Here is a 72089-nt window from a genome sequence, read left to right on the forward strand (position 1 = left end):
TATGAACTGGCTCGAATGTCTAGTTTAACAATTTAAGCGAGAAAATAACTGATGAAGCGAGGTGGTATCCGACATGGCGTCCTCCCTTGTGTTATTTTCTCCTAGGTACTAATTTTTAAACTGATTTATTTTCTCTACACAAGCCCCTGTGATCTAATCAAACATTTAAATTCATCTCTATTTAAGAACTTACAAAAACCTTAGGTAAGTTTAAGAAATGATATTTGAGTGATTTGAATTGGAGCTGTATTTAAAACTTTAATATTTACTTTAGCCTCAATTGAAATTCCAGTTACCACAGCGAATCTAGAATATGTGATTTATTTTTGTTGTAATAAATATGAATCATATTTTTGAATAGATATAACTTTAAAAAAATCAATGCTAGTCATATGTAAAAAGAAGAAGGAACAGTTTGGGCTTTATTGTGTCCTCAAAATTTTATGTTCTTAAATAGTTATGAAATCGACTTCAGAAGAGTAGCGTGGATATATATATGGTAAATCACTAAAGAATATGGCATAGAGGAGGACCCTTCTGGAAATATGACGTCAATAATTTGATACATTTCTAAGTTTAATGCAGAAAGGCCTCAGAATGACTAAATTTTGTGCTTATTTTCCTTTAGAAAAAAACTGTTTGCCCCGTCATCCACTTCAAGTTTTGGATATACATGTATTATGTAAACTGCTTTGAAAAAGCACATATCTCAAAATCTATACTCTGACAATATGGGCGACGATGTCAGAGTATGTTTTCTGAAAGAAAATATTACTGAAAATTTATGTCTTTTGCAACTTTTTAAGAAAATAAAGGAAAATGCACAAGTGAATGACGTCGCAATAAGGAATTAGGAGGTGATATGAGCAATACTTTTGAGTATTTTTATTGCATGAAATTCCTATGAATTAGAAAATATAAATTTAGAATTTTTACATCAATTTCATATTTTAGAAAAATACAGGGCTTAACTAATTTGTATGAAAACGGTACCTTGTTCTTAAGAATTTTAATAATTAGAATAAATATCAATTATGCATAAATTTTGAATTTATATGCAGTTATAAAAATCTATATCCAAATACCTTCATATCCGCAATTGTAGACTTTAAATCGTGGATGATAAGATCCTGATTTGAGATCTGTTGAACGCTGCCATGGAATAATGTTAAAAGGTTTTGCAAAGAGGCGTTGATGTTGTTGGAAGTTTGTTTCCATCTTGAAAGCTCAAGTTTGGTGTTATTAATAGCTTTCTATTGTAAATTCATCGCTTGTTCAGAACGAAGAGACGTCTTGTTGTGTTTGCATCACATGAACAATTGGCCAAAACCGAACTTGTTTGCAAATGTACCCCGAAAAACGTCAGGAAAATGAAGTATAATGGTGAAGCCATTCTGTAACTGACTGAGGAACTTAAAACATTTTCAACTTTTATATCAGAGTACTAGTTACTAAAAAAAAATTTCAATATACTTAAGAAAAATAAATTGTTTTACCTACGGAGAACATTAAGTCACCCCTTGAGATAAATTTTGTTTCTGTCGTACACATACCTATATTGCTGTGTAATGAGCTATTTTCATCCATTTATCATATTACTTAAGTGATAAAATGTCAGGTTGCGACTTTATATTTACGAATTTGCACTTCTTATCTTTTTTCAGCATATCAGATTTAGAGATGTGTCATTCTCATTTGATACAAATTGTTCATTGTGTGAGAACTAGCTACAAGGAAGTCTTTAACTTTAGAAAATAACATTTCGGCTTTCTTTCTAGAATAAAGGCCATTTCAGCAGACTGATTGTCAACCTTTACATTATCGCATTATGCATTTCACTTAAAGATAGTTTTTGTTTTGTGTTGGTTTGATTTGGTATTTTTTCTGCTGACTTCTCAATGTCGCTGAGTGCCGAGTAAAGAGCATACTCTGAAACTTCTCAGAGTTTCATGTATATGATCACGTCTCTATATGAGTGAAAAATGCTCAAATACAACATAAGACAACAATCAATCAATAATTTTATGAGTCATTCGTGTAAAATGGTTTTATTCTTTATACCTATATATAAACCATAATAATTCCTACTGTATAATAAAATGAAATATTTAATTTTATTATTTCTTTTTTATTATTCATACAATTTAAATAAAAATCGGAATTTTCAATATCTTGTGCGAGGAAATAAAAAAAACTTTTTTGATAAAAATTGCATTGATTTTACGCATAGGCTTTCTGTGAATTAAATATATTCAACTGATGAATGTGTAACTTATTTTCAACCCATGTACATTCTTTTGTTATCAGGTCCTCAAAACATCTTAGGCTATTCTGATGGATACTTATTTTGTTAATTAATCATTATGTCTAACTCGCCCACGTGGTGTAGTGGTTAGAGCTTCTGCTCTATTACAGGGAGCTGGTCCTTTCGTCGCGGGTTCGAATCCACTGCGGAATGTGAAAGCCAGTCCTTTGATTGAGAATGTTTAAACCAAGGTATCGTGTCGCAATACGTATATGCACAAAAAAGATCGCTAACTGCTCATGGGTACTGAATATATATATATATATATATATATATATATATATATATATATATATATATATATATATATATATATATATATATATATATATATATATATATATATATATATATATATATATATATATATATATATGCAGTCCTCTAACAACGAGTGGTGGCTTCACAATATGATTGGGAAAAAAAACTGGCGTTAAATACTTTATATCGTAGACATTGGTTTGCGCTTAAAAAAGATTCAATCCGTAAGTGTGTTGGAACAGTTTGTTTCTTTAGTAAATTGCTCCACGGTTTAGAAGGTGTTCGAACTCACTCCAATACATCTTAATCTGAAAATGAATTTGATTAAAAAAATTAAATTGTAGATTAATACTAAGTTGAGCTTAATGTTTCTTATACAGGGTTGTTATGTCATAACACCAAACATTAAAGATTTTCAAAAAGCAAAATTAAATATAAGGTTGTGAAAAAAGCCTCTATTCCATGAGATGAAAATAGCATATAAAGCGGGACGAGAACAACCGAAGTGAAGTTAATTCCTCAGCATGTCATGTATTTATGCACATAGTAAAAAGCTACATTTTAACTTCGGGGCAAATTTATATTTCTTAGAACATTCCCTTTTTTTTTTATAATGAAACGATATTTTTCATCTTCTTTTTAATTAGAAACATTTATTTTCAGAATTCGCAAAAATGCATTGTTCAAAATATTCTGGTCCATTGCTTGATATTTAAAACAAGAGGCCCATGGGCCACATCGCTCACCTGAGTACTAAGGCTAGGAAAAAGTAGAAAATGGTTTTTATTGTAAAGTTCAAATCCAAAAGAAGTCCCATGACCAATCATGGATTTGCTATTTTTTAGAAAATGATTTTTAAAAAATTTTCCTATATATTTCTATGTAAAACTCTGGTCAGCCATTTTGGCCCCGTCTTACCGGGGGAGGAGGGGGAGGGGGTGTGGTGTCATAATTTGAACAAACTTGAATCTACACTACCTTAGCATGCTTCCATTTAAATATGATGAATTATGTCTTTGCTATTCTTGAGAAGAAGATTTTTAAAGAATTTTCCTATATATTTCTGTGTAAAACTTTAGTCGGCCATATGAATATGATGAATTATGGCTTTGTCATTCTTGAGAAGAAGATTTTTAAAGAATTTTCCTATATATTTCTATGTACAACATTGGTTGGTCGTTTTGGCCCCGTCCTACCCCTGGGGTCATGATTTGAACAAACTTGAATCTACACTAACTGAGCATGCTTCCATTTAAATATGATGAATTATGGCTTTGCGATTCTTGAGAAGAAAATTTTTAAAGAATTTTCCTATATATTTCTATGTAAAACTTTGGTCATCCATTTTGGCCCCGTCCTACCCCTGGGGGTCATGATTTGAACAAACTTGAATCTTCACTACCTGAGCATGCTTCCACATATACATGATGAATTATGGCTTTGTCATTCTTGAGAAGAAGATTTTGAAAGAATTTACCTATATATATTTCTATGTAAAACTTTGGTCGACCATTTTGCCCCCCTTCCCCTCCCTTCCCCCGGGGGTCATGATTTGAACAAACTTGAATTTACACTACCTGAGCATGCTTTCATATAAATATGATGAATTATGGCTTTGTCATTCCTGTAAAGATTTTAAAAGACTTTTCCTATGTATTTCTATGTACAACTTTGGTCGGCCATATTGGCCCCGCCCTACCCCCGGGCGTCATGATTTCAACAAACTTGAATTTACACTACCTGAGCATGCTTTTATATAAATATGATGAATTAATGGCTTTGTCATTCTTGAGAAGAAGATTTTTAAAGAATTTTCCTATATATTTCTATGTAAAACTTTGGTCGGCCATTTTGGCCCCGCCCTACCCCCGGGGGTCATGATTTGAACAACCTTGAATCTACACTACCTGAGCATGCTTTTATATAAATATTAGGAATTATGGCTTTGTCATTCTTGAGAAGAAGATTTTTAAAGAATTTTCCTATATATTTCTATGTCAAACTTTGGTCGGCCATTTTGGCCCCGCCCTTTCTCCGGGGGTCATGATTTGAACAAACTTGAAACAAAACTACCTGAGCATGTTTTTATATAAATATGATGAATTAATGGCTTTGTCATTCTTGAGAAGAAGATTTTTAAAGAATTTTCCTATATATTTCTATGTAAAACTTTGGTCGGCCATTTTGGCCCCGCCCTACCCCCGGGGGTCATGATTTGAACAACCTTGAATCTACACTACCTGAGCATGCTTTTATATAAATATTAGGAATTATGGCTTTGTCATTCTTGAGAAGAAGATTTTTAAAGAATTTTCCTATATATTTCTATGTCAAACTTTGGTCGGCCATTTGGCCCCGCCCTTCCCCCGGGGGTCATGATTTGAACAAACTTGAATCTACACTACCTGAGCATGCTTCCATATAAATTTGATGAATTATGGCTATGTCATTCTTGAGAAGAAGATTTTAAAAGAATTTACCTATATATTTCTATGTCAAACTTTGGTCGGCCATTTTGGCCCCGCCCTACCCCCGGGGGTCTTAATTTGAACAAACTTGAATCTACACTACCAGAGAATGTTTCATCTTTCCTGGCACAGTGGTTCTCGAGAAGATTTTTAAAACATGCCACCGAATTTTTATTAATTCCCAATTGTCTTCACTTGAATGAGGACGTGGCCCTTTATTTGAACAAACTTGAATCCCCTTCACCCAAGGATGCTTTGTGGCAAGTTTGGTTGAAATTGGCCCAGCGGTTCTTGAGAAGAAGTCGAAAATGTGAAAAGTTTACAGACAGACGGACGGACAGACAGACGGACGGACAGACAGACGGACGCCGGACAAAATGTGATCAGAAAAGCTCACCTGAGCTTTCAGCTCAGGTGAGCTAAAAATCAAGATCTAAAATCATAATAGTTCTTTCTTGTTGGAAGTTTTTAACTCACTGATATTAGAAAAGATTAATTATTGAACTAATCAGACAAATATTTCTCTTTCAAGACAAATTCTTAGTTAACAATAAGACCATATTCTTTCCGGCTGCAAATATAAAATCATGATGAGTTTGGGTAGAATAATTCATTTGAAGATACAAGTATCATTTTTATTACAAAAACTCATATTTTAAGAAACTAAATATAAGATATACATATGTAAATATAAAAAATATCTTTACAACATCTTTGTTAATTGTCAAAGAAAATAAAATGAAAGCAGAATGTACACTATAGATTATGTAAAGTATTGCTACGAAGATCTACATTATTTTGATCAGTGATTATTTAGTGCAATCATAAAAAAAACAATATACAGGGGAAACAAAGAGGATTGTTGCCTTAGTGTGATTGACTTAAATAAAAATACCTCGAAAAACAGACGTGATATTTCATTCTATTTTATATTGTATGTGCAGTTCATTTAAAGGCTGTTTACAATTGAATTATGTTTTGTTCCTCACAAATGGATCATTATTCCGAAATGAGGGCAAGAGGATTCTAATATCAAATATTTGAATATATCCTTTATTGTTTTCATCCGATTTCATAATTCATTTTATGACGCCTTTCTGTGTGTTAAACTTCCGTTATCTGTTGTTGTCGAGAATAGCTGTATACAATAGAGCCATATAAACAAATAAAAAACCTCTGAAAGTCTGCATTGTATATGTAGAATATTTTTTTTTACTGATAATACCAATGTACCCTTTTTTGAGACGTGGTTGTGAAGTAAAAGCATTTTGCTTTTCATTTCATCAAAATAAATAGAAAATAAATATACATGTATCTTCTTTTATTTAAGTATTCCAATTCAAATCCCTATCAATGCTTATTAATTACCTTTAAACTATTGCCGTGTGTGCTATTTTTTCATTAATCACATTTTACGGTAGAAAATGCAGCTTAAACCCCTTATTACACTAATCAATAAACCAATATATTAATTTGAAGTACGAGGAAAAGTTTCTTTGTTTCTTTAAACTTTTTTGAAGTGTTTTTGGGATTGACAGCCACAAGCTAGAGGAAGTGGTCAAAAGTATCCTGGACTACCCTAGCGAAGTAAATTTGATTGAATGAACATGCAGAAATGAAACTGGTAACGTTTATTTTCTCGGTAACCAATGTGAATCACCCCTACTAATGTGTTCGGAACCCTTTATTTTTCGGTGTTCTGCAAATTATAAAACCCGATGAGTTCAGAGTAGCTCTAGCAGTGGCTCTGGCGAGAGTTAGCGAGACTTCAGCGAGATAGGGTAAATTATTCACGGAAATGTGGCTAGGAAGTGACTAGCACGTGGAGGCATGGTAAACAGAAAAGTTATGGTGCGTTTCAGTTTTCAGCACCTTAGAATAAGCTGATAATGTCTGTAGAAATGTACTTCAATCAATCGATCTCTTTTACATTCCTTCAAACTTAAATAAGTATATTCTCTAGGATACAGTTTTCTGCTGTTATGAATTAAAATTTCCTTTTGGACAAATATTTTTGCATGGGAACAGGGACTATATTTTTTGGCGTCAGATTAGCAAAATAGGCACCAGCATGATTTTAACTGACCAATCGGCTGAATGAGTATTGCATTATGGGTTACTACGAATACTACAGGAATTTTACGCTTGAAAAAAAAAGGAAAATCTTATGGTAAATGAAAAGCATTTTTAAAAGTATTATTTTCATGCTCATAATGACAAACAATTCAATTATTCAATAAACGGGGGAAGTCTAGGTTTCTGAAAGTCATACTGCAAAAGGGATTTCGTCTGTATCTATTCCTTTGTTGTACTAGCGGTGAATACAATTGTCAGGTGAATTCCCTGGCCGAACACGTGATCACGAACGTAAACAAAGTTTTGTCAATTTAAATGCATAAGAGATGCTTGCTCGTTTTCCTTACCCTTGAAGCGCTGGTGTTCTGAACTAGACGCAAACTACATTTTATTAAACATTTTTTCCATTTATTTTAACAACAAATTAAAAACACCCGTAACATTTTTCAAAGTTTCTTATCTTTGTATTTTGTTCGTACGAACATTTTTTTTTTAATTTTGCAGTCCATTAACATGATCGTAGATTGACTTGAACTACGCATTCGAAGTAAAATGTAAACATGTATTTGGTGTAAACGTTGCTATTCATTCAACGATTGGTCAGTTGCTCGTGGTAAGATCCTCTGTGCGCATTTATAACAATAGCCATATAAGGCAAACAAAGGTTTATCAGTGTAGATAATATGCACATTTTTTACCAGCGAATCGGTCACTAGTGAGCTCTAATTTTCGCCGAAAAGTAAAAGATATATTGTTATTTTAACACCCCCTCCTTTAGCCACCTTTTTCTGTTGATAATCATGAAAGTCTTTCAGAAAGGTCTAGAAACATTTATTACCAGGACATGTTTTCAAAAGAAACAGGCTATAGCAATATCATGTTTACTGCCAATTTTATTTATAAAACCGGTTCTACTCTATAACCTTTGAATAGATCAACCTAAACCACGTGTCTTGAATTTAAATCACAATAACATTAGAAGGGGTGTGAATGGTTATAATCTTTTTTATCAAATCAAACGACGTGTTTCCACTTAAATCAAGTTATATACAGAATATGAAAATTACAATTTTAACGCAGTGAAATGATGTATATAAAATAATTTTTCAAAGAGAAGATGAACTCCGTTCTAACCTTGCATTAATTAAATTCATGAAAATCTCATTACTATACACAACACCTCATGTGACAAACCTAATTTGAAAAGCAATAGCCCTCACTGCGTATTTTATATGTATTTTATATATTAAATATTAAGAATATACGGTAAAATGGTATACTTATTAAGGAATATATTTTAGAACAAAAATAGACGATATTTCTATTGCACACACAAAGTATACAATGTGTACTAACAGATCACGGATTAGAGACTCAAATGTATAGATGTAAAGTAGATATATCTACATGTAATTCAAAGCTACAAATTATTTGTTTTTACTTTTAATGGTACATTTATAAGAAGAATATTCAAATAATATTCCCTTATCTTAATGTAAAAGTTACTTTTTTTAAAAAAGAGGGGGGGTGCATTTTCATGATTTTTTTTTCAATTCTTGAAGTATCCACATTTATTCAACTGAGAGACCCAAAAACTTAACAACCCATTTTCATCATAAAGTTATTTCATACAGAATTTAAATAATAGATTATCTTTAATAATCTACAAAATCTTTGACAATGCGCACAAACATTGTTTAAATGTACTAATTGTATAATTCTTGAATGGTAAAGTATCGGATGGTTGCGTAGATATTTACACAAGTTTAACAACTAAAATGGCGAAGGGTTCTGATCCGTATGACCAAAATTTTGTTAAATGTGAACTGTGTGAAGAAAACGTCGAATTCTATTATGGACCCTGTAAAATAAGACTTGTGAAATGTGTGTCCCTCATCTCGAAACGAATGCACCTGACAATATTGCACTATCACAAAAGATCTGAGGCTACAGCGAAATCTCTTCACGATACCAAGGTAACAGATTGCGGATATCGTGCAATGTACTGCATTAGATATGCTGGCTAAATCCAGATATTTGTTAGTTCGCAGGGGTCTAATATCAATATTTTTGTACAAATGGCAGAGTTAAATTAATAGGATTCTAATGAATTTATCCCCCTTTGAGGATGGTATGTTGTATACAGGCCGATGACGAGTACGAAAAATCAACAGTCAAGGTTGATAAATTATTTCTAAACATTGAAGGCCATTTTAGGGGACTTATATTTGTGGAACATAATGTGATATTCGTCTGCATCTTTTATAAAGTTGAAAAGTATACGACTGAAGGGAGAAGACTTTTGAGTTAAGAATTTAAAGACTGTAGACAGCCGATGTGTGAAACAACTCAAAACATTGCAATTAATGGAAAGGGGAATATCTGTGTGTCTCGGTACGATTCCTTCGGGTTCTATTAACCACGTGTTACAGCTGTGACTGAAAGGAATGGGAAATATCGCTCTTCTTACTCTCCGGAGTTTTCCGGCTCTTCAGCAATTGATCTATGTTGCTTCCACATTATCATAGCTGCTGTTGGTCAAATACATGTTTTAGACAAGGATGGTACCTTCCTTACATATCTGGGCTATGATGGGATGAAGAAACCTTATAGTGTGACCATTGACAGTGAAGACAATTTATTTGTTTCTGATATGCATGACAATTTCATAAGAATTCTTTATTATCTGCACTAGTACATTAATTGTCATTACTACTAGAACAAAATATCCATAAGAAATTCATTTGTCCCTGATATTTTAAACTGAACTAAAAACATGTTTATCATAATGTTTTATACATTAATTTAATTATGTATTATGTATAAACACTGTATACGTATCTCTGCTACAGTCATTTTTTTTCAAAATACATTCTTACATCTGTTCGTACATCCCTATCTTATACTCCACATCCTTCTCCTATCTTATACTTAGGATCTGTTTATCGTGGATATTACAGCTCCTAGATCCCTTTGATTTGCATTGTTCAGAATCAGATTAATTATCTAAAAATATCTCCAAAATTTGCAATTTCCTTTAGTGCAGTGTCGTAGCATCATTTTTGAAAATCGGGGTCGAGAGGGGGGGGGGGGGGGGGGCAGCCAGAAAAAAACATTTTTCACTTGTTGGAATCCTATTTCGTGGACGGGATAGAGGCCAACTATTTCCAATACCTACTTCTTTCAGTACCAAATTCATTATTACATTTATTTTACTCTACTGTATTGGGGGTTCAAACAGCCTTTCAATGGACATTTTAAATACGCAAGTTAGTTAAGGTTACGTATGGAGATTTATATGCAAAATAATTAATTAAGACCCATAATTGCTATACATACCGCAAAGAAAATGTTAAGACTTGTTTTCTGATACATACTTGGTACCCACAATATGCGATTGCAAGTACACATTTTGACGTCATATTATGACGTCATCGACCTTTACTACACAAGTTTATTCGAAATATCAACAAAATCGCTTCGGCGCAAGGGCATACCTTACTTTGTTTTACAGAAACAAGGTATAAAGAAAAGTAGAATAATTCAAAGATTTAAGATATTGCTGCACAAATGTCGACACTGCAATTGTTTAGTTACTATTCGTACAGTTCTAAGTTGAAACAGGGTAAAATTGTACAGTCCAGTGTAAGTTTCGAAAAATTTTTATCGATTGGAGAAGAGGATAGGATTTGTGCAGCAATTTTATTAATTTTTAGAATATTCTCCTTAATATTATACTTTATTTATTTTAAATTAAATAAGATATGCCCTTGCGCCGACGTTGTTTTGTTGATGTGTTTTGTTACCTTGAATGAGAAAGAACTATGACGTCATAATATGACATCATAATGTGCATTTGCCATAATATACTGTGGGTACTAAGTATATATCAGAATATCAATTTGAACTTTCTCCGTACATAAAATATACAATATATGCATTTTTATTAGCTCATTTGCATAGAAAAACCCATATTTAGCCTCAACTCACTTGCGTAGTAAAAGTTGTGTTTGAAAAAAATCGGGAGTCAACCCCCTACCTCCCCCCATCCCCCACTGGTTACTAAGTGCCTGATGTGTTAGGTTTGTGAAAACAATGACAAGCTTATTTTGTTGCGAACCGTGCAAAGTATGACTTTGTATACAATATATGTTCCTTCAACTAAGAAAACGGCACTCAATACGAGAAAAATATTTTCACCTATTGAAGGAGATTTGATGAGCTAGAAATATATTCAAAGTGATCCAGATCTATCTCCAAATCTTCCAAAGATAAAAATCTTAAAAAATATATATTTCATTCTTCAGGTTTTGTATGCATTCTTTTTTTTTTTTTTTTTTGGGGGGGGGGGGGGGGGGTCTTATGTTTTTTTATTATACATGAAAAAAAAAAAATTTATTAAAAATAAATATAATAATGGGGATTGATATTGACCTCAAACACAGAAATGATAGCGACCTTGCAGGCTCTGTTGCTATCAATTTCTGTGTCTGATGTTAATATCCCATGAGTCCTTATAACCACATATCGACCTACACTGAAGTCCATAATTGTTTATTAAAACGCATTAATTCGTATTTAAAATTGCTCATGTTTCCTAATGACTGACTTTTTTTTAAGTTAAACGTTTTGTGTCTGTATGTACTGATTATTCAGTATTCCTTAAATCGATTTGTGTCAGTTATGCAAAATTGCCTTTCATGACCACTCAGCTCTTTTAAACTTGTATAGAAATTATTTATATCGATTATTTTCTTTACATATGTTACCTCTGTACTGATCACTACGCAATATATTACACGAATTACATCTATTCGTACAATGTATGCTTTTTGTGCCTAATTGTACAAGAGTGTATTTTTTTTTCAGGTTAAAGTGATACTTTTAGATGTGTTAAGCTATCTTAAAGGTAATTATTTAGAATCTAAACAATTTATTCTGATGTGTTTTGAATCTTTTGATGTGTGTTTATATAAGCAGACAATCTTTTAATTTCTCTATAAACACTTCCTCATAATTCTGACTAGCGTGGGAGTTCATCATATAAAAAGGAAATTGACAAGAAAGTGCCAATTTAAGTACTTGTATTGAATTGAACAAATAATCAGACTTAATTCAATATGTTAAGTACCCATATGGAGACAAATAAAGACATGGTCCAAGAAAGATAACTCTCATGCAAATGTACATACCTTCATTTAGGGAAAAGACCACTAATTATATTCCCATAGAACTCTATACAAACCTTAAGCCCTCTCAGTAATTTACTATGACAACTTCAGAAAAATTCTTAGCATCATTTAAAACTTCGTTCTAAGTCCTAACAAAAAATACTGAAAAAAAATATATGGTCCGATGGCTTTTATAGATCAAAATTGCAGTTATTTTCAACTTATAGCGATCATCAGTAAATAACACGCTAACTTTTTGCATTTTTTACTTCTTCGCAAGAACCACTCGGCCAATTTTAACCAAGCCTGGTACAAAGCATTCTTAGGTAAAGGGGAGTTTAGATTGTTTAAATGAAGGACTAAGACTCCTCACAAGGGGAGATAATCAAAAAAAGATACAAATAGGGTAGGGTCATTAAAGAATCTTCTTCTCCAGAACCACTGGGCCAAAAAAGCTGAAACTTATGTAGAAGCATCCTGGGGTAGTTTAAATTCTAAATTGTCAAAATTTTGACCCCTAGGGGTAGGGCAGGGTCGCAATAAGGAATCCAAGTTTTACATAGAACTATATATGTATATAGGAAAAAAACGTTTAAAATTATCTTCTTGAGAACCACTGGCCAGAAAAGCTGAAACTTATGTGGATGCATTCTTGAAGTAATGCGGATTTTTAACCGTTAAAATTGTGTTCCCCCTCCCACCCGGGCGGGAAAGGGGTAGGGGGAGTCCACAATAGTATCACAAGGGGAAAATCTAGTACAGAACGGTATCTCCAAAGTTACTCAGGTGAGCCATGTGACCCTTGAACATCTTGTCTGTATATAAAGCAGGTAATTTTATCTTCTTCTCCATCCTTGTTTTTATATAAACAAGATAAATTTAACTTATCTATATATTCTAAATAAATACAAAAATTATCTTTATATAATTTCATAGTGTACATACTGCATAGCAAACTTCTGATACTAACTACAGTCAATTTGACAATATCTAATTAATCTTGATCATATTAGGGAATAAAAGAATTTAAAGCCGTGTCCATAACCACGAACCTGATTAAAACAACCATGGCGACATCTGAGGGGCATGCAAAGCCAAGGTGGGTTAATAAAATTATGTCTTTCTATTACGTGTACGTGATCATGAGTCCTTACATTGTAGATGATAGTTTTTATTTAATCGAATACTTTTACATATTAAATGTCCTTCCTATAAAATATTGTATGCTTGAATTTTATCTTAAGAAATGTGCTTTACTTTTCAGAATAACAATAAAGGAGAGTAATTTTATTTTGTTGCGAAATCATGCATAAATTTATAGATAGTTTTCGATAGGCCTGAATTTAGCGAAAGTTACCTCCCGTTGGCCGCCATATTGGAGGTCGACTCAGTGATTTTCCCTCTTTGTCTTACCAAGTTTAAGAAAACATAGCAGAAATATTTGGTGGAAAATCTTTATCAAATATTTTTTTTTAAATAAAGGAGGCTTCCAAAAATTTATATACTTCAGAAAAATAATGATTTCTAATTCAAAATAGCAAATATAAAAATTTTAAATTGGTTGAACAATGAAGGAATATGAGCATTTGGACCTCCAGTATGGCGGCCAACGGGAAGTAACTCTTGGTCAATCGAAAACTATCTATTCCACTCGTATATTTAGGAATCTACAGTACTGATACGATGTAAAGAAAGAGAGTAACGCAAGTCCTTACAAAATGATATGCTTCTATTATAATTCCAATTTACCAAGGAAGAAAAAAGTTCAAATTAATTGATAGATATCCATCTGTTTGACTTTTGTATTTCAGAATAAAAGCTGATATATCATATGATGAATTTTTTATGGGAATTGCTTGTTTGTCAGCAAAACGGAGCAAGGACCAACAGCGAAAAGTAGGTTTTTATCAAATTGGTGATATTGTTCATAATGTCCAATGGTTTGATTTATAATCATGATTTATAATTTTTTTATTTTTATTTCTCAACAGTTTTAGTAGTTGTTAATCCATCAATGTAGTGACTTAAAAGAAAAACATATCAATCGACAATCAATATAAAAGTTTGTATACTTTTTAAGATATTATTGACAACCGGAGCATAAATTGGAAAACAGCTAACAACTGCTTTTCTTCATATATAAAAAACGCACATTTTATTATCTTCCTCCATAATATACATGATCACACATCTGATGTGTTTTGGGTCATTGTTTCCACTGATCCAAAGTCGCATTGTTCTAGTGGAGAAAAATGATTTGAGATGACACGGTATATCCCGATGAGCATGAAATAAAGGATACGACAGATTCCTTGCATTTTTTTTTCTAGAAAATGACATATATTTTTACCTAGCAAAGCTTAATGATAAACGTGAAAATTTTAACTTTTCAATCGTCAACTGTCTTTACTTATGCAGCAATATACCTTCATCACCTGTATACGGAGTTAATATTTCTCAGTAGATTCGATTTAAAAAGCATGTTTTACGTATAAACAATTTTGTGAACGAACCAAGTTATTGCCAAACAAGTTGATGAACAGAATATCAGCAATCTCCTTTAAGGTCATCATTTCGTAAGTTCTATGGTCGATACAATGACCTTGTTAGCAAATAAAATTTGTCATTTAGTTAAATACTGACTGACTTTTTATACTGATTGTAAGGCCATTTTTACACGCTGATTAGTATAGGAATATTTTTGTAATTTATCGAGCATGAGATGCAGCACACAGATGATTTTTTACTTCTACATGACACCTCATTCCACCTCTGGTGTTGTGGAGGTCCGTGTTGGTCAGTTCATCTATACTATAACCGATTCATCTCTGATTAAAATATCTTTTAAAATATTTTAATTTTCAGGTGGGTGCATGCATTGTCAATGAGGATAAAAGAATAGTTTCGACGGGATACAATGGGTTTAGTGACAGAATCAAAAATAATGATGAAGCATTCAGCTGGTCCAAAGAAAAGAAAAATCTTTATGGTAAGTATATTAATATTTATTTAGCATACAGTAGTTTATTTCACATTGATTAAGTGCATCCGTTCTTTTTTGTTCCAACTACCAATGCCTCTGATTTGTTTTCAGTCTGCCATGCTGAAATGAATGCTGTCGCAAATAGACATGGAACCAGTTTGAAGGATTGTACGCTTTACGTTACTCTTTTTCCTTGTAACGAATGTACCAAACTGCTGTTACAATCAGGGATCAAAAGGATTATTTATTATGACGATGAAAAGCTTCAGGCTGAAAAACAAAAATACGAACAATGCAAGGATGAGGTGAAAATAGAAGGGAAGTACATGGCGTCGGAAAATATGCTGAAACAATCAGGAGTTGAAATTTTGTACGTACTAAGCATATCCTTGAAAAAAAAAAGAGTGCAATATCACTCCTAATGTTAAAAGTGTTAAAACTCATTAATTTTCAAATTCATCCAATCTGTGAAACCATTTGTTTCATTAGTTTTGTATATACATGTATATATAAAGGAGTAGGTCTGGGTAAAAGATAACTTTCCAGGTTAATTTGAGGTAAAAGAGCAAATAGGATGGTTCAAAGTGAAAAGATAAACAATCAATCCACTGAAAGAAAGAAGACATATGTAGATATTTATTTGATGTACTACCTCCGTTGTTGCAATGCAATTTTGACAGGATAACATTAAGATAATATAAAAAGTTTGACGCGAAATATCAAATTTAGGTAACCTTTGGCACTAGGCGTGTAACCTATACATATTTCTTGATCAGTGGCTGCTCCATCAATGAAACGTAAAAAGTCGTTCGCATCATTAATAAAATAATTAATCTTTTTAATCCTACTTTAAATGGTTATTCAAACAGTTGGTTGACAATATATGCCTTTACAATTTTGTATAATCCTACCATATAATTGTTCATTTTTTGTATATTGCAGAAACTATAATGAACTTAAAATGGAAGACGGAACACCACTGAATCCAACAAAAGAAATCATGCTTAATTTTGACGAGATTGCTTTAAAAAAACATCAAGTGACAACTGATTAACTATAGTACTAACAAGAATTATTGTTACCCAATTCACAAAATACTGAAGATCGCTAAATGTTCGAGACACCTTATTTTAGCGAGATAGTTATTGCCTTTTATAAGCGATGCAATATTTTCTCGATGTATTGTTATTGTTTTATATAAAATATATGAATATATTATACGCGGGAATGTTATTTCGATAGAACACCGTCCCTCGTAATAACGCTTTTTAAACACATGTTAAAATACTCATTTTCTGAATTAACCACGCTATTTAATTTACAAGGCTACCCTTCCATCTTTATATAAGAGAGGTCTATGAATTCAAAGCTATGTTGTACTTTATTTTAATTATTAATTTCCCTGTTTTCAGCCTTTCAGTTTAATTTCCTGTAGATAAAATTATATACTTCAAGTCATCCAATCTAACTTTTTATTGAAATTTCAATTAAATTTGGCAAATCAACTTTGGAATGGATGGTTATTTTTTTTTTTTTAGTAAACCTAGGCTTCCTCTAAATTTCTTTGATAAAATTGGGTTTCTTGTAATGTTTTTTTATCCTACAGTCTGAGATTTCAAATTTAGAAATTTCAGAATCCCTGTTCACACTGTTTTCAAGAAACATTTCACAGTAAAAAGCTTTGTACCCAAAAGTCCCCCTATGTTTTGAAAAAGAGTGAAAATGACAACTATTTTGAAATTCAAACAGATAATGAAACTTACTTGCATCTATTGCTTAAAACCCTCAAAACAAAATTTACAATTTGATGTACTTGACAAAATCAGCAAAGAATTGCAAGAGCACATTGACAGATTTATATGCCATTTTCTTAAATATATTAGTGGTCTTGTTGTTAAAATTCGTATTCTGGAAGGCATATTAATTTCTAGAGGAGTCTAGAAAGCAATTTTTTGCCAAAAAGGATATAATGAGAGAAAGGAACTAGAATCAAGAATTCACTACACTAAATTTCTTCATGACAGCGTCCATACCCGTACGCCCTGAAGAGTAAAGGGGTTTTTGGGATAAACAGAAAGTTAATATTTCACATTAACAATATTCTCCAGATCTTTCACCTTTTGACTTGTTTCATTTTCCAAACTTGAAAATAAAAACAACTTTCAGAAAGAGCAAACAAGTCCAGGAAATCATAGGATTTGCCATAATCCAGTATACGAAGGGTTATACCCAAAAATGATTTCTAAATATAATCAGAGACTGCATAAAAAATTACGGACATGTGTTTTGATAAAAGAAGAATATTAAGTTAAATCATTAAGACTGTCATTGAAAAGTGTCTTTTGCTTCTTTCCGAGCACCATGGACATTATTTACTATACAGCCCTCGTAACTCATATTTTATTTGTCTAACGCATTACAAGGTTATGTAATAAAATTCAAAGAAAATAAAAAGCAAGAGCCGTTTAATTTTTAAAAAATAAAAACTGTTCACTCAAGGTTGAAAATGCCGTATTTATCAATTGGACTGTTGTTGATCATGTAGCTATTTAACATGGCGTAATTATCCCCTAAGCCAATGCATTATGACGTCATAAAATCTGTTATTTTCCAATATCCTGTAAATTCGTTTAAAAATCGACCAAAAGTAAAGCATTCTTTCAATATTTCATATACAGCCTAACCTCTGATCCAAAATATACAAAATGTACAATTACATAATGAAAGATTTATTTCTGCAGATTTAAAAACACGTTTTGAAGGTTGAGCTCATATCTTAATTCTTTGCTGAAGGTAGTCAAATACGCAAATTTTCTGCAAAATTCAAGAACATTGCATTTTCTCAAATCCTGTTTTCCAATATTTAGATTCTAAAAAGGAAATTTTATTATCGGAAAGGAAAGCACCACATCTCTACTTAATGTTGATATTTGATATGGGAAAAAAGGTGCTAGTTTATTAATTTATATGCAGAAAGTGAACATAGTCCTTTAATAATTTGTAGAAAAAAACATAAATGTTTGATTCTATTAAACACCTGATTTTAAATTCATATATTATTTTTAAAAACACACCAGAGAGTGCCCATAGCTTTATAATCTGGATATGTTATCTTCACTATCACACACCGATAAAAGATTGGGAAATTACTATAACAGTAAAGCTGATCACAGGACTACTTGCACAATTTAAAATGGCGGTTGCTCCTGATCCACGCGGACAACATTTTGTTACATGTCAGCTGTGTGAAGACAATGTTCAATTCTATTGTAGACCGTGTAAGATAAGACTTTGTGTGAGATGCGTGTCTCCTCATCTGAAAACTAACGCACCGGACCATAATATTGTATATTATCACAAACGATTTGAGACAACTAAATCTCTTCATGATCCCCAGGAAATGAGGATCATACCTTGTGGATCCCACGTGATGCTTTCCATTAGATATGCTATTGACAGCCAGTTTTGTGTATATTCGCATGTATCGTTTGGTTTAAAACGTTTTCGTACGAATGGGACTTTAGTAAGTTCCCTTATACTTGAAAGGCATGCCCTGTATATGAGTCCATATGAAGACGGCGTGCTGTACACCGGAACTGACCTTGGGGGAATACGAAAAGTCAACTCAGAAGAAGATAAGTTATTTTTACCAATTGAAGGACATTTGAAAGGCATTACAATAGTGCAACCTAAAACCATATTTGTCTGCAACTCTTCTAAAGTTGAAAAGTATACGACAAGCGGGGAAAAGCTTTTAGAAATTGAATACAATGACCAAGGAGAGCAGATTTATAGAAATCCTGAAAATATTTCAATAAATGGAAACGGGGATATTTGCGTGGCTGATAACTATAATAACGTTGTAAACGGACCTGTTGTTGTTGTGGTTGATCAGTTTGGGAAATATCGATTCTCATATCCTCCAAATCCCTCCTCTTCGCCGATGGATCTCTGCTGCGACTCATGTTTTCACATTATCATAGCTTCTGTCAAATTGCATGTCATAGACAAAAACGGTCACTTTCTAAGATTTTTGGAATATAATGGGATAACAAAACCGTCGAGTCTTACCATTGACGATAAAGACAATTTATTCGTTTCTGAAATGTGTGAGAATTACATAAGAATTTTGAAATATCTTTACTAATTACTTCTAAGCAGGACAACAAAAAGTTCAGTGGGATATTTCGCTTTTGTTTCGATGTTATTTTAAAGATGCTTACCTTATCTTGACACATTTAATTTTTTTAGCTTCATTCACATCCTGTCCGTAGGAACTTTGTAATTGTCAGTAACTTTTAATTAGTCATTGCCTCCATATAATGCTTTTTGAATGAAATTTTATTCAGTCCTATGTGCTGCACTCATCAAATAAATTGTAGAAATCATTATGATTGTGTTAAATTATTGAGTGTAACAGACAGTATAGATGATTGTATAGTGGCTCTATTAGAACGTCGCTACGAGAAAATCCGCTTCACAGAGTGCTCTTTATAAAGTTTGAAGCTTATTTTAATAATATACAAGCTATATTACCAATTTAAATATAGAACAAACAAGATATGTTTTATTACTTAGTAATTAAGATTTACAATATACTTAAATTTGAAAAAAAATCTTGGAGATCATGATATAATTCGGAAAGCTTGGTATACACACTATGGATTATCACAAATAAAAGAAAATCCGTCTCTTAAGCTCCATTTTGAGAATATTTCAATATGTCACGAAGTTTCCATAATGCACTCAATCTCAAGGAATAATTGCGATGAATTAAGGATATCCTACTCAAACATCTTATCAACTTAACTTAACTATAACTCATTGCTGGAAATTGTGTTGAACAGGTCAGAGGTATTTATTTGTTTTTATGTTAGTCAGTTTTAAGCGTGTCCAAAGTGCTGTTTTAAGATAGGATACTGAGATAATGAACAGTATTAAATATCAAAGCCTATAAAACAATACAAAATAGGAGCAGAGCAAACCCGGACCTCCGGAACATCAGAGATGGGATCAGGTGCCATTGAGGAGTGGGCATTTCCTGCTATATGGTCACATCCGCCGCGTGCTCTTTGTCATGATCAGGAAATAACAGGGAAATCGTTTGTCAGTTCAGTGTTTAAATAATGGACTAACAATTAGCACCAAAAACGATAGCTAACATTTGACTCAATGATAAATTATATTTCCTGACAAGGTCATTGTATCGACCATAGAAAGTACGAAATAATGACTTTAAACGAGACTGTTAATACTCTTGTTTTATCAACTTGCTTGTCTTGCGTATCGAATCATCTGATATATATGTATATATATATTTATATATATGTACTCCGTACCTAGGTGATAACGGTACATTGCTGCATAAGGAATGGAAGTTGACTATTGAAAATTTATATCATATAGATTGGTTGTTAGATTACCATTAGCGCCTTTTTCAAGTAAAATATCATAGTATTTATATTGTTAATACGCGATTTTAACATGGATCCCTATATATAGGACTTTTAGAAAGTGCTATCAGTAGAATCCAGAGGTTTTAAAATTTAGCACTAATGTTTAGTTTATAACCATGTAGTTACAGACACTGTTATAGTTATAAATTTCAGTAAAATTTGCCCCCTTCTACATTTTGATGTGATCAATTTCTCAGTACAGTTAAGGTCACAGTAAGGAGGCGCTTGTGCGCTTCTTGAAATATGCCTACATGGCCAGTCTGGGTAATTTACTCACCAATGTATCACATAAAACTTGAAAACATTCCATAATTAAATTTAAGTAGGTTTGAATGTACCTTTTAAAAATTTTACTACAACTTCTGGAAAACTATTCACCTTTTTTACATCACTTTTTTCCTTTTTTTTTGGGGGGGGGGGGGGGCTAAATTGGTTTTAATTGACGTATTGTCAATTAACAATGGTACTTTCCATTCCTTTGTCGATACTATATATCCTAGTGAGTTTGAAATAAAAGATACCACAGAGTCTGTCACAACTGTTTTATACTTGGATTTTTTGCTTGAAAAAGACGTTCATGGTAATCTAACTACCAAGCTATATGATGGTCGTGATGACTTCAACTTTTTATCGTCAACTTCCCTTACTTTTGCAGCAATATACCTTCATCACTTGCATGCGGAGTACATATATGGGAAAAGATATGGAAATAACGATTAGTATTTAATATAAAGTCCATAAAACAATACAAAATAGGAGCAGAGCAACACGGACCTCCGATACATCAAAGGGGGGATTGGATGCAGTGGAGGAGTGATCATTCCCTACTGACCGGTCACACTCGCCATGTACTCATTGTCATGTTCGTGAAATAAAAAAAAATCCGTCGTCAATTCAGTGTATAAATAATGGACTGACAATTGGTATGAAAAACGTCAATCAGCATTTGACTCGATACGTATGAACAATTTCTAAAACAAGGTAAATTATTGATAAGCAAGTTAAAGAAACAAGAATATCAGCAGTCTAGTTTAAAGTCATCATTTCGTTAGTTCTATGTTTGATACAATGACCTTGTCAGCAAATACAATTTATCATTGAGTCAAATGCTGACTGACTTCTTTCATACCACTTGTTAGTCCATTACTCAGTATTTAAACACTGAATTGACGACGGATTTTTCGTTATTTCTTGATCATGACAAGGAGCTCACGGCGGATGTGACCGGTCAGAAAAGTATGCTCACTCCTCCTTGGCACTGATCCCACCTCTGACGTTTCGTGTTTGTTCTGCTTCTGTTTTGTATTGTTTTATGGACTTTGAGATTGAATACTGTTCGTTATCTCCATATCCTTCTTTTACATAAATTTAGATTGATATGCATAAATGAAAGCACTTTCATGATATTTCAATATACATAAAATTAATAAAGATACTAAATCATATATTTTTACGATCTATGAAACATAATGTTTGAGAAGGATTTATGAGTTCTGCTTCTTTTTTTTCCCTTTATCACGATATACTTCAGTGTGGGAATAGAGTTATGGAAATACAACTACTAAATTAAATGTCTTCTATTTAGAATGAGAGGCACATCTTCTCTAAAATCTCAGAATTTGAACGTTCTCTTCATTATAAATTATGGATTTTTAGATTTTTAGATCTTACACCTGCTACTTTAATAAGTACTATGAGCTGGTTGTGTGCCGTAGTTTTCTTTCGTATTTTTACATAATGTCAATGTGAAAAACGTCAAAGTTAATCAAAAGACATCTAAATTTTACATTATCTCCTGGTATGGGGAAGTTACTCCCAGCATTTATCAGGTAAAAAAAAATTTTTCAAACCACAATCAAGTTCATAGAGATAAGCTTCCGTTTATCGTTAAAGTTTTACATAGGCCAAAATAGAGCATAGAAAATTTCATTAGAATAGCTATTAGACCATGAAAATACCCCATAAACTTATAAATACAATCAATTTAAACCTAATATGGCTTAAATGTACTTGAAAGTATCGCAAAGTTAATTTTTAAGCAAAATATGAGCAAATAAACACCAGTTAGAAAACGTGAACCCAAAAATGTAGTTCACCGGTTTCAAATTTAGGCAAATTTTTCCCCATAAAATTGCTAAAAAAACGTGAGAAAAACATATTTTTGCAATTAAACTTTTTGAGAAAATTGTTGTACAGTTTCTTTGTGTATTATGATTCCTTTTCATAGTATGAAAAGTAGGGGTTAGTGTATATATAAGAAAATTTTGATATTTTTTATATCCCAACCTCCTATTTCTTTTTCAGCATTTAATGGAAATAAATCAAGGCATTTAGTCTTCAAAGTATGTGTTTTATTCACCAAATATTCAATATTTGTGCGATTATTTCAGGTAATAATTGCAATTTTGATAAGAAAAGCTTTTTACGAACAAAAAGTAATTATTTAACACATAAAACGTCATAATAGTTTGTTAGAAGTCCTCTTTTTCTCTTGCTCTGCGGGTTCTGGATTGGGTTCTGGTTTGTGGTGTTGGATGATGGCTTGCGTGGGATTAGTCAAATCCAGTCCAACTTTCACAATCTGATTTGCATGGTTTTAACTTTTCTCCATTCCAATTTCAGTGGTTCTAAAACCTGCTCTCTTCTAAAGTTCTTCATTTGAGATTCTTGTGACAACAAGATTTACATATACCTAAAAAAAATATTTAAGAAAAAAATTATAATTACTGGTAATTTCATTGTTCAAAAAATGTTAAATCATTATTTTGTCTATCTAACTTTGTTTTTATGAACCCAAGCCTGTAGTTTAAGATCAACTAATTTCTATTATGTTCTATGATGTTTCAGAAATATTTCTATTTTTTAACCCGCATAGGCCGCCATAGAATGAAGCGACCTAGTTTCTTATCGAATGTAAACAGCTAAAAATTAGAGATGTTATCTTATTATTTTCGTACGGTATGTCTATAAATTTGGGATAGATATTCTGCGTTTACAATATCAAATGAAATTTATCATATACTAGGAGCTAAAGTTGCAATAAAAGGATAATACGAATGCTGTCGTCTACCCAAATCTGAAAACCCCTTCGGTTAGGCCTAACGTTCCGTACATTACTACATATATGTAACATGTTTATGCTATGTTTCAGTTTGCTAAGTGACAGTTTCACTAGGTATTTTAAAACTTTTATATCTATAATGCATAAACATTGCTAGTTTCAATAATTAAGTTTGAAAGCATTTGGAAACCTACATTTTCGCTTTTCCACTGCTACTGGAACGTCGTCGCTCTTTGCTGGCATGTTGTGTGGCGCCGCTTCCAAAAATGTAACATGGCCTGATTGTGATTGTATCGGTGATTTTATAAATGTTTTAAAATTTCCGTCGGTTGACTCTTTTAACGGAGTGCCATTCGGCATTCCTGTCGCTTTGAAACAGGCAATCCCGTCTTCTTCCCCTCTCGATCATGTCGATTTCACTTGTTAACTTTCTTAGGCCTATGTCGTAAATATCGTAATTTTGCACACGTCTTGGTCATTAATACAACATAAAAAGATTTTTTTATTTAAAAATAAATATAGTTAAACATGTAAATCATAAAAACTTTAAAAACTTGTTTGTGAATTGTTATCAGTTTGATTTTACGACATATTTAAGTTCGAAGACCCACTTGGGGTAAAATGATCAGAAGAGTTCATCTTTAAGTGAAACATGAAACATCTCTGCTTTATCCGCTTATTTAGATAATATGAAGAGTTTTTTTTCTACATTTTTACATAACTTATTTGATAAATAAATTCATTTCATTAGCCCTTGATCATTTTATTGTCTTTTCGTTAATCAGGCGATGAGATCACAGTTGAACAGTTGAGACGTCATTCGTGTAGGATTTTAAGATTGAAAACACTGTAAAGATAGATTTCAACAAAATATATTTGGAAAAACTTTGTCATTTTAGTCTGTCAGGACGGTTTATTGTTTACTCTCTCTATCTTGATAAAGACCATCAATGGAGTATTTTTGTTTATAATATTCTCTGTAAAGGAAAGTAAGACCGGGCGTTTTGCCGCACTTCTATAATTCATTTACAATATGACATTATAGCATTTTTTTTCAATAAATAAATTGTACGATGCTAGTTTTTAAAACATTTTGATTTGAAGTATGATGTGCGCTTGTGATATTAAAATGTGTATCATTTACATCCATACAGTATATAGCTGTCACACCAATTAACAAACCTAAATTAAAAAGTGGTAATGTAAATGCAATTGAAATAAGCAAATTCAAAGAATTGTGGTCCCCCGCTTTCGGTGTCTTTGTGGATGAGATGTTACTTTCATGACATGTTGTTTCTAATATGAACACCCTAATCATCTGTCCTTTATTTAGTAATTATTATTGAAGTTGATTTCTTTTTTTGAAAATAAAGGTCAATCGTGAAGGTCAAGTTCAAGGGGTAAGACATAGCATGCTCGGAATTATCTTGTCACAGGTAATGCACATGTCATATATGAAAGTCCTATCTCTTCTCAATATAAAGAACAAGATGTGTTTGTGAAGCACTGATGACCCCGAATGGCAACATAACGAAGATTAATTTTTTTTTAATGCATATTAAATATATTATTAACCAAAGTAATACGATTGTGAAAAACAAAATCCCTAGCACCCCCTATTTAAAAGTTATAGTCGAGCATAAATTTTTGAAATGTAGGCCAAACTCTAAGGTGAAAGGGTCTGAGTTGATGTTTTCTTAAAAAGGTCTTGTCACAAGTAATACATATGTATATGTGAGGGATGAATACCCTAACCGTTCAAAAGTTATGGCAAAGGTTAAAGTTTTTTTAAAGGCAGGTCAACTCAAAAGTCAAGGTCAAAGGGTTAAATTTCTTGGTATCCAATGAAACGGTCTTCTCACAAGAATTACATATGTGAAGTATAAAAGACCTAACCCTTACATTTCAAAAGTTATGGTCAAGGTTAAAGATTTTCATAAGCACGTAAATCTTCAAAGTCAAGGTCAAAAGGTCAAATTTGTTGGCATCCAATGAACGGTCTTGCCACAAAGAATACATACATGAAAAAAGAATGTCCTAGTATTTACCGTTTAAAAGATGTGGCCAAGGTTAAAGTTTTTTCATAAGTACGTAATCTCCAAGGTTAAGATACATAGGTCCTAGTTGTTGGTATCCAATGAAAAGTCTTGCCACAAGGAATACATCTGTGAAATATAAAAGTCCTCCTTCCTACCATTTAAATGTTATGGACAAAGTTAAAGTTTGGTATTGTTGTGTAAAAGTGGGTCAAAACCCATCGTCAAGGTCAAAAGCTCAAATTTGGTAGTACCTCAGGAAAGTTCTTGTCACAAGGAATATACATTTGAAATGTGAAAGTCATAGCTACACTAAATCAAAAGTTATGGGCAAGGCTAACGTTTTTGTGACGGAGAGACTGACAGACTGACAGAATCACGGACAGACGGACATACGAATGAGATTTGATGTCTCCTCGCTTTTGCGAAAGCGGGGGACAATTAAATTTATTTAATAATATGATAGATACAAAATATATTCAGTTGATTTTCCTTTGATTTCACCAAAGTACCATTAACAGTGCTGCTTTTTTCTCCTGAATTAAGAAACGAAGTCTAGAGAAACAGAGGCCTGCTTCATATTATCTTCAGGTACAGTAATGCACAATCAAAATGATTTTAAAAATAATTTCTGTAGATCGCCAACGGTAGGAAGTCTAGGTAATTAACGTTATTTGTATCTTATTTATGTTATTAAAAAGACAACAAAATGTGATTAATGATATTGTTAAAGATTAAAATAAAAATTGCAATAGAATTAACTAAATTTGATCAGTTTATATGACGTAAATACAAAAACATCTATATAATACAATACACCTTGCAGTACTCCATTCTTGATTCTTTTATTTACCCCATAAAGTACTCCCAGTACTCTGATTCTAACAATCACATTTTTGTGTCTTGAAGGATATAAAACCAAAGAAATATGATTAAAAGAAATATACATTGGCTCAGATATAAGCTGAATGATAATTCATTGATATAATGAAAATTATAAAATATCTTCTTTCGTTTTGAATGTAAACCTAATTACATAAACTACGCCATTACTGACATGTTTTGTGTACTTTATCACAACTGAGGTATGTATTTATCGAAAAGTAACTGGAAACTGAAGATGAATAATAGTAAAATCTCTTATGTAAGTAAGTTTTATACGATTTGTGCAAAGAATAATTGTAGGAAACAGTTAAAACGGAATTTGGATGAAAGTTTACTATAAAAACTTGCTTAGCAACCGTCAGTGTCAGATATTACAGGTTTGATTTCTTTCTGTCCAATTAATGAATTTTCATATATTGTAAAGACACAACCAAATGTCGTTTAACGGTTTTAAATTTAGACCATTATTTGAAACTCAGGATCTTTTAGGTGTGATTTGTCAATGCATACTTTGATACAAAATCTTGGATTTTATGGACTTTACTTCCGTCGCCAGTCTAAACGTATAATGGCCCTTGTGGAACAATGACTGAGATCATTTTTCGACAAAAATTACAAATACTTGAGACTGTTATTTTTATTTCAGTGTTCTTTCAAAACTTAGAGAATTTCTTCACATATGGTTCAATTTTCTGTTCCTGTTCCGGCTAATATGCTCTGGCCTGGAAAACGTAGTTGCTCAGCTAGGCCAATAGAACTCATTTTTATTTGGATATTTTTTTTTAAAAATGCATCTATATATTCAATTTACTTCAGCCTACTTCTTTGGTCAATTATGAACTATAACAACATGCACTTATTAGCTGTGTTAAAACTACAGTTAATTCTCGATAAACCGCCACCTTTTATAATTATGTTTCCCATATAAAATTGGGAAATATATTTTTACTCTGTCTCTAATAATTATGTTTTCCAAACAAAGTTTGGCAAGGTAAGGTTTTATAACCTTGTTTCTTATTACTGGATTTGAGGATGAGTTAACTTCAATAGCTTTAGCAACTATCGGAGGATTAAAAGTATGGGGCAATTTAAGAGCACAATTTTTAAAAAAGAAAGGTTATACCGATTTCGTATTTTATTTATCAATTGAGTTCAAGAAATGGTCTTGAAATGAATCTAGAATTTTTCATTCACCCAGCAACAATTAATGTCAAAACTAATTACATTCATCATGAATGCCCCCATATACAACACAAAATATAATACCAATTTACTTGTTTCTTTACAGAGTTATATTCCTTGCCTTCCCCAACAATAATTATTCATTGACATTTCCTCGCTTGATAATTTATTTCCTTTTTTTTTCTTTTTCCTACTCAACAATTTTTTTAATGTAAAATTTAAAATAGAAATGCATACATAAAAAATTAACATTTAAACACAAGAAACTAATCAAAAGGTTTACAGAAACTTAAGTTAAATTATGAGAAGAATATAATCATTTGATTGATAGAGTATTAGTTTATAACATAATCGCATTCCTTCACCTAGTGGAGAGACATTTACACTGATATTCCTCGTATATTGAATGAAACACATAGCCGAAAGCTTGTGCTTTTCTGATCACATATTTTGTCCATCGTCCGTCCGTCTGTTAACTTTTCTTATTTTTTACTTCTTCTCAAAAACCACTTGGCAAATTTTAACCAAGCTTGGTACAAAGCATTCGTAGGTAAAGGGGGCTTTAAATTGTTAAAATGAAGGACTAAGACTCCTCACAAGGGGAGATAATCAAGAAAAGACAAAAATAGGTTAGGGTCATTGAAAAAAATCTTCTTCTCGAGAACCACAGCCAGAAAAGCTAAAACTTGGAAGCATCCTGGGGTAGTTACGATTCTAAATTGTCAAAATTATGACCCCCGGGAGTATTGCGGGGCCGCAATAAGGAATCCAAGTTTTACATAAAACTATATAGGGACTTTTTTTTTTACAATTTTCTTCTCAAGAACCACTGGGCCACAACAGCTGAAACTTATGTGGATGCATTCTGAAAGTATTGTGGATTTTTATTAAATTTGTTAAAATTGTGTTTCCCCTCCCACCCAGGTGGGGTGGAGGGGGGTTAGGGGGAGGCCACAATAGGTATTACAAGGGGGAAATCTGGTACAGAATGGTATCTCCAAAGTTACTCAGGTGAGCTATGTGGCCCATAGGCCTCTTGTCTGTACATTAAGCAGGTATTATTATCTTCTCCTCCATTCTTGTTTTTTGATAAACCAGATAAATTTAACTTATCTATATATCCTAATATATCCTAAACAAATAAAAAATTATCTTTATTTATATTCATAGTATACATACTGCATAGCAAGCAGTCGCTAACTTCTGATACTAACTTCAGTCACTTTGACAATATTTAATTAATCTTGATCATATTAAGGAATATATGAATCTAAAGCCGTGTCCATAATCACGAACCTGAGTAAACAACCATGGCGACATCTGAGGGGCATTCAAAGCCGAGGTGGGTTATTAGAATTAAGTAATGTCTTTTCTAGTACATGCACGTGATTCCTTACATTGCACATGATAGTTTTTATTTAATTAAATACTTTTATTTATTAAATTTCATTCCTATGATACGTATGTTTGAATTGTATATTAAGAAAGGTGATTTACGTTTCAGACTTTATTATACTCTAGATTCCTTATTTTTGGCGAGTGCTTTTTATTGTGAATAGACTCTTCAACATCAAATCGCATGAATAATGATTTGCGAATAGACGGTTGATCAAAAGATTTTAAATTGATTTCAGCATCATAACAATAAAAGCGAGTAATTTTATTTTGTTGTGATTCTGGCGAAATTATGTGTTAATTTATTCCACTCGTATATTTAAGAATCTATAGCACTGATAAAATATAAAGAAAAACAGTAATGCAAGTCCTTAGAAACTAATATGTTTATAATATATTTCCAATTTACCAAGGAAGAAAAAGCTCAAATCAATTGATAGATATCTATCTGTTTGACTTTTGTATTTCAGAATAAAAGCTGATATATCATATGATGAATTTTTCATGGGAATTGCTTGTTTGTCAGCAAAAAGGAGCAAGGACCAACAGCGAAAAGTAGGTTTTTATTAAATGGCCAATGCTGTTCAAATGTCCAGGCTTATGAATTATAATTATGATTTATAATATTTTTATATATTTCTTAACAGTTTTAATGGCTCTTTATCTATCAATGCAGTGACTTAAACATATCAATCGAGAATAAATGTAAAGGTTGATACGCTTTTTAATAAGATATGGATTAACAAACTGGACATAGATTGGAAACCAGCCAACAATTGTTTTCCTTCTAATATAGAATAACGCAAATTTTTTTTTATCTTCCTCCATGATATACCTGATAACACATCTTGTGTGTTGTAGGTCATAGTTTGCCCCGATCCCAAGTCGCATTGTTGCAGTGAAGAAAAATGATTTAATATTGTGTATGATACTGTATTGTAGATTTTCTTTGCTATACGTATTTTCTGTTGGTGTTTTCTTAATACCATGATTATTATCAATTTAACAGTAAAATCTATTTGATTTCCATCAACAACTTATTGGAATGGCAACATGGGTACCAATAGTGCTTTTTTATAATTAGACCTATTTTTGTATTCATATGAAGCATAATTTTTGTAAAATCTTTTACGTGAAAGAAAGCGAACACTTGCTGTTGCCCCCAACTCCATAGTTAGATATTTTTTAAATTAATTATTTGTATTTTCATTCTAATGTTGACACGGTATATCCCGGTGAGTATCTAGAAAATGACGTTAGTTATTATCTAGCAACAAATCTTTAGGATAAACGTGAAAATTTTAACCTTTCAATCGTCATCTTCCCTTACTCATGCGTCAATATACAATCATCACCTGCATACAGAGTTAATATTTCTCAGTAGATTCGATTTGGAAAAGCATGCTCTATGTATAAACAATTTTGTAAACAAGGTAAGTTATTGTCAAACAAGGAGATGAACAGAATCTCAGCAATCCCCTTTAAGGCGATAATTTCTTAAGTTCAATGGTCGATACAATGACTTTGTTAGCAAATACAAGAACTACGAACTCTAACTCTTGATTCCCGCCTACATTTTGCACCCATTAAATTCAATATTAATGGCAATTTGGCCATTAAGTCTTTGTTAATACAAAGAACAGTTCTATGGTAATTGATTTATCATTTTAATTCCAGCGCTAGATATTGCATTATCATTAATTCCAGCTCTTGAAAAAATGGGGGTAGACGATATTTTCTAGTAAAATCGAACTTTCAAGAATCACCATATTTTGAAATAGTCTTAAATATCAAAAAATGTATCTCATATCCTTTCTTATGTTTTTACGCAATAAATAAAACATATATAAATTAATAAAATACAATTATTTAGTTGTAAATAGCTTTAAAATTGTGAAAAATCAGCATTTTTTTTTCGTTTTTTGTCTATAAACATATGTTCCCCCACACAAAAAGCTTTGGCATTAATATGTAAAATGACAGTCCATATTACCTGTAAAAAGGAATTGGGGGGGGAGATGTTTTAAAAACATTTTCCGTTTTCCGTTGATTTCTATAGTGAAAAACACAAGTTTTACCAACATTATAGAGTTATCTCTCTTTGATATCCCAAATAAGTAACGTTTTATGAAAATTCATATAAATATCTTTTTAAAAATTTGAAAATCATTCGAATATGTTAACTTTTGAGAATTGACTTAGAGTAGGCGGGAGAACAATACTGTCATTCGTAGTTCTTTTTCATTTAGTTAAATACTGACTGACTTTTTCATACTGATTGGAAGGCCATTTTTACACCCTGAGTAATATAGGAATATTTTTGTTATTTTCCAAGCATGAGATGCAGTACACAGATGATTTTTACTTCTACATGACACCTCATTCCACCTCTGATGTTGTGGAGGTCCGTGTTGGTCAGTTCTTCTATACTATAACCGATTCATCTCTGATTTCAATATCTTTTAAAATATATTAATTTTCAGGTTGGTGCATGCATCGTCAATGAGGATAAAAGAATAGTTTCGACTGGATACAATGGTTTTATTGACAGAATTGAGAATAATGATGAAGCATTCAGCTGGTCCAAAGAAAAGAAAAATCTTTATGGTAAGTATATTAATATTTATTTAGCATACAGTAGTTGATTTCACATTGATAAAGTGCATCTTTTCTTTTTTGTTCCAACTGCCAATGCCTCTGATTTGTTTTCAGTCTGCCATGCTGAAATGAATGCTGTTGCTAATAGACATGGAACCAGTTTGAAGGATTGTACACTTTACGTTACTCTTTTTCCTTGTAACGAATGTACCAAACTGCTGTTACAATCAGGGATCAAAAGGATTATTTATTATGACGATGAAAAGCTTCAGGCTGAAAAACAAAAATACGAACAATGCACAGATGACGTGAAAATAGAAGGGAAGTACATGGCGTCGGAAAATATGCTGAAAAAATCAGGGGTTGAAATTTTGTACGTTAGCAAGTATCCTTGAAAATGATAAACAAGTTAATTGTAGTAATTTAATATATATTAAAGTACTAGTAATTTGAAATAATATTATAATGCAGCTGAATGCTTGTCTATTTGGAGATATATATCTTAAATAAATTATTTGTTGTATTCTAGGATGTTTTACATGCATGTTATATTTTTTTTATTGCTCTGGTTTCTCGGCTAAAAATTCATTCCTAAAATGACATTCTTTAAATATCTGCACAATTTTGTATAAACTTTCTGGTATTTGGTCATGATTTTTGTACATTGTAGAAAATATGAAAATCTTGAAAAGGAAGATGGAACTCGACTGAACCCTACAAAAGAAATCATGCTTAGTTTTGACGACATTGCGAAAGCTATTAAAAAATGAAATATAAATTAAGAGCTGTTGTACCGCTAACATTTTAAAAATCATTTTTATAAAGATCATCATATATATGAATTTCAAAAATGGTTATAGATATATGTAATGTAGAAATGCTAATAAAATCATTGTTTATTGTTCACAGTTCCTGTAATATTGCTAGAAATTATTCCTCATTTACTAATTAAAGTATGATGAAAAAAATAACAATTTTGACTCTTATAACGCGTGTTTGAATTTAAATCTTTTCCTAAAACACAGAATATTAATTATATGTGCTTTTGAACTTTTGTTGTAGTTTCATATTTTATTTCACTTTTGCTCTTTGTTTTTTAACACTGAAAGAAAACGTTCGTGCAAATTGTCTCCATTAATTGTAATTTTCGCTTATGAAACATAATGTATTACTAATTTATAATATCGAATTTTGCCAGATAGATTTTTATTTCTATAAAACAATTATGTGATTGATAAAATGATGGAAGACGGAAAAACTCCATAAGTCGTGAGGGGATAAAATACTTAGTCTTATCTTTGAATCTATGTGTCCTTTGAAGTAATATTTACCTGATATATAGAGAGTAAAGGTGTATATTCCTCCGATTAGAGGTTAAAAGAAATTTTCTAAGTCGTCCTATGAATATAAAAGAGTTTAATAATGAGGAACATTTTAGAATTTTTAGCAAAGGTACAAATATTTATTTCAATGATGACTTTGTTAGCATATAATCTATCATTAAATCAAATGCTGACTGATGTTTTCCACACTTTTTTTATTTAATACTCACTGATTGTCGACGGATTTATCCGTTGTTTCCCGATTAAGACAAAGAACACATGGCGGTCAGCAGCGATGCTTACTCATTCATGGCACCTGATCACACCTCTGATGTTTGGTAGGTGTTTGCTCTGCTCCTACTTTGTATTGATAAATTGACTTTTAAGGATACACCAAAGGTCTCCAAAGGGCAAAATTTAATTTAATTTGCTTGTAATTCTTTCATTAACAAAGATAACATGTTAAATGTATATATCATTTGAAAGCTTGTTAAATTTACTATTTAATGATCTTAATTTAAATTTTCATTTTTATCTTATTAAAAAATTATTAATATTTTAATGTAAATAATGGTGCATTTATATTCTATAAATCAACTTTTTTGTATTCCACCTCTCAAAGTCAAAATTTTGCCTCAATATAGATTTAAGATTGAACTTTAAAACCATATCTCAGATTTTTGATAAATCTCCTTATTCAAAAGTTACATTCATTTGTCTTTCAATGTTACGAATTTATGAGCCTAATTCTACATTTCCCCCAATAATTCGGGAACTGAGCAAGATATCAAAAATCTGAGATACGGTTTTGTGAACACACATTTGAGACGCATTCTGGCTAGTTTTCAGAGAAATTGGTCAATAAATAAGAGAGCTGAATTCTTTGAAATACCTCCAACTGTCTGATCTTACTTTACAGTAGAGGGCAAAAACCCATTACACAACAAATTCTGCCAAAGCTAGAAATATATGACACCTTGGAGATTCAGCTTTGGATACCTGTCACTTATCCATATTTCCTATGCATATTCACAAGAATGGGAGGTTCTATTCTTTATTTAGTTGCTTTTAATAAAGTAAAATAGGTTCAATTCTAAATCAGAAAAAATTCCCGGCAAAATGGCAAGAGCTAAGCTCCACCTCCTATTCCATGGTCATTAGTGACCAGTTAGATCTTACTTAGTACTTAGATTACTGATAACCTCTGTGTGGCTAGTGAAGAATTCCCCAAGTGGTCACAGTGATTTATTGCTCCTTTCAGACGCAGGCAGTTACAGACCAAATTAGAAGCTTCAATAACGGCACATTCACATGTGTTAGTGTTTATGTTTGATTATTGTTAAATAATTAGAAAACCACTTAATAAGCAGCAAGAATTTTTCATGCATTATAAAGCAGTGATTAGCATTGTTTTCGTAGCCAAAAATCTCAAAATTGACAAAAATCTTTAAAAAAACCTTTGGTGTATCCTTAAACTTGTATGCTGTTTGATATCTCCATAAATTTCATTGTATTTTCTTTTAACTGTATTTTAATTAATAAATATTTTACTTAAAACTTGTTTACTTAAATCGTGATCTTTCTGTCTCACAAAATATAATCTGTATACATTGTTACAGAAATTTCAGATGCAGCATTATATAATCAAATCATATTTTTTGATTTAAATATTATGAAAAAATTTATAATTGCAGTGTTGACTTCAGCTTTTCTTTATCTATAGTTAACTTCCCTTATTTACATGTACGTAGCAATATACCACTTTTACGTGCATATTGAGTTCATGTCAATGTGAATTATGTTATTTGGTAACGAATGGGGATGATTCATGTGAAAGTTACTTTTAGAAAAACTTACAATTTTAACGGAGTCAAATAATGTTTAAAAAGAGCACACGACGGGTTTGACCGGTCGGCAGGAGATTCTCACTCCTTCATGGCACATGGTCCAACCTCTGATGTTTAGGAGGTCTGTTTTTGATCTGCTCGTAATTGGTAATGTTTAATGTGGACCTTCGAGCTTGAATACTATACATTAATTGACTGAGTTCGAGGACAACATTCCTTTTGTTATACCTTTCATTCTGTTTTTTTAACATACATGCACCTTGTATTTTTCTCCATGATGTAACCCCAGGTCTGTCACTGTTGAACACCAAAGAATGCAAATGAGATTAAGCTCTGCCCTTTGTGTGACGTAAGTGGTCCAAACAGTAATCTCACTCATCGATTTTTATGCCCGCTCTGTAAAACATTAAAAATATTTTCGTATAGATTTGCAAAGGAACAAAGATCAAAAGCCACTTACATGTAGAGCCATTTAAAGCCTTGAAAATTTCTAAACAAAATCAAAATTGCTAAGTTTATGTTGAAAATGCGGTATTTATCACTTGGACTCTAGGTGACCATGTATAGATTTAACATGACGTAACATTCCCTCTAGTCAATGTTTTATGACGTCATAAAATGTGTCATTTTCCCCATATCAAGTAAATGTCTTTGAAAATGGTTTAAAGTTGGAACATTTGTTCATTATTTCATATTAGATACATCCTCTGATCCAAAAAATGCAATTCATTAATGAAAGATCTGTTTCTGAAGATTCAAATATACATGTATTTTAAACTATGGATCGTGGGCTGTGCTCATATTTTAATTCTTTGTTGATGGTAATCACTCGAATGCGCGTGATTTCTGCAAATTCAAGAACAAGGCACTTCCCCAAACCATGTTTTCCAATACTTAGTTTCTCAAAAAGAAATTTTAGTATAGGAAATGAAAGCACTTAGCCTCTACTTTATGTCGATTTATGAAATGGAAAAGAGGGTGATACTTTACTAATTGATATCAGGATAGGTTCATTTTATGCATAAAGGGAACCTAGCTCTTTCTAAAGGTATAACAATGTTTGTTATCTCCACACAATTCCTAATTTTTTAGAAATTTTAACTTTGTTCTGGCCTTGACATTCAAAGCAGATGCCATGATCACTACTGTATGCATATTTGCTAGCATAAAGCATCATCACCTCAGGTGACCAAACTTACTTGAAATTTCAATAGTCCTCTATGTGTCTTGAATTTGTATTTTATATTACACATACATGTATTCAATATTAAGAAAATATTAAGAGAAAAAATTATATACTTATTTAGGGATAAATTTTAGGGAAAAAAAATTGCCGATATTTATATTGCCAACATTAACTGTAATGTATGCTTACACTGAACAATAACGTAACTGACTAGATATATAGAGGCGCAAATCACGTATAGTAGCAGAGTGAATCGACCTAGCTTATCATTGGATATTGTTTGAATGTTTCATTTGTACATTTATAGATACAATATTTGAATAATATTTTCCTTACATCCTTTTGAAAGTTACCTCTTTTGAAAATAGATGATGATTATGATTTTATTTTTTTTATTCTTGTCCACATTTACTCAACTCAAAAACGCAAAAAAAGTGTCTTTTCTCCAAACAAAACAAACTTAAACTTTTAGATTACGTCCGTAGTATGTCTACATTCAGAGTTTAAATAACTTGATTATCTTTAATTAACTACAAAATCTTTGACAATCCGTGCCAGCATTGTTTATATTGATGGATTGAATGAGACTTGAATGTTTAAGTGTCGGACGATTGTGTTGATATTTACACAAGATTAACAACTAAAATCGCGAAGGTTTCTGCTCCGTATGAACAACATTTTGTTAAATGTGAACTGTGGGAAGAAAACGTCCACTTCTATTGTGGATCCTGTTAAAAAAGACTTTGTGTGAAATGCGTGTCCCCTCATCTCGAAACGAATGCACCTGACCACAATATCATATACTACCACAAAAGATCTGAGGGTACAGCGAAATCTCTTCGCGATCACGAGGTAACAGGTACCATACGCTGTGGATTTCGTGCAATGTACTGTATTAGATATGCTGGCTAGAGCAAGACATTTGTTAGTTCTCAGGAGTCGTATAATATCAATATTTGTCGTACAAATGACACAGTAGTTAATATGATTCCAATGAATCAACTGGTCATGTATTTAACTCCCTTTGAGGATGGTATGTTGTACACAGGCCGAGGAGGAGCAAGAAAAATCAACAGTCATGATCAAGTTGATCAATTATTTCTAAACATTGAGGGTGATTTGAGGGGACTTACATTTGTGGAACCTAATGTTATATTTGTCTGCATCTTTTCTAAAGTTGAAAAGTATACGACTGAAGGGAGAAGACTTCTGAGAATAGAATTTAAAGACCGTAGACAGCCGATGTATGAAACACCTCAAAATATCGCAATTAATGGAAATGGGATTCTGTGCGTCTGAGTACGATTCCTTCGGGTTCTATTAAACCACGTGTTACTGTAACTGATAGAAATGGGAAATATCGCTTTTCTTACTCTCCGGAGCTTTCTGGCTCTCCACCAATTGATCTATGTTGCGATTCATGCTTCAACATTATCATAGCGGCTGTTGGTCAAATTCATGTTTTAGACAAGGATGGTACGTTCCTTAGATACCTGGCCTATGATGTGATGAAGAAACCTTGCAGTGTGACCATTGACAGCGAAGACAATTTATTTGTTTCTGATATGCATGACAATTACATAAGATTTCTTCGTTATCGGTTCTAGTACGTTGTCATTAGTACTAGAACAAAACATCCATAAGAAATTCATTTGTCCATGATATTTTAAACAGCACTAAAACATGTTTATCATAATGTTTTATACATGTATTTATGTTTATGAATAAACACTGTATACGTTTCTCTGTTACAGCCATTTTTTTCAAAATACATTCTTACATCTGCTCGTACATCCCTATGTTATACTTAAAATCTGCTTATCTTGCTTTTTGGATATTTTAGCTCCTAGATCCCTTTGATATGCATTGTTCAGGATCAGATTCATTTAAAAAAAAGGGGGTGGCAACTATTTCAAATACCAACTTCTTTCAGTACCAAAGTCTTTGAATACAATATTACAATATCTTTATTTCACCATATGAAGCACAAAATGGGGGGGTCAATCAGCCTTTAACAAGGCCCTATCTAGTTGAAAATTACCAAAACGGAATGATAAAAAAATCTAATTCTTGGAAATATATTTGTATGTTTTATGCTTAGAAAAATTAGAATGAAATGTTGTTACTTTTCCTTCATTGTAGTCAAATGGCGGCACTGTCAAGGCATGGACCATTTGTCATGTTCTTATACACAATTACATACTAAAACTCTCCAATAAACAAAGAAATTTACAAATTAAAAAAAAAATACATGATGAAATTCTTTATTTTTCACGTGTATCATGCAATTTTCATTCTTCTTATAAAAAATGAAAAGAATATTGGAGGTAGTTTTTATTGCAGTGAAAAGGGGGCACAAAATTTGGATTTATTCTACCTACGTATTTTATAGGTCGCAATGGGTTTACATAACACCAACAAACGAATTGCATTACTGTATTAGTTTCTAAAAAAATTAAATAATTCTTACATTATGAAATAATTTTCTCGCCATTCTTTATTTTTCTCTTAACACGCTTTTACGTGTGAAAAAAAAAGGTAGGGGGGGGGGGTTAAAGACAAAAAAATTAAAATATTTACTAATATCATGTAATATATAGAAAAATAAAATATAGAAGAGATTATAATAACATCTTGCATTGCATTTAATTAATATTTCAAATTATGAATCCCGAAAGAAAAATGTAAGATGCTGATAATTCCATTCCCGTTTCACCCATAGTCCTAGCTGTTAGGGAATCATCTCCAGTCCGAACCCCTGGCCATTTTTTCAGACCATGCGTTATGGTAAATCACATAGGGTTTATCTTTAAAAAAATATTGATTTAGACGATTGTATATTTCTGAACAATTTATTCTCAAAATATCGATTCCAAGTTTAATTGTTATTTACAGAAACACTTAAATTATGACCCACTTTCTCTTTTCGTTTTGCGTACACGACGTGTAAGTTGAATTACTTCCTTTTTGCCGCCAGATTATAACGACAAATTTTTGTGCTACATGTATTTTCGTTATAACTTTTGTTTAACAAACACGCAGTATATTGAAATTGTCGAATTATTTAAAATATTAATTTTAAACGAAAGAATTTTAGAATTATCCGGGTATTCAAAAATATTACTTTTAAAAGAAAGAATTTGAGAAGGATTATGTCCGCAAAAAACATGCTTTATTTCATGCATTTCAATTGAGTACACATGGAAAAAAAAGTCGTAGGAAAACGCATACAGGTAATACACACAGGTAACATCCTGTGTATATAGGTAGTATACACAAGTCAGCGTCGTTCCCTCGGGGCTTCTCAGCCGCTTCGATTAAGCTCCACCCCACACCAAACTTAACTGAGGAAAACCGTACGGTTGAAAACCTCGGCCTTTAACGCTTGCTCCAAAGGTTGGAAATCATTCTACGCATTAACTGACATGATTATACTCTTGCAAATCCAGTGACAATGTCTCATCTCTATAGAACTATAGTCATGCCATCCGTTCTTTATGGTTGTGAACTGTGGAACCACATGGTGAACCAAGATATAAGAAGCCTCAACACACTTCAACACGGAATTTGCAAACAAGTTTTGAACCTTCTTAAACTTACCAGTTTACCCTATAGATATTTGTGAATAACTTATGGGTCTTCTACCAATCACTGCGGAAATTTATACAAGGAAACTTCTTTAAAATTTCTTCGGCAGACTTTGTAGACTAGATCTCAACTATCTTTCAAAACAGATCTTTACATCACGCCTTTTCTCCTTCCTCTTTCAACTAACTGGAACTGGAGACCAAATAGAATTCATTCCGTATGTATTGTTCCTTTTTCAGAAATATAAACTCTCACATTACTTGAATACCTGGCTCTCTTCTGGATCGTTCCCATGGAAATCTTTAGCTCGTTCAGCTGTTTAAAAAAAACACACTTACCAACGCATTGATCGAACTGAGTTTGACACAGACTTTTTCAGATTCAGTGCTGTATTTTGTATATCGACACCTTTCAACATGTGGAAAATTGCAGATTCTTTCAACGAAATTCGAAACTTTAAATTCATCTGCAAACTTATTGTATCAATACCCGCTCAAAATCTCATGCATGTTATGCAGTTACCCTATTGCAGACTTTTTTTTCACATGCGGCAATATCTTCTCCAGCCCTCTTGAATCTACATAACATATGGTGGAACTCTCTCTCAGAATCGTTTAACGTTCACCTTGAAGCTGAATTATGTGGTCTTCCTGAAGATGAGTTATTCAACATTCTTCTTGGAAGACCACCACTTACAATCTTTTCAGGAGAAAAAAAGAAATCCACTTTAGAAAACTGAATTACGTGCACATCATCTCCTCCTGTGCACTCTACAACAGACAAAGCAATCTCAGATTTGTAAATGGATACCCCCCCCCCCTCCACTATCCTTTACATAAAATGGTGCATCACATGTGTAGTATTTTCTGCTTTTTATCAGTTTTGTGTATTTTTGTTCTATTTTTGTTTTGTTTTCTTTTTGTTACTTACAATACGTATTTCTTTTTCGACTTCTAACATTGTGATTGAGTTATAATTTATATGTAATTGTCACGTCAAAAATCTCTGTAACAGAGGAAATAAGAGATGAATGAACTTAATGATAAGTGGTGACAGGGTCATTCATTCCAGCGAACTTACAAAATGAGGGCTTTATACGAAACTGCTGATATTCTTGTTTTTTAATAACTAACCTCTTTTTAAAAAATGTTCAGAAGGAGAGAAAGCTCTAGTGTATCGAATCAACTCAGAAATATAAACCCTGTATGCAGGTGATGAAAGTACATTTCTGCATAAGCAAATGTAGTTGACATTTAAAAAGTTAAGTACATCTTGTTTTTCATGTAGCTTGATTGTTAGATTTCCATTAAAGTTTTTTTTGTAAAATATATGGTCTCTACAATGGCCCTGTCACCAAAAAAAAAAAAACAAACATCAATTTGTTTACAAAAGAGTACATTCCAAACCCTGTCACAATAAAAGAATAGACCATAATTATAGGACGAACTTAAAAAAATGTCTGCTTGCCCTCTCCCAACTAACGGTAAGATTAGTTTGGTAAACAGTAGCTTGAAAAATCTTTGTTATAGGAAATATCAATAAATATTTTCACAGGTTAAGAGAAATCACAGAAAAACATAACATATCATAGCATGTTTAGAAACAGACGGTCTATCTTAATCAGTGGATATAGAAACGATAAACAAACCATTTTTACGGTGGCCATGGGATGAAATTATACAAAATTCATATTAGATCTTTTTTCCGATTCTTTTTCATTTCTTTATAATGTATGCATGCACTGAGCAGAAATCTGTCATTTAAATACAAAATGGTTGCAATGCAAATCATAAAATGTAGGCCATTTTTTTAGTCTCCGTATGAATTACAGTCTGAGTTATCAGAATCTACTTAATTTTTTTTCTACGAAAAAGTCAAATGCTCGCTTCTTCTGATAATATAACAGCAATGTGGAGTGTTGGTATTTATTGCGGTATATTAAAAATCCACCTCACTGTGAAATGCAATTTATGATATACTTTCACAATAAAATCCTAATCTTTTTTACATTAAAGACTTGATGCATGCTCATGCAATAAATCTCCTATCATACCAAAACAAGTTTAAATAAACACCCCAAAAAATTCAAATCTGACACCATTCTTAAACATACTTTCGGTTTCGAAAAGAAATCACCTAAAAGTCTAACGGAATTTCCTTTGGCACTTCACTTTATTTGTCCTTGAATTTTTTTTATGCAAAATTATTTGAATAAAGATCGATTAAGTCAACACTGCATGGTTTGTTTAAATATATTGATTCTGGTTTTATTTTAATCAAGAGACCTACATCTCATTACATATGAACAAAATATTTTTAATCTGTTGACAAAACATATCAATTTTCCATAATATACATATCCTTTACATTTGGGCGGGACAAAGTTGCATTTAATTTAGTCTGTAAAGACTTGGGTGAAATGCTTCAAATTTTGTTATGTGCCTTTTTCCTAAATTTGTCATATTTTGGGAATAGACTTTTTTTTTAATTCATAAAACTTGGTGCATCATTACAATACGAGGGGTTATCAATAAGTTCGTGGACTAGCGTCATAAAATTAAAACAGCTTTAGGCACATCAATGAATTTTGAAATATCGAGTTAGCATCATCTTTTCTATCTAAAAAATAAACCATAAATCATAAATGTTATTTTTTATTAAATTAGTAATGTTTTTGTAAGCAATGGTATGTCCAGGCGGTGCAACCTCGAGCACTACGTTTTGGCGATCTATGTGTAACTGAGAAAAACTCTTTGAATATGACCATTTGACATCCAATAATCCTTTAATTCAGGTATGTATCGAGACACAATTGTTCCAAACCATATGAAATTTTCACTTCATTCTGAAAGTTTATGAAATTTTATCGTAAATTTTATACGGAATGTTCAGACAATATCTGAACAAGGCAAAAGAGGCCTTGAAATTGACGTCAAAAGGGGGAGGGGTTTCCGTTTCCAACATTTTATAAAGTTTTGCCCCTGTAAAAACTTGTATAGACCTAATATATGTTGAACCTGGCTACAGAGAAATGATATGCATCCAGAGTACAATTCTTTTGATGTCAAAATAAATTCAGAGGAGAAAATGTATATACACAGTAAATGTCAATATGCAGTCAAGGTGTAAAAAATCAATCACGTTGATTAAGTGTTGCAGATATTGAACTCCCAAAAGCAAAATATGCCGGCACAATCAAGCGAGGATCTGTCCCAATGCATTATCTATTTGGAATATTACATTCATTGAAGGCCACTGCTCATGACATTGTAAAGTCATATAAACAAGGCGGGTTAAGGTCCATACTCCACTCCAGGGAATCTCATCATAAAAGTGTATGAGGTAGAAGAAACGGACATTAAAAAAACAATGACGTTATCAGACGTCATGAAACTAAACGGCGATAGCCCCGGAAGAACATATAATGTTGTTTTTATTTTATAATAATTTGGCAAATAATGAACGTATCAGGCTAAAATTTTCAACATTTCTTGATTTTTTGGTGTTTTATGTTCCATATAAATTTGAAAGCACAGACTACATACATGTAGTACTAATTTTATAGCATCATGCAGTCCAAGAACTTTTTGATAACCCCTCGTAAAGGTTGAATTTGATTGAAAGCATGTAGACGTTTTATGAGGTTTTATTACCTTGTCACATGATTATCAATAACCAATCGGATAATGTGCTGTATAAAATAGATATAATGAGGTATATTAATCTGTTTTTTATAAGAAACTTCTACACAGATACTTGCACACAAAAATTCAAAATGGCAGAAGTCAAGAAAGCTTTTCATATTACTCCAGTTATGAGGACCATACGCGGTGGATATTATTCGATGTACTGCATTCGATATGCTGGGAATGGTCAGATCTTGGCAAGTTCGCCAGTGTCATTTGATATCAAAATCATTCCTGTAGAAGACAGGTTACCCACCACTTTATCAACGAAAAGTCTTCCCATATTTTTGACACCATTTGAAGGCAGTATTTTGTATACAGACCAAAAGTGCATTAGAAAAATTGACGGAGAAGGTGATGAGATATTTCTAGTACTTGAGGGAGATTTGAGAGGCATTCAATATATTGGGCCTAATATAATATTTGTTTGCACGTCTTCCAGAGTTGAAAAGTATACGACTTCAGGAGAAAAACTTTTAAAGATTGAACACGACGAATTAGGAAACCAGATTTATAAAGATCCACAGAATATCTCAATAAACCGAAACGGGGATATTTGTGTAGCAGAATACGATGAAACCGGGAACAATGAACCTTTACTAACTGTGGTTGATCAATTTGGAAAATATCGTTTTTCATACCCACCAACGCCTTCTGGTAGTCCAATGGATATCTGCTGTGATTCATATTGCCATATCATCATAGCTTGTAGACTAATACACGTGATTGACAATGATGGCAACTTCCTTAGATACCTGAACTATGATGGTATTCAAGAGGCTTGTAGTGTTACTATTGACAGTGAAGACAATCTCTTCGTTTCTCAGTTGAATGACACTTGTATAAGAATAATGAGATCTATGTGCTAATTAAAGTTTTCTAATCATTTAAGATCAATGCCAAATTTAAAATAGTGAGTATTTTTTTAGTTTATTCAAATTCAGATATAATTCATAACACAATTATATATGTACATCGCGATATACTCATGCATAAAACAAATGAACAAAATAATTTCAATTTTTTATTGTATTAGTTGCATCGTTTTCATTTGTTATAATTTAGAATGTTTTAATTTTAGATGTGTGTAACTTCTCAGTGCAAAGTAAAATTTAAGTCTACTTAGTATTTATTGTTTCAAAAATAAACTATGTAACTTAAGGTTATGAATTTCGAACTTGGAGCAGACACTAGAGTAATGAAGTTTATCAATATCGATGAATCAAATATTTCATGTACATTACTAGTGATAATTTCGGATAACCGTTTTAAAATGTCGATTTTGATCAAGTTTGATGAATTTGTACACGTCTTTAATTGAAATAAAAAAATCATGAATTCTTAATATGGCATTGGTTGAATTTTTAAGGTGTTAATTAAAAATGTCCATTTGCATGTCACATGTGTCTCGAAGGTATGGTATGTGACCGAGCAAGTATTACTGTTTAATTACACTGTATATCAATTTCTAGTAGTTGTATTGCTTGAACTATTTCGGCATGCGCAAGTATAATGAAAAGTAGTTGTCCGGTATATATGGTGCTGGTCAGGCGTGAAGTGGGCATCGAAGAGTAATCAACCAGTTTCGAACAAGCTTTTTTTTATTTATTCAGTGAATCACTGTCTAGTTTATTGGGTATGCCAGGGCAGTTGCATGCATACAAAGTCCCCTGGTTCCTGATCTTTCTGTTGGTAAATTTTTCATTCCATTAGAATTATTATGAAATCAACTCGGTTAATTTTCAAAGAGCTAAGGAAATCCCATCCTCCTTTGATATCATAGATTTTTGCAAAATAAATTAAATTTATACCCAACAGAACAATACAATTTGGAAAAATGATTTTCAAAAATTCATATTTCTTTTATTTGATCAATTATTAAATCATTGAAAAAATGTTAACAAGGGCAATAACGCCTACTTAAATAGCTTCATCTTCATTCAGACATTCTTTTATTGTACTTCTACTGAAAAATAATTTTCGTTATATTCATAATTGAGAAGTATTTTCAAAGTAGCAAGTATTGGGAATTTTTAGCATCACAATTATACATTTGACTCAGCTTTTACATAATAAACAATTTTATTCATGATGCTGTTTATAAAAAATGTACGATTTTTTTTTTATGTTGACATAATATTATACTTCTGTCTATTTATGTCTCCCATCTTAAATGATATGGCAGACTATACGTTTTTGGAAATAATTTTAACTTAATTAAATAAATTCACTTTTTGTACTTTTAACCATTTAAAATTGTATGGGCAGAAAGACCTTAACAAAGAAAAACAAATAAATGGAAATATTATAAGAATGATGCATAATTTTGAAATGTGTGTTTAATATTTTACATTGTATTTTGTAGATTGTAATGAGGATATTATTTCTTGGGGTCTGCTTCCAGTGCATCTCTGATAATTTCACGTGTCTATTGTACATATCGCAAATAAACTGGTTGATAGACGCACATCACATTCTATATCTGTGTTCTGTTGTTTATTCACTAAGATACTTAGAATAGAAACATTTTATGTTCGGATAAGTGAAACGAAGGGGAACATAAATATATATCCAACTGTAATCATAATATCCATGATTAATAATTGTAACATATATCAGAAAAAATATAAAACATTAACTACACAATTTTGTATCAGTTTATTCAAAATAGATAGTTTTCGGTTGACCTAAATTTAGCAAAAGTTACTTCCCGTTTGCCGCCATACTGGAGGTCCAAATGCTCATATTCCTTCATTGTTCAACCAATTTTAAATATTTATATTTGCGATTGTAAATTAGGAATCATTATTTTTCTGAAGTATATAATTTTTTGGAAGTCTCCTTTATTTAAAAAAAAATTATTAGATAAAGATTTTCCACCAAATATTTATGCTATATTTCCTTAAACTTGGTAAGACAAAGAGGAAAACTCACCGAGTCGACCTCCAATATGGTGACCAACAGGAGGTAACTTTAGGGCAATCGAAAACTATCAGTCATATTTCGTAAATAATTATAAAGATTAACTTTCTCGGACGACAATTTTATCTCTGAAGGATCTGATAGGTAATCTGCGTATGGAACAAAATGTCAAAAGATTTAAATCCTTTCAGAGGGAAAGAAGAATACAAAGATAGATTGTATGGAGAGCGTTTATGATCAAATGGCAACGGTGGTCTCTGGTGTTTCTAAAGGTTTAGGTTTGCCTTGCCATATAAATGTAATTCGTATTTAGATGTATGTGCATTGCTCATTTAAAAACCGCTAAAGATGAAGAAATACTGAAGATTAAAAAAAAGGACATTTTTTCAATTGCGAAGAAATCCATGATTAGCCATGACGGCCTTATCACATTATATTTCAAAAAGAATATGAAGATTACGAACAGTGTCCAATTTCAAAGTCCATAAAACAATACAAAATAGGAGCAGAACAAACACGAACCTTCAAAATCAGAGGTGGGTCAGGTGCCATGGAGGAGTAAGCATCCATTGCCGACCGGTCACACCCGCTGCGTGCCCCATGACATTATCGGGATAATACGGGAAAATCCGTCGTCCATTCAATTTATAAGTATTGGACTAACAATAAGCATTAAAAACATCAGTCAGCATTTGACTCAATGTTAAATTGTATTTGCTGACAAGTTCATTGTATCGACCATAGAACTTACGATATGATGACTTTAAACGAGACTGCTGATACTCTTGTTTCATCAACTTGCTTGTCAATAACTTAACTTGTTTTAGAAATTGTTCATACATGTAACTAGAGCATGCTCTTGAGTATGGAGTCAATTCCGTTTACAGGCGATGAAGGTACCGTATATCCGGTTTTTTTCGCGTGTTGGCAATTTTGAGAAAAAGGGGTAGATTAGTACAGTTTATATTTTGCATAAATTATTTTTTTTACGATTGAGGATCATTTAATTTATTTAAAATGGTAATGATTTTATGTCATATTATAACTGACATCATTTCTGTGTGCTTTATATTTCGCGAATTAAAAATGATCAGAAAAAATGCAAAAAATAGATCACCGCGAAACAAAACGGATTTACGGTATATTGTTGCATAAGTAAAGAAAGTTGGCGACAGAAAAGTTAAAGTCATCACGTTTATCATATAGCTTGCTTGTTAGATTATCATTAACGTTTATTTTCAAGCGACATATCCAAGTATGAAATAAATGCGTCAGACTCTGTGGTATCTGTTTTCTCAAGCTCTTCAAAATAGTATTATATTTTCGAAGAAGTAATGGAAATTATCATTGTTCATTGAAAATACGTTGTCGATATATCTAAATGTCGAGTTGAAGGCAACAGCAAGTGTTTCTTCTTTTCACGCATAATATTTTTCATAAATTCTGCTTCAATTGAATAGAAAAATTACGCAGCACAAATTGTGGGCATGTGCACGTGAATCCAAATATATGAGACCTGGTCTCCAAAAACAACATAGATATTGACAATCAGAATGCGTTTCAATAAAATAATTTTTCAAATGAACAATGACCAGGTAAGTAAGTTTTCGAAACTATTTTTATTGAAAAAGCAGCTGTCAATGATACCAAAAAGCCCGATGTTTAATTTATCGTGGAAAATGATTGTGTGTAAAGTTGAAAAGTCGTAAGTTTTTAAGCTGTTGATTTTGATAAAATCGTGTGAATTCAAATTGTCCAAAAGTTCTTTAGAATTTTTGAATATCCACATCTGATCCACACCATTTCTTGAATATATTATTGCACAGAACTTTTGAAGTTTTGCCTTTACTACTATCATTATCTTAGTGAAAAGTAACGAAAGAGACTTGGCTGATATTATAGTGAAACCTGTGTTTGTAAGGATTCTTATGAAGTTTCGGAGTCGAATACATATAGAGTAGCTCAAATTCACTTAGACTTTGTGAAATATCAACACCAAAGCTATGCCATGATTTCTTTAAGCAACGCCGTCACAGTGAAGAGGAAAATCGGTCTTTCCACAATAATCTAAGAATGAGAAAGTTTCATCAACAATATTACTCTGAACATATTTTATTACTAATGTTGAAGTATTTAGAATTTTGATACCTTAAAATATCTTAATGTGTTTAGATTGTTATCCTCACAAGCAATATATAGAAACAAGTCACCCTTATAATTTAAAACACACTTTAAATTCAGGCCTACATTGTGAACTGTAAAATCCATTTAATATGACTTTCTTATCAAATCTTAAGGCATATCCGTGTCAATGCTTGGACTTTAATCCCATCAAGGATTATTTTTGACATATTATTGATTAAAAATAATTAAAAGGACGATAAGAGAGTGGTTTTGTTCCTAAAGATGAGAAAATTGAAGAAGTTTATTTCATGTTGTTCTTGTGTTGCTGCTCTACAGCATCGTGAGGAATATTTCCTCAACAATTCATAAATAAATCTGCTGGAAAACTGTTTTATAAACGTGCAATGTTAATGTTAAGGTAAATGGGACTTTCCAAATAATAAATTTGCTTTATATGCCCGAATATATTCAATCTTTAATTCAACTTTAAGAAGCTCGTATTAGAGTTACTAATCTGTTAGAGACCTCCGTGTACCTTATATAGGCAATCGTTATTGATGCGAATAGTGGAAGGGACAGCAAAATAAAAAGGTACTGTGTTTCACCGTACCTTTTCCGGGTTTCAATTCAGAGTTTCATTTGATTCATTACAGCCTCTGTTATAGGAATAAGAAGAAACAAATCAACAATATCTTCTTCAAAAATTTATTTACACTTAGAAAAGTCTTTCAACAAAAAAAATGAACTATGGAGTAACATTCCTCTATAAATATTCACACATGTACAATTTGAGTGTGACAAAAATATGACCCCTTACCTCCAGAGTAATATTCCCCCAGAAGTACAGTTCAAGTAAGACAAAATCTCATCTACAGGGTAATATATATTCCTCTAGAAGATTTTGTACGATGAATATGAGAGAAAATCTGAACTATGTAGTAATAGTCCTCTATGAGCAGCTCTACGACAAAACTTATCTGCAGAGTAATATTCCTCCAGAACGCTAAGTATGCAAAGTTTTATTGAAGCAATATCTGTATTACGGAGTAATATTCCTCTTGACGTTTGCTAACATCTACGGAGTAATATTCCTCTGGACGTCTGCAAACACATCTACGGAGTAATATTCCCTTGGACAGCTTACCCCGCAATAACACATCATATTCTATCTACGGAGTAATATCCCTCTGGAAAGGTATGCGACGATCTAAAAGGGTAAAAAAAAAATATCAAAGATATAATTTCTCCCTATGCTATATACAGCTCTGAAAAAGCAAAAACTTATCTAAAGAGTTATATTCCCCGAGTCAGCTGTGTACAAATTTATCAGGCAAAAACTTTTTCACGGAGTTACATTCCCCGAACCGCCAATGTACAGATCTAAAATGCAAAACTAAAAGACGGAGTATTATTCCCCCGGACGGCCATGTTCATATCTAAAATGCATAAACTTAACGACCGAGTAATATTACCCTGGACGGCTATATGCAGATCTAAAAGACAGAATAATATTTCTTTGGACGGTTATGTATACAGATCTAAATAAAATGCAAAAACTTAAAGACAGAGTAATATTCCCCCGGACGACTATGTATACAGATCTTATATGCAAAAAACTTAAAGAAGGAGTAATATTCCTCCGAACGGCAATGTAGATATTAAATGCAAACTTTAAAGACAGAGTAATATTCCCCGGACGGCTATGTACAGATCTAAAATGCAAAAACGTAAAGAGTTAGATGGGTTAATATTCCCCCCCGGACGGCCATGTACAGATCTAAAATCCTAAACCTAAAAGAAAGAGTAATATTCCCCCGGACGGCTATGTAACAAGCTAAATTAGACAATCTTAATGACGGAGTAATATTCCCCCGGACGGTGATGTACAGATCTTAAGTGCTAAAACTTTAAGACAGAGTAATATTCCCCCGGAAGGCCACGTACAGATCTAAAATGCAAAAACTTAAAGACATAGTAATATTTCCCTGGAAGGCCATGTAGAGATCTAAAATCCTAAACCTAAAAGAAAGAGTAATATTCCCCCGGACGGCTCTACAACAATTGCACAATTTTAAAGACGGAGTAATATTCCCCCGTACGGTTATGTACAGATCTTAAAGACGGAGTAATATTCCCCCGGACAAGTTTGCACTTTTCTTACAAGATAATATATTGTCTTGTATTAATACAAGATAGTGTATTAATTGTCAAAATGTCGTTGAAGATGAACATCATTTTTTATTTGTATGTCCTCTTTATAAACAACTAAGAAGTGAATTTTGTACACTTTTTAATAATACATGTATATCTTATGAAATTCTTAATCCAGCAGATGTCACATCTACAAGAAATATTTGTAATTTCATACGCGATGCTTGTAATATAAGAAAATCTATGTGAATATATATTTTATATTTGTTTGCTGTATGTATGACTTGCGCCACATGTGGTTTTTGTCAAATTGAATAAATAAATAAATATATTTTTCTACGAAGTTATAATCCTCTGGAACGCTTTGCAACATTATAAGAAGATAAAAACTTGTCGTATAAAATATCACGCAAAAAACCCAAAAAATTATCTTCGTTGTTATTTTTTACGAGGAAAGACTTCAAAACGAGTAACACTCTTCCGGCCACCTGTGTACATATACAGATCTAAAATGCAAAAACTTAATGACGGAGTAATATTCCCCCTTTACAAGTACATGTATGCTCAGCTCTAACAAAATAAAAATAAAAATCATCTACACAGTTATATTCCTCTGAACGGCTACATGGATGTACAGCACTAAAAGTCTGAGTAAAAAATTCCCTTGGACGACTTCATTTACTCGTATGTAACCCTTTTAACAATTCAAAAAAGTATATTTGGAGTAACTTTCCCCAAAACGGCTTTACACCACTCTAACAAGAGACAAAAATCTACAGGGTAATATTCCTGTGAACGGCTTTACACCGTCTTCAATAAAAAGACAAATTAAAACTTGTTTGCGGAGTAATACTCCCCTGGACGGCTACGCACCGCTTTCTAACAAAATCAAATTTATCTATGAATCGCTCTAAAAATAACTACGGAGAAATATTCCTCTGAATGGTTATACACCGGCTCATCAAGACCAATTTAACTTCGGTGTAATATTTCTTAGAACTGACTAGAACAACAAGTAACCATTCCAGGAGTTGATCCTTTCGTCGCGGGTTTGAATCCTACTGTGTGACGTGGAAATCGGTCCTTCGGATGAGACCGTATAAACCGTGGTCTCGTTTAGCAGCAGGTGCTGGCACGAAAGAGATCCCTCACTGCTCAATGGCACGGAATGCCTAGCGCAGTTCAAAATTCGTAGCCCTCAGGCCACAAGCAATTGGTGGCGTCTCCAAATGATTAAAAAATTCTTGAAAGGGACGTTAAACAACATACAATCAAACAATTTTAAAATGAGTTCGATCAACATCCGCTATTTGTACCTCGTCGTCAAATTAAAGTTTCTTCAAATTTAGTTTCATAATCTTCATATTCTCAAATTGAATCTTTATCGAAAAAAAGAATGAATAAATGACACAGTACTGAAATAATGTAATGTACTTTCAAATCACATTGCTAAACCTACGCGTCTGAGGAAGACTTGCGTCGCGGATTCGAATCCCACTGTTGAACTTGGAGACCGGTCCTTCGGATGAGACCGTATAAACCGAGGACCCATGTCGCAGTAGGTGCTGGCACGAAAAAGATCCCTCACAGCTCAATGGCCCTAAGTACCGGGTATAGGACAAAATTGGTAGCTCTCCACCGCAAGTGATGACGTCTCCATATGCGTGAAAAATTATCGAGAGAGAAGTTAAACAACAAACACCCCAACACCCACCCCCCCAAAAAAAAAGAAAGAAAAAAAACAAACCAAATCCATATCTATAAAAAAAAAATTGGAAACATATTACTGTAGAAAATAAGGAATGATGTGATCCTGGGACAACACTTTTCACTGATTAATTCTTGAAATAGCAGCAGGAAATGTCTAGTGTGGATTAGATCTTTTTTTGATAATTTCTTATTCCACATATATTAGGATGGTTTATCTTTACTTGCACTAAAAGTTGACTGATTTGGTGCTCATTAAATTTTTTTCAGTACAAAACTTAAATTATAAAACTTTATCCTAGCATCTGAGCCTGGGGTCTTGAAAGTAACTTTTTTTTACAGATCAGTCTCTTGTCGTATTGTACTCAGTGTGTCTGCTAGATAAACAGATTTTGATGTCTAGGAAAAAAATAACAAAAATATTTCTAAACAGAAAAAATTAAACTTAATTCTAGTATACTCTAGTTTTGCTGTTATTGTATTCCAACTTTTTGTAGAATCAGCCTACTTTATCATAAATAAGAATATAGACTCTGTCCATAAGATTTATATATAGTCTTAGCATTTTATGGTCCAGAAATTTGCGGGATTTGTTTTGTAGAAGCTTCCCATCCTTACCATATATGAAGATAAAAACAATGTTTTTTAATGCGATTCTTTCAAAAATTAAGATCATGAAGATTGCATTAAAATTTTAAATTGCTCTCATAATTTGCAATTGATATACAGATAAATGCTGCTGAGAGTAGGGTTTAAGAATATTACAATAAATGTTTACAACGACTGACTAATATGATTGTAAAACGTCACCCGAGTGTTTAAACTGAATGTAAAAAGCGAACTTCTTCAGTTAGCATAATTGTTAAGAATTTAATAACTCACAATAAAGAATATACTCACATGCATGTGATTTATGAAGCATCCTGTCTTCATATTTCGTTCAAAATACTTTTATACAATATTTCCAATATGCTAAATGGGGCAAATGTCAGAATTTGTCATCTATATTTTGTTGGTTTTTAAAAATAATCCTTCTTCCGGTTGCAGCCAACAGTGGAATAAACACATGATAACCGAAATTACCGATGAGGTTCATTAGAAAGATAAATGATCTCCCCGAAACCCCGACATGGCAGTGCTGTTGAGCATTTAGACAGATATATTCCAAGAGAATAAATAAAGATATCGCCAGCTCATTGGCCTACAACATCTTTGATATTGTTTACATGTATTATGTAAAAAAAATATAAAGAGTATTAAACTATAAACTATAATTCAAATAAAAAACTTTGTTGGATAAAAATTATGGGTTAAGTACAACAATTATTTATAAATACAGATGACTTTTTTTGTTTAAATTAAGATTCATTTAGTTAAAATTATAACAATAATATTAGTGCCAACATAGCAGAATTTCAAAGGAAAAGCAGGCGCGGATACATATATTTTAATATAAAAGGATGGGGGTGGTGGGGTTCAAACGTGCAAAACCTATTTCGAGGAGGGGGTACTCGATTACTTCATACCTTTTTATACCAACTTAAAATAGATCTATTGTTTTCAAGGGGTCCACATTTTTTGGGGGGGAGGTCCAATGTCATTCATATTTTACTTGGTTAACTTATTTAAGTATATACATTGAAAAACCCTGCAAATTCCAGGGGATCCGAACATGAACCGTCATCATTATATAATTAGATACATGTATATTAATATATATAGTTATATTGGTAAAACCCTCATTACGATACTTATAACAGTGTATAATGAAATAACATGTATACGTAAATAAAATGGAACATGTATGATTGAAATATTAGTAGCAAAGTGGTAAAAATTACGATATTAATTAAAACAAACCAGATACCGTCAATACACGTACTTATAAAAATCAAATAATAAAACTCAGACTAGAATACATGTTGAGGCTTTTCTGTAATGAACTTTAATACATATTTTATTTACACTGGATGACACGCTTGTTCAAAATTTTAATCAAATTGTAAATTTGACTCCCATGAAATGTTGATTTTTTATTTATAAGAATTAGACAGCTTTAATGTTACAACGTACATTATATAATTTGCTAACCCCTATCTAATGTGATGCAGGAGTCATTTTCACGCAGGAGTGTCAGGATCGGGCACATCTTGTAAAGTAGGGTAATTGGTAGTCTGGCCTTAATTACAAAGTAAAGAGCTGCAGCCAGTTCAGAAATTAACATTGCCTGCTTAAAACACACAATAAATTACCGAAATTCTATCAGTTAAGTCAATTCTATGAAACGCTTTTGTCTATTCATGTGAAGTAAGAACACAGTGACCTTGCTAGGACCTTGTGAGAGTAACTTGAAGCGGAGTAAAAAGAAAAAGGAAATGAATGACATAAGCGTCGGAAGCAATGGAAAGTGTATGGGAGCTCAATAACAACGTTTTGGAGGTTAAGTCCAATTTATAATGCTCATATCATGTGTATATTTGAAAAAAAGGGGGTAAAGACCCCCCCCCTGCAACCCTTACACACACTCCTGCAACCCTACTTCCTGGTTTCGACGCCTATGGATATTTAAGAACTTTTTGCTTTATTAAAACAGGAATCATTGAACCATACACACATTTTATTATACTTTGATGCTTCTTATCAATTAATTTCAATTTTTTTTAATTTTTCGTGTCATAGAGTAAATTTAAATATATGATGCAATGAATGAATTTGTAAAAGATGAATCAAGATAAAATAAAAATGCAGAGCGCGCCTTAAAACTTTCGCATTTATTGCTATAAATTTCAGCTGTGTTATAATATTAAAGACAAAAGTAAGAGATTTCAGAGGAGAGGGGAGTAGTTTTAAAATTAAATTACCACACAATTATTCGAAAAGTTATGATATACTAGAAGAAGTTCAAATTGAACGAAAGAAAAACAATGTGTTATATGTAGGACTACTTAATCTACACCATGCAATTTAAGTACTGTTGAGAATATCTAATTTTTTGTTCTTTTTTTACAGCATGTTCCATGCATATTAATTTCCTCAGTAATACTGTGCTTGTAGATAATGTGATGCGTAAAAAATCAACACAAATTGATCGTTTAAAGACAGATTTTAATATCAATCTCCTCATCTACTAAAACGTAAAACACACACATTGAAAATATGACTGTTTAACTGAGCATTGTTATTAAAACGCAGTGAAACACTTGTTTCTACAAATTGTGAAAATAATCTATTTCCAAAATTTCCGATCTTTTAAATATGTGTTTAAAGTAGAACCTCCAAGATCTGTTTTTAATCATGCTGAAATGATACATGATGTATTTTAGCAAATGAAGTTATAAACGCAGCGATTTGGTCCTATTTTAAAACATTCATGAGCTTAGTTGTATAATTGAGTTCAATTTTGAAAAGAAAATCGACGTAATGGTCTCTTATTTACGTTTATCATATTTATCAGCTCTTAAAACATTTTAATCAGGTAAGAAATACATGGACCCGACACTGCCTCGATTCCATCCCTGTTGTCTTGATATCAATATTCTTGATTTGGTCTTATTTTAAAGCTTTGATAAAAGCAACAAATGTGCCTTTTGTGCCACCTTTTTGTACACGATACTGTAAATCACTCAAAAGTTAGAACGGTTACCAAAGAATCCATTATAATCAATTCAATTGTAATTTAAAACATTTTACAACTGAAACAAATTATAAAATCACAAAATTTGCAAACCCATCTACGTAAAAGATGTAACATTATTTTTTTTTTTAAATTCAAACAAGAACTACTTGTATACAATGAAACACCTAGTAATGATACTTTAAAAATTGTTTCCTATGTGAAATCATACAGAAACAAGATTTCTTAATAATCACTGTTGACCCCCTTGCCGAAGGTTGAGGTTATTAAAATGCAAGTCATTTTCGAGGTTACGGGAAGAAACATTTCGTATCCAAGGAAAGGGCGTGTTCTCAATAAATGTACCTGTGAAATATGAAAATACAAGCAATTATCATTAAAAAGTCATGGCCAAGGTTGAAGATTTTTAAAGGTAGGCCAAAATTGACGGTCAAAGTCAAATGGTCAAATTAAAGGTACCCAGTGGAAGAGTTTGTCAAAAGAAATACACATATGAAATATTTAAAAAGCCTCAGCATAAACCATCAATGTTACAATTAAGGTTAAAGCTTTTTAAAAGTAGGTCAAAGTTCAAGGTGAAGCTCAATAGGTCAAAATTGTTGGTATCCAAATGAAGCCTTGCCACATTGAATGTATTGTGAAGTATAAACCCCAGTTCAAAAGTTATATCGAGTAAGATTAAAGGTTTTTAGAAGAAGTTCAAACTCAAAGGTAAGGTAAAAAATATTTAAATCCATAAAAGATCTAATCACAAAGAATACACATGAACAAGGTTAAAGTTTGGTAATACAGATGTCGTTTGCAAATTGGGCCAAAGTCCAAGAACAGGAGTTTAAATATGTTGGTACCCAAAGAAAAGACCATGTCACACAAAATATACCTGTTTAAATACAAGAGTTATCGAAAGAAAGGCCTTGTCACAAGAAATGCTAATGTATTAAATATGAGAGTCAAAGCTTTAGCCAATTAAAAGTTACGGGCATAGGTTTTATTAGGACAAAATAAAGAAACAGAAAGCTGTACAAGCAGACAGACGGACGGACGGACGGGACAAAACTACTGTATATAACCCCCCCCCCCCGGAATCGTCGATTGCGGAGGCATAAACAAATCAAAGATCACGATTTTTACATGTCAATGACTTGAATTCTACCCTCAAAAACTAATACATGTAGTGATTCTGCGAAACCAGAGTGATTGTAACGAATTGTCTTTTGCCCTTTGGTTAATAAGTTGATATATTGAATAAGGTTTGGATCCAGAACTTTCAGATTGATGCACTATGATATGAAATTTTATTTCATCTTTCCCCATATTGTAAATTTTTATCTTCATTTAGCCTGAAATAGGTCGAGTGCTTTTTATCTGATACACTCACTATGAATTGCTTTTGGTAGTTCTTTCAAGATATTTTTTTACATCTCACCAAAAGAAAATTCCGATTTATTTCTTGCTTCTTTCACTGCGTTCGGCTAGGACTTTCAAAACAATCGTACTAACTGAGTTTATATGAAAGAATCATCCGACGAAATATGGCTGAAAAATTTCCGACTCGGCATTAAACAATATACAATCAATCAATCAAAGAATCATACTGCAGTATTTGAAATTAAAAAAAAACATATAATAACTTATCTTCGGTCAGTACTATACGTTGATTTAACCACCCTGAGTACAGTCAAGTAAAGTATTCACCTCGCTTTTTGTTTTAGGAACATATTGAACTACTTAGGTTCTACTTTAATCTTGAGATGAAAAAATATTTGTCTTATTGAGTACATAAGGAGTACATCTTTTTGTTACATTTACTGAGTTTTTGTGTTATTGTATTGGATATATGAAAATTGTACAAGAAATTTATAAATGTATGCGTAATTGCTTTTTCTATGTCGCTTATGCTTTCGATAAAAAAAAACACGAAGTTCAAGAAAGGAAAGACAGATGGTGAGAAAAGATTTGCAATTTTCTTAATCTTTCTCTCTTTTCATATATCAGCCTTAGACGATATATTAAAAAAAAAGACGAACCTGTTACATTATCGATAACATGTAGTGCTTATTAAATACACAAAAGGGAAAAAGTGACTCGACCCTAAATAAAAAAAATGGAGGGGGCGGGGGACTCCATAGCCCAAGTGCCTGTGTTAAAAACCTGCTTTTTACAAGGTAAATCATCGAAATTCCGCAAACGTTTTGCAGAACTCTTAGTAGTTCTTCCCTTGATTTCATTAACATATCGGAACATACCAGTAATAATTCCATTACATGTATCTCTGTTGTTTTTGCATTAATTTCGTAGCTTTGTCATTTCCAGAATTTTGAGGCATATTTCGAGTTTGATGATGGACAGTGAGATTATACAGAAATCACGATCTTAAACGAAAATATTTAACAAAAAAAAGCTATTGAAAAATCGTATGCCTTTTAAGTTCAAATTTCTTCCTTTTTTTTAAAAGGTGATCGTCTAAATGTAAAATATAGGAATGCAAAACATCTTTCACACTGTTGAGCGCAGTTTGAAATAAGTTACATCTGTATTTGCTAGCATTTGGTAACAACCAGTGTTTCAAAAAATTTTGACCGATTCGATAGTCAGAATACATAAGAGAGTGCATTAAAAATTGAATTTCGTTTTTAGCAAAATCAGATTTTAAAAGGTTCGCCATGATATTATTTCAGTCTGTATTAATAATGTCGTGATTAAAAGTTACAAGATTTGAAATTTTCACATTCATAATACCCGTTTGAAAAGTGGGAGGGTATATAGTGATCAGGATGTCCGTCTATCTGTACGTCCATTCGTCTGTTACGTGTAAAGGTACCAATCTCTTATCCGCAACTCTTCTTATACCACCTATACTATGAAATTGAATGAGAGTTTTACTGAATCTGCTTAGATAGATATTCGCCTTTGAAAGTTTTTGACATATCTAGAATTTTCGCTAAAAAATTTGAATTGAAAACATACATAAGTGCGCACCTTGAACACACTGAAAATTGTATTTCCCTACGTATGTACGAATATGCGCCTTTTTATGAGTGCTTAAAGGAATTTTTTTGTTTTATATATGACCCCAGAGCGTATATTGTAGGGGGGTGGGTTCAAAGATGAGAGAATTGTATAAGATTTTAAATATCCAATACAATAACACAAAAACTCAGTAAACTTAACAAAAAGTTGTACTCCTTATGTACGCAATAAACTCAGTAAGCACGATTGTTTTGAAATTCCTAGCTGAACACAGTGAAATAAGCAAGAAATAAATCTTAATTTTCTTTTGGTGAGATGTAAAAAAATATCTTGAAAGAACTACCAAAAGCAATTCATAGTGAGTGTATCAGATAAAAAGCTCTCAATCTATTTCAGGCTAAATGAAGATAAAAATTTAAAATATGGGGAAAGATGAAATAAAATTTCATATCGTAGTGTATCAATCTGAAAGTTCTGGATCTTCACCTAATTCAATATATCAACTTATTAACCAAAGGGCAAAAGACAATTCGTTACAATGACTCTGGTTTCGCAGAATCACTACATGTATTAGTTTTTGAGGGTAGAATTCAAGTCATTGACATGTAAAAATCGTGATCTTTAATTTATGTATGCCTCCGCAATCGAAGATTCGGGGGTATATACAGTAGTTTTGTCCCGTCCGTCCGTCTGTCTGCCTGTATAGCTTTCTGTTTCTTTATTTTGTCCTCATAAAACTTATGCCCATAACTTTTAATTGGCTGGAGCTTTGACTCTAATATTCAAAACATTTGCATTTCTTGTGACAAGGCCTTTCTTTCAATACCTCTTGTATTTAAACATTTTTTGTGTGTGTGACATGGTCCTTTGGGTACCAACATATTTAAACTCCTGACCTTGGACTTTGACCAAATTTGGAAACGACTTCTGTATTACCAAACTTTGACTTAGTCCATAAGTATTGAATAGCTCGTATCAAGGCCTCCGTACTTCACATGTGTATTCTTTGTGATTAGATCTTTTACGGATTTAAATATTTTTTTACCTTTACCTTTGAGTTTGAACTTCTTCTAAATCTTTAATGTTGCTAGATATAACTTTTGAACAGTTAATACTGGGGTCTATATACTTCATATTCAAAGTGACAAGGCTTCATTTGGTTAGCAACAATTTATTCCTTTTAAGCTTGACCTTGAACTTTGACCTATTTTTAATTTTTTTTAACCTTGATCGTAACATTAATGGTTTTTGCGAAAGCTTTTTAAATATTTCACATGTGTATTTCTTTTGACAAACTCTTTCCCTGGTTACATGTACATTGTACCTTTAATTTGACCATTAGACTTTGACCTTAAATTTTGGCCTACATTTAAAAATCTTCAACCTTGGCCATGACTTTTTAATGATAATTGTGGTTTCTTATCTCACAGATATATTCATTGAGAACACGCCCTTTCCTTGGATAGGAAATGTTTCTTCCCGTAACCTTCTAGAATGACTTGCAATTGAGTAACTTCAAATTTCGCCAAAAGCTGGCGAAGGGGGGCATCGGTGTTCAATAGAGAAATCTTGTTTCTGTATGATTTCACATAGGAAACAATTTTTAAAGTGTCATTACAAGGTGCCTCATTGTATACAAGTAGTTCCTATTTGAATTTAAAAATTAATGGTACATCTTTTACGTAGATGGGTTTGCAAATTTTGTGATTTTATAATTTGTCATTTGTAAAATGCTTTGAATTACAATTGAATTGATTATAATGGATTCTTTGGCTCTAACCTTTGCGCGATTTACAGTATCGTGTACAAAAAGGTGGCACAAAAGGTACATCTGTTGCTTTATCAAAGTTTTAAAACGTAAATAAGAGATCATTACGTCGATTTTCTTTTCAATATTGAATTCACTTATACAACTAAGCTTTAGGTGGGTAAATCATTTTATTGACAATATTAAATATTCAAATAGCTAGAAAGTGTCGCAAAGGTAAAATCATTCTTTTGTACGAGGGTTATCCAAAAAGTTCGTGGACATTGACGTTTTTGTTAAAATAAATGGTTCTATAAGCATCTTTTTTTTTATCAAAATATTTCTAAAAAAAATAAGTCAGAATGATTGAATGTAAAAATCGGGGTCTTTGAAGATCGCATGTTTTGCGCACGGACCAGTCTGACGTTAAGCAAATTTCATTACAACTTCAAACATTTGGATTTTGACTTGACACATGTTCATGGACACACACTTCATTTCTTTTTTAAGGCGCAACGCACTTCGAAGTGCTAGCAATAATCTTTAAGTATAGATTCATTTAATTTTTAAAATTCAAAACAATGCAAAAAATTTACGAGCGTCATCTAAATAAACAGTTTGTATACTCAAACTGCACAGCCCACTCCGACGCTGCGCTAGATTTATAACAACGTCATGAATAGAAATCTCCATTTTCAGTAAATTACATGTGTTTTTAAATTTTTGTAGTGTCCTCGTATTTGTACACATCGTTGAAAAATCGTATATACCAATCCCAAATCGATACACTAAATATATTTCAATATTTTTAAGTTGTTTTAACCAATATTTTGTTGTATATTGTATTTTTTTGATCGGACGCTGCCCCCTGCGGACAGCCGACGTCGCTTTTTCTGTATAGTTTTGACAGTTCTTGTTACGGTTTTCTTTTAGTTTTCTCGATGTCTATATAGTAAGCGATTTTTAAGATATCATTAAATGATTATAGCCTCTTTATTTTTGTTACATAGATTTTTTATTAGTTTTTGACTTCTTTTAAACAGAAAATAATCATATTAATCCGAACACTTTAAATCAGAGTTTAAACCATTTTAACCTTGGTCCGTCCGCAGTTACTGTGACCTTTAAAGACCACAATTTTTTTTTACAAAATTATTACGTTCCATCAACCAAAATTAAATCATGCTGACTTGTTTTTTTTTTCATAAGAAATATTTTGATATACAACAGATTTATACAGAACCATTTATTTTCACAAAAACGTCATTCATCAAGAACTTTTTGGACAGCCCTCATATATATGAAAGTTTTAAAATACGACCAAATCGCCGCGTCTAAAACTTCATTTGCTAAAACACATCATGTATCATTTCAGCATGATTAAAAAGAGATCTTGGAGGTTCTACTTTTAACACATACTTTTAAAAAGATCGGAAATTTTGGAAATAGATTATTTCCCCCCTTTTGTAGAAACGAGTGTTTCACTGCGTATAATGCTAAATTATACATATTTTCAATGTGAGTTTTTACGTTTTAGTTGATGAGTAGAATGGGATTAAAAAATTTCTATAAACGATAAATTTGTGTTGGTACTTTACGTACCTCATTATCTACAAGCACATTATTACTGAGGAAATTAATATGAATGGAACATGGTGGGAAAAAAAGAACATCAAATTAGAATTTCTCAACCGTACTAAAATCGCATGGTGTAGATTAAATAGGCCTACATGTAACATATTTTTTGTCCTTCGTTCAATTTGAACTTCTTCTAGTTTATCATAATTTTTCGAATAATTGTTTGGTAATTTAATTTTAAAACTACTCCCCTCCCCTCTGAAATCTCTTACTTTTGTCTATAAAACACAGCTGTATACGAACACATGCAAATGTTTTAAGGTGCGCCCCATACTTTAATTATGATTCAACGTTTTTAAAATAATTATTTGCATCATATTTCTCTAAGTTATTCTATCACACGAAAAGTTAAAGAATTTGTGAAATTAATTGATAAGCAGCATCAAAGTGTTTTCATTTTCAAGGCAAAAAAATCTTATTTATCCATAGGCGTCGAAACAGGGAAGGAGGGTTGCGGGGATGTGCGTGTGTCTTTACCCCTTTTTCCCAAATATACACATGATATGAACATTGAAAATTTGACTTAACCTCCAAAACATTTTTGTTATTGAGCTCCCATACACTTTCCATTGCTTCCGACGCTTATGTCATTCATTTTTTTTTTACTCCGCTTCAAGTTACTCTCACAAGGTCCTAGCAAGGTCACTGTGTTCTTACTTCACATGAACAGACAAAAGCGTTTGATTAAATTGAATTAACTGATAGAATTTCGGTAATTTATTGCAAGCAATGTTAATTTCTGAACAGGCTGTAGCTCTTTACTTTGTAATTAAGGGCAGACTACCAATTACCCTACTTTACAAGATGTGCCCGATCCTGACACTCCTGCGTGAAAATGACCCCTGCATCACATTAGATAGGGCTTTGCAAATTATATAATGTATGTTGTAACAATAAAGCTGGTTATACTTATAAATAAAAAATCAACAATTCATGGAGGTCAAATTTACAATTTGATTAAAATTTTGAATATGCGTGTCATCCAGTGTAAATAAAATGTATTATAGTAAATTACAGAAAAGCCTCAACATGTCGTATTCTAGTCTGAGTTTTATTATTTGATTTTTATAAGTACGTGTATTTACGGTACCTGGGTTGTCTTAATTAATTATTAATAATTTTTACCACTTTGCTACTAATATTTCATGCATATCCATTTTATGTACGTAAATGTGTTATTTCCTTAGAAGTATCGTAAAAAGGGTTTTACCAATATAATTATATATTAATATACATGTATCTAATTATATAATGATGACGGTTCATGTTCGGATCCCCCGGAATTAGCAGGGTTTTTCAATGTATATACTTAAATAAGTTAACCAAGTAAAATATGAATGACATTGAACCTCCCCCATAAAACGGGGATCCCTCCTTCAAAACAAGGATCTACTTTTAGTTCGTAAAAAAGGTATGAAGAAATCGAGTACCCCCTCCCTGAAATAGGTTTTGCACGTTTAACCCCCCCTTTTATATAAAAATATCTGGATCCGCGCCTGCTTTTCCTTTGAAATTCTACTATGTTGGTAATAATATTATTTTAAAAATTTAACCAAATAAATCTTAATTTAAATAAACAAACAAACAAAAAGTCATCTGTATTTACAAATAAGTGTTGTACTTAATTCATAATTTTTCTCCAAAAAAGGTTTTTTATTTGAATTATAGTTTATAGTTTAATTCTCTTTATTAATTTTTTTTTTACATAATACATGTAAACAATATCAAAGATGTAGGCCAATGAGCCGGCGATATCTTTATTTATTCTCTTGGAATATATTTGTCTAAATGCTCAACAGCACTGCCATGTCGGGATTTCGGGGAGATTATTTAATAAAACTTTCTAATGAACCTCATCGGTAATTTCGGTTATCATGTGTTTATTCCACTGTTGGCTGCAACCGGAAGAAGGATTATTTTTAAAAACCTACAAAATATAGATGACAAATTCTGACATTTGCCTCATTCAGCATATTGGAAATATTGTTTAAAAGTATTTTGAACGAAATGTGAAGACAGGATGCTTCATAAATCACACGCATGTGAGTATATTCTTTATTGTGAGTTACTATATTCTAAACAATTATGCTAACTGAAGAAGTTCACTTTTTACAATCAGTTTAGACACTCGGGTGGCGTTTTACAATCACTATTAGTCAGTCGTCGTAAACATTTATTGTAATATTTTTAAACCCTACTCTCAGCAGCATTTATCTGTATATCAATTGCAAATTATGAGAGCAATTTAAAATTTTAATGCAATCTTAATTCATGATCTTCTTGAAAGAATCGCACAAAAAATATGTTTTTATCTTCATATATGGTAAGGATGGGAAGCTTCTACAAAACAAATCCCGCAAATTTCTGGACCATAAAATGCTAAGACTATAGATCTTATGGACAGAGTCTATATTTTTATTTATAATAAAGTAGGCTGATTCTACCAAAAGTTTGAATACAATAGCAGCAAAACTAGAGTATACTAGAATTAAGATATTTTTTCCCTTTAGAAATATTTTTGTTATTTTTTCCTAGACATCAAAATTTGTTTATCTAGCAGACACACGGAGTACAATACGACAAGAGACCTGTAAAAAAATGTTTATTTCAAGACCCAAGGCTCAGATCCTAGGATAAAGTTTTATAAGTTTTGTACTAAAACAAATTTAATGAGCACCAAAAAAGTCAAATTTAATTGTAAGTAATGATAAGCCTTCCTAATATATGTGCAATATGAGAAGGAATAGGGAGGGAGTGGGGGGGGGGTAAGAAAAGATCTAATCCACACTAAACAATTCCTGCTGCTATTTCAAGATATAATCAGTGAAAAGTGTTGTCCCAGGATCACATCATTCCTTATTTTCTACAGTAATATTTTTTTATAGATATAGATTTGGTTTTTTTATTTTTATTTTTTAAGGGGGGGGGAGTGTTTGCTGTTTAACTTTTCGAGATTTTTTTACGCATATGGAGACGCCACCACTTGCGGTGGAGAGGCACAAATTTTGTCCTATACTCGGCACTAAGGGTCATTGGGCTGTGAGTGATCTTTTTCGTGCCAGCACCTACTGCGACATGGGACCTCGGTTTATACGGTCTCATCCGAAGGACCGATTTCCACGTCACACAGTAGGATTCGAACCCGCGACGTAAGGATCAACTCCTGGAATGGTTACTTGTTGTTCTAATCAGTTCTAAGAAATATTACACCGAAGTTAAATTGGTCTTGATGAGCCGGTGTAAAACTATCCAGAGGAATATTCCTCCGTAGTTAGTTTTTGGAGCGATGGATATAGCCGTCCAGACGAATATCACTCCTTAGATAATTTTTTATTTTGTTAGAGAGTGGTGCGTAGCCGTCCGGGGGAGTATTACTCCGCAAACAAGTTTTAATTTGTCTTTTTATTGAAGACGGTGAAAAGCCGTTCACAGGAATATTACTCCGTAGATTTTTGTTATAGGGAATATTACTCCGTTTATACTTTTTTGAATTGTTAAAAGGGTTTCAAACGAGTAAATGTTTTGAATTTTAAATCTGTACATCACCGTCTGGGGGAATATTTCTCCATCTTTAAGGTATTGGATTTTATATCTGTTCATCTTTACGGTTTTGCATTTTAGATCTTTACATAGCCGTCCGGGGGAATATTACTCCCTCTTTTAGGCTTTGGATTTTAGATCTGTACAGAAATATTACACCGTCTTTAAGCTTTTACATTTTAGATCTGTACATGGCCATCTGGGGGAAAATTATTCCGTCTAACTGTATAAGTTTTTGCTTTGTAGATCTGTACATAGCCGTCCGGGGTAATATTACTCCGAAGATTTTGCATGTTTTATTTAGATCTGTACATAGCCGTCCGGTAGAATATTCGTCTGTCATTTAGATCCGCATATAGCCGTCCAGGAGAATATTACTCGGTCGTTAAGCTTTTGCATTTTAGATATGAATATGGCCATCCTGGAGAAGATTACTCCATCATTTAGATATCTATACATGGCCGTCCTGGGGAATGTTACTCCGTCTTTAAAGTTTGCATTTAATATCTACATTGCCGTCCGGAGGAATATTACTCTGGGGAATCTTACTCCGTCTTTAAGGTTTTGGATTTTAGATTTGTACATAACCGTCCGGGGGAATATATACTTTTTCAAGTTTTTGCATATAAGATTTGTACATAACCGTACGGGGGAATATTACTCCGTCTTTAAGGTACTGGATCTTAGATCTGTACATCACCGTCCGGGGGAATATTACTCCGTGTTCAAAATTTATGTTTTTCACATAGCCGTCCGGGGGAATCTTACTCTTTATTTTAGGTTTAATATTTTAGATCTGTACATGCCCTTCCGGGGAAATATTATTCCGTCTCTAAGTTTTTTGCATTTTAGATCTGTACATGGCCGTCCGGGGGAATATTACCCCGTCTAACTCTTTACGTTTTTGCTTTTTAGATCAGTACATAGCCGTCTGGAGAATATAACTCCGTCCTTTAGATCTGTACATAGCCGTCCGGGGGAATATTTTCTCGTCTTGCTTCGTCTTTATGTTTTTGCATTTAAAATCTGCACATAGCCGCCCGGTGGAATATTACTCCGTCTTTAAGTTTTTGCATTTTATTTAGATTTGTACATGGCCGTCCGGGGGAATATTACTCTGTCTTTAAGGTTTGAATTTAATATCTATATTGCCTTTCGGAGGAATATGACTCTTTTCTTTAGTTTTTGCATATAAGATCTGTACATAGCCGTCCGGGGTAATATTGCTCTGTATTTAAGTTTTTGCATTTAATTTAGATCTGTATACATAGCCGTCCAGAGAAATATTATTCTGTCTTTTAGATCCGCATATAGCCGTCCAGGGGAATATTACTCGGGCGTTAAGTTTATGCATTTTAGATATGAACATGGCCGTCCGGGGGAATGTTACACCGTCTTTTAGTTGCATTTTAGATCTGTACATTGGCGGTTCGGGGAATGTTACTCCGTTAAAAAGTTTTCGCCTTATAAATTTGTACAGAGCTGGCTGGGGGAATATAACTCTTTAGATAAGTTTTCGCTTTTCAGAGCTGTATATAGCATAGGGAGAAATTATTTCTTAGATAATATTTTTACCGTTTTAGATCGTCGCATACCTTTCCAGAGGGATATTACTCCGTAGACAGAATTCGATTTGTTATTGCGGAGTAAAGCTGTCCAAGGGAATATTACTCCGTAGATGTGTTTGCAGACGTCCAGAGGAATATTACTCCGTAGATATTAGCAGACGTCCAGAGGAATATTACTCCGTAGAAATTAGCAGACTTCCAGAGGAATATTACTCCGTAGATGTTAGCAGACGTCCAGAGGAATATTACTCCGTAGATGTTAGCAGACGTCCAGAGGAATATTACTCCGTAGATGTTAGCAGACGTCCAGAGGAATATTACTCCGTAAAACAGATATTGCTTCAATAAAACTTTGCATACTTAGGGTTCTGGAGGAATATTACTATGCAGATAACTTTCGTCGTAGAGCTGCTCTTAGAGGAATATTGCTACATAGTTCAGATTTTCTCTCATAATCATCGTACAAAATCTTCTAGAGGAATATTACCCTGTAGATGAGATTTTGTCTTACTTGAACTGTACACAACATTCTTGTTTAAGTTTAGAGTTGTAAATAAGCTTAGAGGAATATTACTCTGTAGAGAATTTTCAGACTCCAGAAGCTTTGTATTGGTCTTCTGGGGGAATATTACTCTTGAGGTAAAGGGTCAAGTTTTTGTCACACTCAAATTGTACATGTATGTATATCCATAGAGGAATGTTACTCCATTGTTCATTTTTTTGTTGAAATACTTTTCTAAGTGTTAATAAATTTTTGAAGAAGATATTCAAGATATTGTTGATTTGTTTCTTCTTATTCTTATAACAGAGGCTGTTATGAATCAAATTAAACTCTGAATTGAAACCCGGAAAAGGTACGGTGAAACACAGTGCCTTTTTATTTTGCTGTCCCTTTGCTGTTTTTCTATATATTTTGATACAACTGTGCTACAAATAGAATATTGGGCCATAATAGGGATCCCCAAATGTTCCAGACAATTTTGATACTGGAATTTATTAGAGGACACATGATGCTAAATAGAAACTATCAAATCAGTCAAAATGATCACAATGCCTTTCAGAATAAGATTTGGATTTTGCATGGTTTTCTCGTAGACACGCAGATTAGTTTTATCGAAAATTTTATTTAAAGGTACTTTTAAATATACATGCATGTTTTAAATATAGTGAAGGATTACATTTCGAATTTTAATCTATGAGTTTTCAATTTTTGGCACTGGTCCTATTTTAATCTAAGATTTAATAAAAAATCAATTTAAAAAATGCTTATATCAGCATAGTTTCTTACTTTCAGAATCCATAGGGTTTGCAAATTGCTATCACTTAAGTCCTTGATATGAGTTATGATCTCTAAATTTAAAACACTATACTTTTTGATGCTTATTCTTTACTTAGCAATATAAATGACAACTAAAAGTACGGAACCGTTATTTACAGTTTGTAGTACAGCAAAACTAGTTACACTGTAAGTTGTTGGGTGCTTTTAAACTGTACTGTTTAATGTTGTTAACTAGAACAAAGATGTACCACAAATATTAGTCAAATATAAAATTCTACTAAAATAGATTCCAATATATGTGTATAAAACCATTTACCAGTTCATGTGTAGGTTTATGATAGTACATAACTGCGCTCGCCCCAACGGTCATACCGTAAAACATATTAGAAAAATTATCTCCCTTAGTGGAACTCTCTTAATGGCAGGTGATGTTGATTTGATATAGGACATTTAGTTTTGTCCAAAAAAAAAAAAAAAAAAAGATATATCTGAATATACAAGGTATTTTAAAAGCAACACAGAAGACATTTCTGTCCCGTAAACGCTTCCTATCTGGAATAATTGTGATCCGTGCAGCTGCTGTGGGATTTGGGCCGTCTAATTTCTACCTACCTTCTGTAAACACAGGCACGTAGCATCCGGGGGGGGGGGGGGGGGGGGCAAGGGGGGCCGGGCCCCCCACTTTTTTTCCCAACATTACCTTTACTATAGAAAATGTTTATTGAAAAGATGGTTGCCCCCCACTTTTTACCGCAGTATATATAGCAAGGAATAATAGGAAAAAAATTGGAAGTGAATGGAAGTTTGCCTTGAAAAAAGTTGCCCATCCCCCCCCCCCCCCCCCACGAAATAGGGTGTTCGAGTTTGGGTAATTTTTAATTTTGTTTTTTTTTTTGTTTTTTTTTTTGCTTGTCAACTTTTTTTAGGTAAGTAAAAAAATTTTTCTCAGGTTTGCCCCCCCCACTTTCAAAAACGATGCTACGTGCCTGAAACATACCTACATGTGTCAAACACAAAAATGCGCTAAATGTACTTGGTCTACACTGGAAAAAGGGGAAAAACATGTTGTCAGCAATATCTGATAGGGGAGACGCTATTATCAAAACAGAGAGGATCAAGTGGAATAAGCTTATGCAGTTTTTGTGTGTCCCCCAAGAATTGATTTAAAGAATGGATAAATTTTGCTGAACTGTTTAATTAACTTAATTTCTGACATTAAAGTATTCAGAGAGACCATGTACATGCTATCTGGGTTGTCTATAAGAAATGAAACAGGAAATAAGCATGTTGGTGGTTCCTCCCCTTAGAGAGGGTTACGAGGAAAATTCCAGAGTAATTCCCATCCCAGTCAGCCCCACGTCTTATCGACAACCTATACATGTCATAGTCCTGGGTTGATACAACTTTTTTTAAAAAATCTCTATCTATATTTAGGGACCTATATACTGTAGTATATAGGTCCCAGATATACAGTGATATATCATGATATTTGAACCCTACCTATACATATATGAAGTGCAATACATGTAAAATATCATAAAGTGATATAAATATTTTTTTTAATTTTCATTGCATATTATTTTGAATTACTTTTAACATGTTTAAAAATTAAATCTCTAGTGTGATTTTTTTTATTTCATGTGTATGTAAATCTTTATTTGTATTCATTTAACTATGAGGAGCATGATTTAAGTATTGTATATTTAAAATTAAAACTATTAATTATTTATCTGTTTATTAGCAGATATGTGACTGTGTTCCTATTGACAACTAAGGCAGCAAATGAATCAAACCAAACAGGTGATCACTTTTCTTACTGTAATTTAGATTAATACATGACATTTTTTGAAAGTACACATGTAATGCATAAAAATAGAATTAAAGGTCATACGAAACAATGTCCTGAGTATTTTGGATTGTATACGGAAATGAGTTCTTCTGAGCAAAATTAATAAGCCTGAAATTATATTTTGAATTTTTTACGCAAGTTGGAGGCAGCAGAGTCGATCAAATTTACTTGACTGCGAAGATGAACTTCAACTAGCGCGGCTTATCTCCCTTTGCTCAGTAAGACCCAGTCGCTGCATTCACTACTAATATTTATATAGCCGATCATGTCTTATGCAGCGTATGTTTTAAGAAATGTTGTCTTGACTAAAACTTTGCATAAATATATAAATTTCAAACAAGATAGTGTTTGTTTTTGAAATTCTGTTGCATGTTTGCAAGATGTTATCATGTTTTATCCGTGTAATTTATTGTCATCCTTTGACACTTCAATCTAAAGAGAGAGAGAGAGAAAAAAAAAACGATGCCCAAAGAGAACTTCTGTACTTGAGTAATACCGGGTATATAAATATCACACTGCTCAACACGGTATCGAAAACTCGGTTGTTATCGGACACTCGGTTGATCACAATTTTCACAGGGTAGTGAATTATTTCAAATAAACTCTGTTAAAATGGAAACAGAGAATGTTCATTGTTATTTTTGAAAACAGAAATAAATATGGATACAAAATAACGCCTCGATACGTATTAGAATAGCATTTGTTAGCCTTGGGAAGGCTTTAAAAGTCAAATTTGTTATATTTTGCAAGTTTTTCTCCAATTGGCATTGCTGTAAATAGCTTTTTTCTTCAAAATCCTTATATACTGAAAGGAAAAAGAAACGCATAATAGCATAATATCGAAATATATTTAACTATATGGCCGAAAATTATGAAAATTTGTCAAATGTGTATTTTGATTACTGTGCACTATAATTGCTGGTCAAAATTACTCAACCATGAAATGTATGGCGTCACATAGGGGAAATGATAAAAAGCCAAAAACACGTGCATGTTGATGATGACAATTTTATGATCACATTTTGTGGTGCTAATCGATGCATTGGAGTTATAGACATCGTTTTCCTCATTTGAAATCAGTATAAATTTTGTGCAATCATGGTATGGCTGACGGAAGTTACACTGGTTCCAGTAATTGAATTGCGTAAGTGAATAAAAAGGCAACAAGATGTTGCTGTGCAGTTTGTTTTAAACTTTTCAACAAAAAAAGGTTTTTCAGTTGTCAGAGAGTAAATTAAAAGGTTTCCAACCAACAATGGTGGTGACGTTGACGCGTAACAACGTCACATCAAGACAGGGCTTTTCATCATGTCACCTCGATTGTTGTCAAGGTGTTATCACTGAAACCGATATTTATACAGCAAACTATCATACCAATATTTTCACCCTAAAATTGACAGAAATTCTCTGCTCTAATTTGGTCCGCGAGCTTGGCAACTTTAACGTCAATTTTA

The 72089-nt window shown here is 32.4% G+C and overlaps 2 protein-coding genes and 1 long non-coding RNA gene across 4 annotated transcripts in view; 2 read left to right on the plus strand and 1 right to left on the minus strand.

Annotated features, from left to right (window-relative positions):
- LOC134277267 (uncharacterized) overlaps positions 1-1388 on the minus strand; it is a 5589-nt gene extending 4201 nt beyond the window's left edge. Inside the window, exon 1 of the long non-coding RNA XR_009994220.1 lies at positions 1086-1388. This is a non-coding gene — a long non-coding RNA (uncharacterized LOC134277267). The remainder of the gene's footprint in view (positions 1-1085) is intronic.
- Positions 1389-13238: 11850 nt separating this feature from the next.
- LOC134277268 (deoxycytidylate deaminase-like) lies at positions 13239-32738 on the plus strand. Of its 2 annotated transcripts, none has more exons than XM_062759581.1 (5): positions 13239-13380; positions 14093-14177; positions 31763-31886; positions 31992-32250; positions 32548-32738. In XM_062759581.1, exons 1-5 carry the CDS (start codon positions 13349-13351, stop codon positions 32645-32647), a joined length of 600 nt encoding a protein of 199 aa, XP_062615565.1. In that variant the 5' UTR covers positions 13239-13348; the 3' UTR covers positions 32648-32738. The 2 variants fall into 2 exon arrangements, with proteins under 2 accessions (XP_062615565.1, XP_062615566.1); XM_062759582.1 differs by lacking the exons at positions 13239-13380; positions 14093-14177 and adding exons at positions 29073-29226; positions 29750-29834.
- A 10857-nt stretch (positions 32739-43595) lies between these two features.
- On the plus strand, positions 43596-44375 carry LOC134277273 (uncharacterized). The gene has a single exon (XM_062759588.1). It carries the CDS (start codon positions 43596-43598, stop codon positions 44373-44375), a length of 780 nt encoding a protein of 259 aa, XP_062615572.1.
- The last annotated feature ends 27714 nt before the right edge of the window (positions 44376-72089 follow it).

This window comes from Saccostrea cucullata, unplaced genomic scaffold (assembly GCF_032062105.1).
Source record: "Saccostrea cucullata isolate Sc308-1 unplaced genomic scaffold, CSIRO_AGI_Scuc_v1 ctg1214, whole genome shotgun sequence".
Lineage (NCBI taxonomy): Eukaryota > Metazoa > Mollusca > Bivalvia > Ostreida > Ostreidae > Saccostrea > Saccostrea cuccullata.

Excerpts from the sequence above, each read along its gene's own strand:
- LOC134277268 (XM_062759581.1), top strand. The coding sequence starts at position 13,349 with ATGGCGACATCTGAGGGGCATGCAAAGCCAAG. Across the intron at positions 13,381-14,092 it reads GAGGGGCATGCAAAGCCAAG|AATAAAAGCTGATATATCAT; the intron begins GTGGGTTAATAA and ends TTTGTATTTCAG. Across the intron at positions 14,178-31,762 it reads GCAAGGACCAACAGCGAAAA|GTTGGTGCATGCATCGTCAA; the intron begins GTAGGTTTTTAT and ends ATTAATTTTCAG.
- LOC134277273 (XM_062759588.1), top strand. The coding sequence starts at position 43,596 with ATGGCAGAAGTCAAGAAAGCTTTTCATATTACTCCAGTTATGAGGACC.